Here is a 54,724-nt window from a genome sequence, read left to right as displayed (position 1 = left end):
AACTGGAAAGAGTGTTTAATACGATGCCATGGCAAAGTCTCGCGGTCTAGTCGTCATGGATACATATAAATGAGTGTTTCTCTGCACGAAAGAATGAGTGAGTGACGAATGTGGAAACGTGTTGGACCTTTCGTGCTCAAACGTTGAATTTGATGAATTTCTAGAGGATGTTTCATGTCAAATTAAAAAAATGGTAGAAACACCACAGACCTCACAGTGAACGTGAAAACGCAATATATCGCCTTTGAGAATATGGGCTAGAGAATGGATTCTAAATTTTCTCATCAATGTATACGACACAAATAACCTTGACGTAATACCTGCGTTTTACAGTTATAACTTACCTCGCGAATTTGAAAAATGTACATGTGAAAAACTCAAAATGGCTGCCTTCGACAAGTATTGGGACGCCCAATATTTGGCTGTGGTTTTCAACATCTTTTTAAAATGAAAATAATTCGAAACTTTAAGTTGTTGATGGATGTAATACATGGTAAAGCGCACATTGTGAATTTTAAATATTGATAAACTTTCGGTACTTAGTTTTTGTCCAAATATTTGCAATTTAACCGCCGACTGTTATTCTTTACTAAGGAAGAGAATGGCCAAACGTTTTCGTAAGGAAAGTTCAAATAAAGGTTTTACTATTTCCGTTAGGTGGTACATTTGCCAAATTTTATACGCTCCAGTCGTACGGCCTACACCTGAGTGGGACGATTTAGGAATGTTGGGAGAACACGTGACCAGAACGTATTAGGGTTGTATAGGCACATGTCGTATTTCAATCTTTTTAATAGTAATAACATACGGTTTAATATCTAAGTCTGGCGTTTCACTGAACGACCAACTAACCTTCTACACACATATGATCGTCCTGCGACCATAAAAATCGATTCGGAAGAATTCGATAAACATCGGATATCCATTTCAAGGTAAACAACATTCAACTCTGCCCAGTTGTAAACGCGGTGTCCTCGGGTAACTCTACACTCTCAAAACTTTCGCTTAAATGTATTTCCCTGCATGAAATATTCACTGACTGACTTGATATTATTTCGCAGTTGAACCTGACACTCGCGTGGAGGGCGATACTGGGTGTCTGAGGTCGAATTCTAGTCGCCGTCTCCATTTTCACGGCGTGCACGCGACTGACACACTTTCTTCATCAAAGTCTATCAGCGAGCGGACACTCCGAAGTGTTGAAAACTGCCACGTGTATGTACACAGATCTCGTTGTTAGCTCTACCGACCCTGGTGATGGTCATGCGATTGCTCGTGACCCTAAAGTCCGAGAATGTCAGTAGATGTCACTGAGCTGTAACGAGCAAGTTTAAAAGAACAGCTCCGTATTTTCTTGTGGTAAACAGGACTTTGAATTAGCGTCCACTATCACAATTTAATTGATAGTTTATTGCGTGTCTGATATTGTTGATAGTGTTGAAGTGTTAATGGTTTTTGCCAAATTTTATATCAACGTTGATGGTTGTTAAATCTTCGCATCATTTGGGTGAAAGGGCTCCACTCTTGTATTATTGCATATACTTCTTCCGTGTTACTACCTAGCCAGGTGAGAGCGTTAACTCTAAGATGCACTGTGTAAGGCATTTGAGCAGTACCGAGAGTGATACGTGAAATTTCCAAACTCACCCACTGCGTCACGAGCCTCGCTCTGGTGCCAATTTCTGCGTGATGTTGGTCCATTTTATCTTTACGTGAAGGGTCATCTACGGACACAAGATCATGATGATGATCATGAAACTGAAAAGAAGAAAGAAAACATCTCGGCAATTTTATTTCAAAGTCACAGTGTTTCTCAGGAAATGATTCCTTGGAATATAGCAGGTATAGGAAGGGAATATTCTTAGTCTTTAGGTCTAAGACTTCGTACGACAACCGTATCCGAAAACAACTCCCCCAATTTCGAGGAACTTTCCTATAACAGTGTAAGAAAATATTTCGGGTCGCCAGTTTCATATGAGATACTTAGGTCGTATTCGCGCGAAATATGCCGTTCTTTTGGTACTATCTGTTCTGATTTGTTTGATATTTTCACTTGCTGCTCTCTGCTTCAGGACATCCAATGAGAGAGCGTAGAATTTATATTCTACATGCTTATTGGTTAATCTTTGGTCTATGTAAACCCTTTATGCATTTGATGGATTGACAGCCACACGTACCTGCCCGATTTCCTGTTTACTGCTTTTCCGTGGCTGTTTCCTCTGCCTGCTGTTCATCGTTTGAAAGATTGTAGACGAGTTTTTTGTCTATGTGTGTGTAAAATAGAGAAAATGATAGAAATAAATCGTGAAAATATTAAAATTGACAAAGTATTACCAACGTCATTATCATAATCATCACACTTATTCGCCCATTCATCACTCACTCACTCACTCATTTAAAATTCAATGAAAATTTCGACGAAACCTGGCTAGAGATACCAAGACGTTTTACATAAAAGTACAGAATATCGCGAGACAAGTACAATAGTTGATAAAACCAAGACTGTGGACTTAGTATTTCTGGTCTTAAAGCAAAGCCTGAAACATTCGAAATTCGTTTATTTGTCTGTATGTCTGACTAATTCAGTCTGTAATGAAGGTAAATAACGAATCGATTTTTTGGTAAGGGTGCACGCTTGTTATTCATGCTCATGGCTTTTAAGAAAACGCTCTGGTTTACTTTTCAAAATTGAACTCTTTTGAGGGAAATCGCTGAAGCTCATCGACGCATTCTCGAACAAAACATCGAGGGCCCAGATTTGATTGCAGCGGCCGGGGATTCGTTTCCATGCCACGGCAAACAAACAATATCGGTCTTATAGGGGATATAAAAACTGGCCACGCATCGCTTGTTGGTGTTTCGGCGGACGGCGGTTCGGCAAAGTCTGAAGAGACTTCAATACACACGAAGCCGAGCTCTGAGACACCCTACTCAAGTACCTAGACCACCGTTAGAGAAGAGAAGTATACAGAAAGCCATACAGTTATTTAAAGGGTGACTTTCTTTTGACAGCCATAAAAGCTTCAAACTTGCAGTATCTTATCTCGGAAAGGCCGTAGTATAATTACGATTGAGTATAAGATATAGCAAAAGTAAAACAATAGTATTATTATAGTAATTTTAAAGAACCAAAAACGAATATAATTTGTTTTTATTACTGTGAAAGTTTATTGCGAGCATTTACAGTAATTTTATATAAATTCCTGTCCGAAATGTTTAAGTTTACCTACCAAACAATTGAGCAACTTCTAGATTAATTGTTGTAGCATTAACAAGCATATATAGAGTCTTCTGACAAATCAGTCCGTCCTAAGGTCAAATGTAAACGTTATCATGGGTGTTTCCCAGCGTCGCGTGATATGGCCACTCTGCTCGATTTTCAGGTAATCGTGTTCTTGTAGCATTTCTATGTGAGATAAAGACCCACAAACTGTATATCGTATGTCCTCACAACTTTACACACTTCAACTTTCTGCAGCGTAATTGCATAACGATCATGAAGAATCAAAAAGTCATCTTAGATCTTAAATCACCTTAAACTTGTGATCTGCCAAGTCATAAAGTGTACGTTTCGTCGGTAGACACCACGAAACAAGCTAAAAGACTGCTTGTAAAGTATTTAGATTTCTCTTATCGGGCGCAATTTTACAATTTATCGCTGTTTACAATGAAAGCAAAAACTTAGGACCCGATTTTCAAATTATATCGAAATAGCACCATACAAGTGTTATAATGAACAGTACACGTATTGCCTAGCCGATTGTAGGCAACCAGGAATATAACAGTACGCCAATATTGAAGAGAATGACAGGTCGCATGTTTTGGCAAAAGATTTAATGGGAGACTAGAATTCGAAGTGAATTTTTTAGTGTTTTATGCTTTCTCCTAGAATGAGAATCCGCCGAACGGATACGACTAAAGTGGATATTAAGTCGAGATTGGCTTAAACTCAGTCACAAAGCAAACTGCAATGGATCAATCATAGCGTAGTCTATGTTGGATATGTAAGCAAAGATTTACAGACATATCAATTCACAGCTAACGTGCACTGACCTCTTAATACTCGCCACGGGACGTGCGGTTTCAACGCGGCACCTGTTGCTGGCACGTGACAAAATTGAGATACAGCATGTGCCAAAAGACAACTTTAGATAATTACCTCCTTTACGAGAACATCTTCAACCTCAGTGTACTTGTAAACTTCCTCACGAGTGAAATACTGGCAATGTCCCGAGAGAGTCCGTCATTTTCGAGCGAGGTCCACTGGCTGTGCGTGTTCCATGGCAACGGAGTGAGCGCGTGTTTCTTCTAGGTGGTGATTGACAGCTCAGATGTCACGGGTCATCGGATGTCAATAGGTGGCGCTGTACCCACTGTGCTGCAACTGACTGGGCATTATGCCAAAATTTGAATATTTGCCGTTGAACGTCAACTTGGCAAGTGTTTTTTTAAATCTTTAGAGCGTTATATTTATGCCCTCACTCATTCTCAGCCTGAAAAGCGACAGACTGATATTGTTAGCTCGCTGAATCAATTTTAAATCGATCTGTTTTCTCATGTCACGGCTCGTCTTTGATTCAGACGAACCGTCTGACTTTTGCAGTTTCGTGTTGCAATATCTACGTCATCAAAGCCTAGGGCGGCATTTCATCTCTGGCATGCATTAGAAATACGCTCACGCCTCTTCCTGAAAACTTAGACGTCTCCCGACGGCGCTTGGAGCGCAATTAGCGAGAGCACTAACCGGCCACAACACCTGTTACCTCCGCGTTCTTCTCACTGTCGACCGTGATCATGTCCCGGTCCGGCAGCGTGCCAAAGCCCGGCCTTCTGGCAGCGGACGAACGGACTGCCCGCCGTTCAACCAGGGTCCAGGACAGGCATCCCGGGGATCGCATTGCTGTGGATGAGTCGCTAGCAGAAAGTACAGGCTTGCATTCCGGTCAGGTTGAACCGCTCCGCGAATCTGAGGCTGGAGTCGAAGAAACTAGTCATCGTCACCTTCTGCGAAAGAAGAGATTTGAAGAGGTATTCAAGAAAAACTGGGGGATTCTATATAGGTGAGATTGTCAAATTTATGTCATACAAGTATTCATTCGGCTTAGATTCGTAAATGATTTGAAAACATATTATTTATAAATGGTTTTTGAATAAAGATTTAATGAAATAGAAATTTCGCCGTATTTGAGTTTGTCTTGAAAGATGTTTTGCCCGGAACTTACTAATATATATTAACATTCTGACTTTAAACAATTTCACAACTGTAGGATGCCATGTTCGTAATGTGTTTTTATACATTTACCTTATTTTATTTTTCACTGTCCAAGAGTTATGCATTCGCGTTAAAAATCATCAGTAGAGAAACTATGCGCACCTTACAGTTTATTCCCGATCCTAGTTATCTTTATTTTTGTTTTGAAGACTGTCTCATCGTTAATTTAACAAAGATATTGTTTAAAGTTTTGATGAAGATTCCTTTCAAGATTCAAATTGATGATTCTCGCCATTTCTTTCCAATGTGACATTATGAACAACGCTGAGTTGGCAATATTAACTTTCAACCGAACTTGACATGCCACCACTACCAAATGCCTGAGTTCTGTTGTAAGTGATTAAAGAACGGAGTGACTTTGAGAACATAACATTATGCCTCGTGCTGGATGTCTCATCTGGATGTCGCTAAAAAGGTATCTTTGTGCAATTTTGGCGAGATGGAAGTCTTGAAGAGGGGCAGTTATCACTGATTTCCTAAATGAGTGAAAGACAAGTCTTAATGACTGAATTTGCCAAAGCAATAGTGGAAAACATGCAGAAAGATTAAAATCGTGTAGATCCAAGTGATCCATTTCCTCCGCGTGTTAGTTGCATTTCAACCGTTGTAAAAACCTACAGACTTGTCGTAAATATCAGTACTTTCGTAGCCATATATATCGCCTTGTTTATTTCAGATTACAACTTTCAAGTCTCTCGGAATCGAAGCAGACGTTCTCACAGTCAGTGCGGCTAAAGAATTGTGAGTACGAAACTATTCAGAAATGCTGCAGAGTCTATTAAACAATTTCTCCACCAACGGCTTGATGTGTAAATAGTTTTTTTTTCCACAAGTCGGTGTATTTCCATTTTTCGGATTGTCGACGACTTCTGTGATTTTGTTGTGTCCGGGGCTGGCGAACCAGACTGTGATTTTACTTGGCGTAACTGTCACCGCAGAAGAACGGTCGCTTTGGCTGTTAAGTATACCTTGATCTCGTACATGGCGTCAGTTTTCACTCGCACATAGTCGACTTTCGGATGTATTGAATGTCAGTGTCAACACTGTGGATCTATATTCACGACCACGGTCAAATTGCTTCGTTTTACTTTCATGAAGAGCGCGCGGCCATGGTGTAATAAATATTACAGTTGTCGTTCAGACGATAGGTACACTTACTAGCGATTCTCAGTTTCAATTTATTTTAAATTTTTACGACGTTTATTGTATTTTTCTTTATTCGTGAACGAGATTAGAGATGAACTACTTTAAAAAGAGTTCGAAATCAAGAATAAAAGTCAGAGGTCATCGTGCAAACTTTGGTACAAGAGAAACAATTACCATATATTTACAGACACAAAATTAAAAAATGGCAACCAACCCTGTCTTAAAATTTCGATAACCATAAAATGAGCCGATGGAAACTTTAGTCACTCCATGAACTTCAAAATGAAGCCCCTCTCCACGAGTACGAAACCAAAATAGTATTATAAAACTTTGATGGCCCGAATATCTGACCCCCCGGCACATGCTACGTCACTGAATTATACTAACTCGTTTGTATCAAATGTATTGAGCTAGCTCGAGAGTATCGTTCTCTGAACCCACGTCGGCAGCCTGAGATCTGAAAAGCTCCGCTGCCTTCAAAATGTTTTCCGACAATTGTGTTCTGTTTGTCAGACAGTTTCCTGTTGTACTTCAAAAACCACTTTGAAATAAGGAATTTCAGCTTGTCAACACAGAACATTCTGTATGGGTGTAACGTGCAAATAGTGACAACTGAAGCTCGACCAGGGTTAGAATTCGTGTCAAACTGGCAAAATAACAACTACAATACTCCGATAGATAGCATTGAAAACGGTGTATTAGTTTTTGCTTTACTTAGAACATACGGACAGGAAGAAGACGAAGAAAAGGAAGAGGAAGAACAATGTTCTAAAGAAGAAAGATGTAATTGAAAATATTATCGAAACATGTAAAATATCGTCCCTCTTAGCCTGGAATATAAGGATGGCCTGGCTACCATTCACCATGAGAAAATAATTCTCTGTTAAAAGATGTTCCATCATGAAGCAAACTTGCTGCGATGACTGTTTTCGGTTCAGATATGACCAGTGTGACACAAATTCTAGTACACATTCCGGACTGTAGGTCTATATTGCGTTACAAGTGAGCGTCGTCCTTGTCGCGCTTCTATTCAGAAGTTGTATTTCTACGATTAATGTCAACGAAGTTAAAGCATAGACACCCTCGACCAAAACAGGACAGGCAACTGCGGTAAAGGTCAAAGGGACTTTGGATTAACAGAGCACGATCCTACTTGGAATAATTAAGATGTGTTAATCGGTCGGGGACGAAATTGTGCTTGACGCGATCGACTGCACGACGTCCGGTTCAGAGACAGTGCATGCGGGTATACGGTAAATAATGTTTTCGGATTACAAGTTACTTCGGATTACCCGCAAGTCCATTTTTAGAAAGAAAATTGTTACAAACATTTTGTGAAGAATGCGGCAAAATGGTTTTAAAGTATTTTTTACACATTAGCAGCGAGGTTCGATGCAAATAGAAGTCTACAAGAAGTCAGTATGTCGCTGTACAGTGACAAAGTTTCGAATACAAATCCGAAACCCATGTCACTGCAGTTCCAGACTTAACAGCAGTTGACATCGCAGAGTTCTTTTCATTCCTCAATCGTCCGTATATCTCGAAATTTTCCCGGTTTTTGCAGTTTTTTTAATCGTCGGAATATTTTCTGTGCGAGGAGTGCTCCATGATTCGGTAAAGTATGTAAGCTTATGTTAACTACCGAAATGTTGTTGTTTGAAAATTGTGAACGGCCAAATTTGCGAGGACAGCCGTTTAGGGACTGGTCAGTATCTTCGGCCTTGGGGAGGTGGATTCATTGGGGGAGGGGGTTGTTTCACCCTGTTTTTGACTTTGATGAAAGGGGTGGGGGTCACCATGTTTTTGAAATGCCCAATAGGGGTCAGGGTCAGTGTGTTTTTCAATTTCGACACGGGCTTATACTTGCATAAAATGCATTGTGCCAGCCATAAATTCCAACAATCAGTTGCATTTTTCTGCGCGCCCTTCGGGCATGTAACTTAATAATAACAAGGCAGTATTGCTGAAGGCAATGAGTACTTGGGCCGTGATAGAGTAATTTTGAGGACAATATATACTACTATTCAAATATGGTCTTGAATTTCCTCCTGTCAATTAGGCATTTGATTAACTGGTTATTAAACGAAGCAATGGCATGACAACGGCAAAATATGTCTACCAACTTTTGTGGAGTTTGAGGCAGGGGTTCTTTATTTATAGTGGAAATTGCTTAAACTCCTTAAATATTCAAATTACAGCAAATTTCTTTTGTTCTCGATGGTAGATGTCTAATATTTAGATGGGCATATTTAGATTTCTACCCTATAGTTATCCCTATATACCAAAAATCGGACATCCAGCTCTATTGGCTTGCTCAGAATTAGATATGCGCATAATTAATGAGGTACAATATGTGGTGTCATAAGGTGTCCCATCATACCATTTATGAAGGGTGTAGCACTTGTGGTTACTGAGTTGTGGACAAATATATATATTTGAGGTCAAAGGTCATCGAGGTCACGTGACATTTTGTCAAAATAATTGTATTGCTAAGTTATTCCTATATACCAAAAATCAGACCTCTAGCTCTATTGGGGCGCTCAAAATTATATATGCGCATAATTAATGAGGTACAATATGTGGTGTCATATGGTGTCTTATCATACCAAATATGAAGGATGTAGCACTTGTGGTTACTGAGTTGTGGACAAATATATATATTTGAGGTCAAAGGTCATTGAGGTCACGTCACATTTGTCATAATAATTGTATTGCTAAGTTATTCCTATATACCCAAAATCAGACCTCTAGCTCTATTGGCTCGCTCAAAATAAGATATGCACATAATTAATGAGGTACAATATATGGTGTCATAAGGTGTCCTATCATACCAAATATGAAGGGTGTAGCACTTGTTACTGAGTTGTGGACAAATATGTATATTTGAGGTCAAAGGTCATTGAGGTCACGTGAAGTTTTGTCAAACAAATTATATTGTTAACTTATCCCTATATACCAAAAATCAGACCTCTAGCTCTATTGGCTCGCTCATAATTAGATATGCACATAATTAATGGGGTACAATATGTGGCGTCATAAGGTGTCCCATCATACCAAATATGAAAGGTTTAGCACTTGTGGTTACTTGTGTGCATATCTTGCTCATTGCTTCATTATTTTGTTGCAACCCAGCTGAGACCTGTATAATATTGCCAAGATATCAACTCAACCACGGTTTCCCACAAGACCCACTGTGTGAAGAAGCCATTTCAAGAAGAAAATTTACCCAGGTCAAACAGAAATCTCCATGAGGTACATTCAGCTATTTTGTCTCCACCTGGCAGTCATGGTCACATTGTGTTATACAAGATCTGCCTTAATTAGCATTAACACCATGCTGATGAATGGTAGTCAATCAATGCTTAAACCCAACACTTGAAAGATAATAAAGGACCTTAAATTATGCAAGATTCCACCAACCAAGCGAGGATGTACAGCTGGCAGATATAAACAGCAGCCAATAGAAGTTACCAGAACACAGAGCATCGCCACTGGCCATCTGATTGCAAGAAATAAGATTTCAGCTGATGAATTCAGCAGTCTCACTTCGCTCTCAACTAAGCAAAACTCTTCCAAGTCTTCAAATCGACTAACCCTGGCATTATTCAACGCCCATTCAGTCAACAAGCCAGAGAAAAGAACAGAAATTACAACGTTCATCTTGGATTATAAAGTCCAGCTCATGTTCCTTACAGAAACCTGGTTGAAGCCCAAGGGAGATGAAGCTAAATGTGCCGATATTACACCCCCTGGCTATTGTATACAGTCTTTTCCGCGCCCGTCCCGTGGTGGTGGACTTGCTGTCATTTTTAGTGACAAATTCAGCTCTCGCATCTCCTTCACAGGTAACTTTCCATTCATCCATTCCTCCTATGAACTTGCTCAGATTTCTCTGAAGTTAACACACCAGGCCGTTCACTTCTTTTGTATATATCGTCCTCCACCAAGCCGTAAAAACAAACTCACCGATTCAACCTTTCTCAGCGAGTTACCGGATCTTTTAGAGTACAGCAATGCACTTCCTGGTTCATCTATTGTCCTCGGCGACTTCAATGTCCATTATGATTCTCCTAGTAGTTCCCCAATGACAAGAATCATGGATCTGTTCAATACATTCAATTTGACTCAATCTGTCAATGAACCCACCCACAATAAAGGCCACATTTTGGATTGGTTAGTGCATGCATCTGACAGTAATCTGGTGCAATCTACTACAGTTTCAAGTGCCATTACATCCGATCATCTGTGTGTTATAAGCCAGTTGAACTTGTCGCTTCCGTGCTCATCAACCACAATCAAGATGACACGTAACATTCGTACGATAAATCGCCCAGCCTTGAAAGAAGATCTTCATAATGCTCTGTTACATCTTGAACATCCTTCAGCGGTTTCTCTCAACTCCCAATTGCAGTTAATCATGGACAAACACGCACCATCGAGACCACAAAGACTTTCTTCACAGAGAGGTTCTTCTTGGTATAATGCTGTGCGGGATGATCTCAGAGCGGCAAAGCAACAACGACGGCGTGCAGAGCGACAATGGCTAAAAACAGGATTGACAATTCACAAACAAATCTACAGCAATGAAAAGTCGCGTGTAACTGAACTTGTTCACTTGGCTAAAACCAATTACTATAGCAGCAAGATCAGTGAGAGTCGTACAAGCAAGCAGTTGTTCAGTGTTGCTAATCAGTTACTTGGCAAAAATAAACCCCTAATTCTCCCAACAATATTTTCTACATCTGAATTACCACAGCGATTCTGGATTTCTTTATTGGTAAAATAAAATCCATCAGAGATAATCTTGAGGGCATCAATCCACCGACACTTAGCTACTCTGAACGCTGCTTCCATGGACGACCCCTGAATCAATTCAAACCAGTTTCCGAGGATGTAGTCAAACGTACCATACTTAATTCTGCAACAAAAACATGTGATCTTGATGTCATGCCCACTAGTTTGTTAGTAGAGTGTTTAGACACTTTACTTCCGCACATTACTAAGATTATCAATGACTCCATCACTTCTGCAACATTTCCATCAATTTTCAAGACAGCTCTTATAACACCTCTCCTCAAAAAGCCATCGTTAGACCCCAATGATCTAAAAAACTACCGCCCTGTTTCTAATCTTCCATTCTTGTCCAAGATAACAGAAAGAATAATTCTCATGCAATTAAATGACCACATCAGCTCCAATAATCTCCTCAGCCCCATTCAGTCTGCCTATAGACCTAAACATAGCACTGAAACTGCTCTCTTGAGAATATTTAATGATCTCTTGAATGCTCTTGATAATGGCAAAGTCAGCATATTTGACCCTTTTAGATCTTTCAGCTGCTTTCGATACTATAGACCACAGCATCCTCCTTCACAGACTTCAGCACACTTTGGAATAACTGAATCTGCGCTGTCCTGGTTTGAGTCCTATCTTTCTGGTAGAACGCAAACTGTTACTATCAATGGTGTGAGATCAGACTCGTCCATTCTCTCGTTTGGAGTTCCTCAAGGTTCTGTACTTGGGCCCGTCTTGTTTGTCATGTACACAGAACCACTCTTCGAAATTGTCAGAAATCACGGAGTGCAGCACCATGCTTTTGCTGACGATAACCAACTTTATAAAGTCAGCACAATTGACAATATTCAAGTGACAATCAATACTGTGCAAAATTGTATCAGTGACGTCAAAACTTGGATGACCCACAATAAACTTCAGTTGAACGACAACAAAACTGAAGCAATGGTGGTCATATCTCAAAGATCATCTCCAAAATTAACCCCTACCTCTATGCGTGTCGGGAATTCTGATATTCAATTTGTTAGAAATGTGAAAAACCTTGGTGTCACACTTGACTGTCACTTAAATATGTCGCTTCATGTTCAAAATATTTGTAGAGTCGCCTACATCCACCTCCGACATATTAGTTCAATTCGTCACTTACTCACTGTGGAAGCCACCAAAACTTAATCTGCGCACTTGTACTTTCGCGCCTGGACTATTGTAACTCTCTTTTAGCTGGTTGTCCCAAATATTTACTCCAAAAGTTGCAGAGAGTGCAAAATGCTGCTGCACGACTAGTGTATAAGGTCAAGAAATCGGACTCCGTCCAACCTCTTTTGTGTTCGCTACATTGGTTACCAATTACATCTCGCATACAATACAAACTTTCAGTAATCTGTTTCAATTCATTTATTGGATCTGGGCCGCAATACCTTACAGACCTTCTTCAACAGTACTGTCCCTCAAGACAGTTGCTTCTTCCTTTGATACTCGTGTACTCAAAGTACCTCGTGCTGTCACGAAAAGCTTCGGCGAAAGATCATTTTCCTATACTGGTCCTTGGAATAGTTTACCTGCAAATCTCCGTCATACTCAATCTTTAGCATCATTTCGTTCTACTCTTAAAACACACCTTTTTAAATCTCACACCTGATGAGAGTTCTTTTGTAGCCATGCGCCTAGAGCTCTGCGAGATTAGGCGCACAATAAATATCCTTTTATTATTATATATTATGTGATACTGAGTTATGGACAATAATGTATATTTGAGGTCAAAGGTCACCAAGGTCACATGATATTTTGTCACAAATGTCTGAGATATCTGCGTGAACCGATGGACTCACTGATGGACTCACGGACGGATATGAGCCAATCTATAAGCCCCCTGGACTTTATCCGTGGGGACAAAAAAACTGTGTCACTGCATCCTTTAGGCAATATGAATACGATGAGAAACTTAATTTTATTTTTTTGGCATCATACATGCGAGTCTATGGAGAACTGCCTTATACATGGGAGTCTATGGAGGTGTAAACTAAAAAGTCCTCTAACACGGCCAAATTTGATAGCATTGTGAAACAAATCGACGTGCATCTGTATGGGGTTGGGTACTAGGCGTGAACGGACGGACGGACGCACGGACATGACCAAACCTATAAGTCCCCTCGGACTTCGTCCGTGGTGATTAAAAACAACGCAACAGTTGTTACAGCTACACCGGCGGTAGGTCATATCCAGAGCCCCGTACGGTCTGCCGCCGTCGCTTGAAAACAATCTCATGCACCCGGCCATATGGGCAGCTGGCCGGATGCATGACTTCCCGGAGAAGGCGAGCTGTCATGTTCAAGCTCAGGATTATTTGTCGATCAAATTTAAGTAAATTTACCTTACCTAGATGAAATTTTGTCTATAGGCTGAAATTTCGCCGAAGTTTGACAAAATTACATCGATTTTTCAGGTTCATATGCAACATTTTGAGTTTTGAGTGCAGACAGAAATAAGTTTTGAGGCAACATGGCTGCGACCCCATGTTGACCCTAGCCCTGCGTACGATGCTATGTGCTACAGCTAACACACAGCATCGTACGCAGGGCTAGCGAGAGAGTTGCCGACATCAACGGTTATTTACGAGAAGTGAATAAAAGACTGTCATTTTTGGAAGCGATCGAGTAGCTGAGGTAGGCTGGGATACGACTTGGGCCCAAGAACGCTGAATTTCGGCAGTAATTTGGCTTTTTACGTCAAGTCCCAAAATGGATTTGAAGTCACCGACCCAACGTACGGGTCTTTGCAGGGCTGTGGTGAGCGGGGCTATTAGCTCTAGCGGAACACACAGCATCGTACGCAGGGCTAGTTGACCCCCAAGTGAAAATGTGTTCGCGATCAAATCTTCCTATATTTTTTTTCAGAATTTTCAACAAAATCATTGCTTCTTACATCTTTTGTAAAATATAAAATACTAAAATAAAACTGCGATGTGCCATGTCTCCAGATTTCCAAAATATCGTTCGTTGACCGTTCGACGGAATACTCATTTCGCAAACTTGTGACGCAGTTGAAATTCAATACTGACCGCCAAATAATCTTAATGAGACGAGATCAGTCTAGACATCCTCCAAATTATCCAACCATTCGCATTGGAGTTCAGCTCGCTTAGAGTATCATAACATCCTTCGGCCTTCTTTTAGATCGACCCTAATATCTCCCATTTAGGAAATAAATACACAAGCTACCTCGACAAAACTTCGTGCACCATCCAAGACCAAACGCGCTAGAAATGTCTTGACGTCATCATCTCCTTACATGGTAATCGGCATACCGTATTTTTAGCAAAGGGGACACAGAATACGTCGGAGTATTCAGTTTCAAAACGTATTACATTGTGTGATGTTGTCAAAAAAAGTCATGTTACTGCAGTGGTATAAATTACAAAATACAAAAGTTCAAATCAGTTTATTTTGGACTGGCTTTACCAACATTTCATATTGTTTCTTATGCCAGATTTGACCACGTGCTTACTGGCGACCCCTTTTCATGCAAATTTTGTGTCAAATGATGTGTTCCCCTGGAAAAACAAACATACGATTTCTAAATGAAGGAGGCGAAATTTGCCCTCAAGACTCGAAACCACCCCTTTATATATGGGGTGTACCTAGCTATTTTAACGAGCTTCTCGAATCTGCAGCTCTATTTCGAAATGATGGTCTGGTTTTCTCAGCTCAAGGATAAGTGTTCTCCATCGCTGTGGGCATTACTATTCTCAACCGGGGGTACAGTTTCCAGTCGTAATGTTTTTCATTGTGTCCGGGATATAAAACCTTTCCTTTTCAAACTTTCTCTTTGATTAACACTAATCCACATCTTGTCAGTGATTAAACATGTTTCAAGTTTAAATGTTAAATTCTGGTCTCGAGCCCTCCTGTTCGACCAAACCGAAATTACCCCTCCCACTTTGGCTCGTCCAGTGGGTGTAGCAAGGGTCGTGCCATCGCCTAGGAAACGGAGGGTGCATTAATTGTTGCATTTCGATGCACATTTTGATTATATTCAGAAGATTTTGTGGCAAAAACTCAGATAGAGAAGCATTTATATTCACATCTCACTTATTCAAGACTGGCTGAGAGCAGCACTTCCATTCAGTTAACATCATTACGCCATTTATTATGCCAAGAAAGATGAAGCCAATACATTTTGCCCTCCCTGGTCTCAGCCAGAAATGGTTATACCTTACAGTTTTTTCCCACGGAATGAAAACAAATGTACTTGGGCTGAGGCCCAAGTACAATAAGACATATTTTTCAGAGCCCCGTCCTAGTGCAAAACTTTAATATATCAGACATATATATATCTGAGATATCTGTATGTTTAAATTTTTTCGGCGCGCCCTTCGGGCGCATTTCTTTAAAATATCAAACATATTTTTCAGCATGCCCTTCAGCTGCATGACTTTCATATATCAGATATATATCAGAGATATCTGGATGTTAAATATTTTTCGGCGCGCCCTTCGGGCGCAGTAAATTAATATATCACAGATATATGTCAGAAATATCTTGATGTTTGTAAATTGAAAGTCTGTTTTGCAAAGTGTACTAATCATTATGAAATCTGCAGTTCATATGAAAAGCATGACAAGTTCCTGATACTTTTCTGTTTCCTCTATGAGAATTCAGTATTAGAAAGCAACATGCACTAATATTTCATAATCACATTTTTCTTACAACAGTTCCGGACATCTGGTTATGCATAAAGAGAGTTGGAATATATAGAGCTCATTCAAAATACTGCATTAAAAGTTTAGAATTAACACTTTTAAGTTCCCATCTTACAACTGACATGACAACAACAAACAATTTCATTAAAACACAGAATGACTGAATGTTTAAAATATACCCCAAAAATTGTATGTGTATATATATATATATATATATATATATATATATATATATATATATATATATATATATATATATATATATATATAAATTTATATTCCACCTTTTGAGGGGTCACTCTGTTTTCGAAAGTTGAATAGGGGGGTCGGCCACTTTTTGACGTCGCCACCGCCCCCCAGGCCGAAGAAACTGACCAGTCCCTTAGCTTTGTGTAAAAGCTTGTCTATCTTACCGCTTCGTTCTGACTCCACCAACCGTTGTTGAGTCCCGATTTATCGCAAGGTTTCGCCGTCTAGTACTTTGCGAGTGTAAACATGTATAGCATATTTGAATTTTGGTGTTTCTTGAGGTTAAAACAGTACCAACACGTTAGAGGTCGTGTACTTGAGCTCCGATGGAGTAGCCAGTTTTGGTGTAGCCTGGTTTTTGTCACATATTGCGTGACAGATGAAATAAAGGTTAAATCTTCGTTCTTCCAGGACTGGGGAAGTGTAGACTTGTCCACCTTTGAAAGGTTTGTTGTTATCGGCGATTTTTCTGTCAGGGAATATAAGTTTAGATGTCGATACTCTAGCAAGAGTTTTATGTAGCGTTTGTGGCTAAATGTACACTGTTTTTATCGTCTGATGTTTTCCTGTTGGCTTCGGCTAGAATCCAAAACGTGATCTTCATCGTTATCAAAACATTCACCATGACTGGTATAAAAAAACCCTCAAAAATCTCTGTGTCATTACTCGGAACGTGCCATGCAAGAGCAAAGTGTACATATGCACAACGTCAGTACGTACGAAGTATTGTTGTCGGGGACCGCTGGGCAAATAAAGTTAATATATGCCAGGTTATATCGTACAAAAGAAACAAAAGCCGTCGCCTGTCCCGGTTTTCTCGAGGGTCTTTGGATAGAGCATGGAGGTAGCAGCTACCTCCATGGTTAGAGTCAGAAGAGGGAGCAAGTGCAATCATTTGCCAAAAAGTTTTGGTATTCCTGTCGTACCGACGTAACAATTCAACCAGGAAATCGAGATCAGTGGCGTTCCAGACGAATGCTTCTGTGACAAGAGACAGCAGTACCTCAGAACGTCTGTCGAATCCCGCTTTTAGGTTCTCGGAATTCAAGTGTGCACAAAGTGAGTCAGCAATCTGGTTTAGCAAATTTAACAGGTGATCGAAACAACATAATTGTTGACAAATCATATAGGATACGAGTTTATTCAAACAAGGGGCCTTGAAAGAGAAATAGGCACTTCATTTTTTGAGCGAGAAATTGAACTGTGAAAGCGCACCAGTGACTATCATCACGTGGTCGCATTAGCAAGGGCGGCGGTACTTTTTAGAATCTGCAACCGTTTTGAGGACAGCCGTCTCGTACGATGCGTGTTCTCCTTTAAGTTGCAATGACCCGCAGTCACACACGGGCATCTTGGATTACCCCGGGCGTACATTCTACACGGTCTCGCTGCATGGTTTCCACAACGACTTAAGTAAACTGTAAACTACGGCAAGTAAAAAGCGTACACAAATTATGTCGATTGGGAGTCGAACACCGTGACGTCTGGAGTGGTGATAGTGATCCGCCAGTAGGGGGGCGCTTGGGTTAGACTTGTCAAGCGCTGTTCGGTGCCCAGATGTAATATAGTTGTTTTGAGATGCTGGGTAAAGTGATGGGCACTGTGTAACATATATGGCAATTGAAGGCAAAAGAGCGTCATGATTTGTATAATTTGACATTTGAGAAAGATAAAATGAGAATCAATAAAGTCGAGAGACACAGATGATCGGCCACGTATTAATATGAATTCGTCAGCGCGCAACGTACTCTACCAAGAGACTGATCATGAGCAGATAGTACAGAGAGTTGTGTTCATTATAGCGTTTAAAGGGACACTAGCTGTAATATTTTCGGTGTTTTATGTACATTTTTTATTCTCCCGCCTGGAGTATGATGAAATGTTAAGTATCAATCTTGCAGACATCATGTTTTGTGTATGATATGATTTTGAGTACAATGATCCCAATTTTAATACAGTGAAGTCGTTGCCAAAATTTAAATATCATACATATGAATTCGTCCTCAGACAATCAGCTCTGATACACAGTAATTTCATTCCAGTAGAGGGCCCCTGCGTTAAACTGTGTTGTATTGTCTCTCATTTGGTTTGCCGCTTTCGACAGTTTCAAATCATCATGAAGAAAAGGTGATTTTATCTATAAACGCCATATTGAATTTTAGGCGATAGGTCTCGTTTGGTGATAGAGGGCGCCCTTCTCACCGACGGAAACCATCAAACTATCCTGGACGCCTATCTGAGTCAAACGTAACGTAATAGCACTGTTTCTTGACTTTAAACGGGTTAGGTCATTGTAGTGCTATTGTTGGCCTAAAAAAACTTTGAAACGCAATATCAGAAAACGACACCACCGGTTGTCGTCACCTTTCAGGTGAAAAGCTACCGATGCGAATCGGTGCTTGGACACACATCGTTGTCGGTTTAAAATTCCGAGAGCCATATTTTCGCAAACTGCACAATCGTCGATTTTTCCCTAATAATCCGGACCTTTGACTATATTTCAGGTCCTGATTATCTCGTCGTGGTTCAGAAGACGTCTGACGGTTACCGATCGCGGAAACTGCGAGTCCAGCCGACTTTGACCGTTCAGGGTTTGCTGGAACAAGTGGTGGCTGTGCACTCCTTGCCGAGTTTCTGCCTCAAAGACATTCAGTTGGCAAACAAGAAACACGATATCTGCCTCCATGCCGGTGAAAAAGAGACCACTATACAGGCCGTGTTTGCAAATATAGCGAATTTCAGCCGCAAGAAGTACGCCGCCATTGAAGTGTACTTGACGCGACGCAGACGACAAGATTCGAACGGCGCGGAAATAGTTCGGTCGGAAATGGATGGCGCGACAAATCAGGGTCAAAGTAAAGGATCGTTTGGTGGCGGTCACATGATTACAGCCCGTGATTTAGCCGAAGCGTTGTGCATCGAAGGCGACGTCGAAAGGCTTGAGGATCGGCTAGAACCTGCGGTTTCCGTCTACTGTCGGGCTTATTCGGAGGACCCGAATTACGCCGTCGGACACCTGAAAACATTCGCCAGGGAATCGTTGGAAGCGACAGTGGCAGTTCTTGAAGAATTGTGTTTTTTCGCGAGTGACGCTCAGGCAAAACGTTCAAAAATCGGCGTTGAATTAACTTGTGAGCATGTCTGTGACTTTCTGCTGGGAGTTGCGCCGACAAACGGACCCGCAAATTCAACCAAAGTGGAGCTTATGTTTCAGGAAAAGAAGTACAGCGACATAATTGACTGGTGTACCGGACTGCTCGCACAGAAACCTTCAAAACCGACTCACGTCGTTTTACAACGCGGGCTGGCATACCTGCTTCTCGGAAAACGTGAAAAACACGTAATATCCGATTATCTCAAAGCGTTTATTGGGGACCGCGACGAGACAGAAGCTTACATACGTCAGGCTCAAGAGACACATTTGCCAAAGATTTTAGAATTGTTCCGAACATGTGCGAATTCAGAACCACCAGCGGAGGGCGGACTGAAAGCGCGCGAACAGTGGCGAAACCTGGTCATCGATTGCTACAGGTTTCTTTTAGTTTTTAAACCGAATGACACAAAGTTACTTCAGGCACTTGCGAATAACTTGAAGGAGCATGAGAAATTCGAAGACGCCGTAGATGTGCTGACGAAAGCGCTTCAATCCCTTAGCATGAAATTTAACCCGTCTACAAAACTAACGAAGATCGAGTTGCTTGTGTCACGAAGCGAGTGTCATGTCGGCGTGAAAGACGGTGAACTCGCAGTGAAAGATTTGAACACGGCGGTGAACACTGACAAAACTCTTGCAAAATCACTGATTTTCAGACAAACGAAGAAACATACCAGAAAGGAGATCGTGGAAACAGCGCTCCAAATGGCCGAGAAGAGATTGGATTTATTCAAGCGAGAGACGAAGAACAGCGCCCTCGGTGGTGAAAACCAGGACAGGAAAGTCAGCTTGATAAAGCAAGCATTGCAGTATTACAAATTAATTCTGGTGTTGGTGCAAAAACACAAACAAGCGACTTTCGGCTGTGCAGAATGCCTTTGTTTAACTGGAGATCACAACGAAGCGGTCCAGTTGTACAGTAGCCTCCTCGATACAGAAAACATCGACTGTGCGACGATCTGCGCTCGGGGGAGGTGTCACCTTCACCGTGGAGAGATGGCCAGAGGATACGAGGATTTTGTGCGAGCCCTGCAGAGGTTTCCAAACAGCGTTCAAGCGCTCTGTGCTAGGGGCCACGCCAACCTGACCTTCCAAGATTCCAATGGCGCCACCAAGGACTACATGAAAGCTATTTCCATCAACGTAGCGGAGAGTGTAGAGCACGCAACGGACTTGCCCGTTTCCCAGCAACAGAAGCTGCAACAGCTCATCAGGCGTGAAGCCGACAAGCTTCTGGAAAGAGCGTTGAAGAGAGGACCAAGAACAAAACACGGTGGCACGAAATCAAAACTTCAAGATGAAACAAGAAAGTAAGAAGGGAACGCTTAATAATTTTAAAATTAACAAGATACTTCGATAAAGTGCCTATGATATATTTTTCAGTACCACAGTTGGCAAGGTTTTTAAAAAATGACTACATTCTCCTTACAGATGAAAATCATGACATGTGTCACAACGTTTGTTACACCAAATTCTGTTTCAATACACTACTCTCTTTGATCAAGCCTCTCTGGTTATGATGTCAACACACTGGTGAATTGATATTACAAAGAATGTTATTTCTTTTTTCATTGTTTTTCAAGAATCATAGAATCTGTACTGGACGTTGCCGAGTTTTTGAAGTTTCTGGACCTGAATGACGTCAATGCACGCTTACTGAAAGTCGATGCACTGCGCCAACTACGGCGACACGAAGAAGCCGAGCAGGAGCTGGCCGAGTTCATTGACCGGCACCCTGACAACGAAATAGCGATGGTGCATCTATCAACTCTGAGAATGAGACTAGGAAAGTCTAAACAGGCTGTCAAGGTAAGCTATATGTGAAAAGAAGTATGGTATAGGAATAAGAATAAGCAGATGATACGTATGTGGTTGAATAATGTCACAGGCCCTCCACCGTAGCAGGACTGTGATAATATCTGTATTTCAGCGCAGTAAGAAAATACATGCTATATATGCCTTCCATAGACTCACGAGAAATTCTCGAGGGTCTATGGAATGGCTGGACGTGATAGGCACGAGATAGGTGAGACACAAACCACGCGCCCTCAACATTGTTGCTACAATCAACAGTCCCTCTATCCACCGAGATAGAGGGACTGTGCTACAATCAACAGGTGGTTTTCTTCCGGTAACCGCTTTCACGCGCAACTATAGGCCATGCCAACAACAAAACAATATTTCTTTATGTTCAAACACCACGGAGGGACTGTGGTTCAAGTAATTCGTGTTATTAGTAAGCGCAGAGAGGTTGTAGTGTGAATATAAGGGTGAAAAAAAGATATGGCTAGCTAGGGACTATTATACAGACGCAAGTTGTTTACGTATGTCATGGAGCATGGACGTACTAGTAAAAAAGGCGTCCATGCATGGAGGAAGACTATTTCAAGAAATGTTTGAATGGTACTCACACTAGCGCTACCTCTTCGTCTTAGACGTGCTCTTGCGAAAGACATTCCTTTTTCGAACAAATTTGGAAGAAAAAAAAAGACAGGAAAACATACTTTTTTGCAAAATCTCGGAGGGTGGTAGCTCTCTAGAGTAATTGTTAGAATTTCAAGGCATCAAGTCATTATGCAAATATGTTTGTTTTGTTTTATGAAGTGAGAATGAGTATCCGCGCACGAGTCAAGAAACTGACACTGTCTTATACTTGGAACAGGAGCTACAGGCGTGTTTGGTCGATTAAGTTTTGCTCGTCGAGACATTCCTCAGAAAATACCCATAGAGTCATGGCGTTCCCCTTCGTAACGTCTCCCGCTCATTTACTGACAGTGATACGACGCTATAAGCGAAGTCCTTTAACCCACATCCGTTCTATTGTCCAGGACTACATAGATGTATTGCGTGTTCGAGGATCGGCCGGACTGGCGGCCGCCTTCGCCGAGATCGATCTAGGCGATCGCGTCGCCGTGCAGGAGGAGGCTCATCGCTTCGCTGTGCAGTTACTGAGAGAAGAGCAGAGAAGTGGAGAGACGTTAAGAGATGCCATCGACTGCTTCACTGTTGCCATAGCAGCGACTGGTAAGTGTTGCTGCAAGTTGCACGGTTGCATTGTGTTGCGTTCCTTCTAATACAACAACGTGCAAAGAAAATTGTTTTCACTGCGTGTTATGTCTTGCACTGAACAGAGCCTCTTGTAAGAGCTATAATGGAGGGACTGTGCACTGAAATTGTCATGTAATAAACACTGAAAACCAGATTTGCGTTCATCGTCTCATCGTCTGCTCCGACGATTTCTCGGTTTTCTGTCCATTGCTACTGTGTATGCTCAAGTTCTCGCTTAGACTCCATTCCAGCACACAAGGGACTGTAGTCTATGCATAGACCATGGGGGTAAAAGAAAGATGCATGTTGAGGAAACGTTGTTGAACCTGCTCTCTGCATTCCTGTCCCATATATCATTGCAGAAATTCTTGGTCACATCAAACATGTTTTCTTGCTCATACTCAAAAATATCCTTATCAATTCTACAACTGCTCTTACAATCGATAGAGTCACAAAACCCCACTCACAGTGACATGAAATTCATCCTTGTTACGGTACTTGAAGTACTCAGTTATGCATCGTTCACACCTCGCGACCGACAAGCTTGTCGAAACCATAGACAGTAGAGAGGGCGTCTATTGTCTATGGTCGACAGCACAGCCGCCAGTTTCAAGACGTTCACTCAATTTTGCTATTTTCATGGAATTAACGTCAATTAAACAAGAACTCTATTGTCTTTAGCTGTATACTAGAATAAATCATGTGAGGACAACCTTGAAGTTTGCTGGAAATTTTTTCCGGGATTTTGGTGCGACCATGACGGTAGAAACGAGACTCTTTCACTTGTTGAATTATATCAATTTCCCGCCTCAGGCTCAGACATGTTTCATTCTGCTCAATGCTTTTTTTTTGCGTTTTAGGAGTTAAAGCATCCAAGTCATTGCTCGCCAGAGCAGAGTGTCACGCACATATCGGAAACCAGCTGGCCGCCATCGCCGATTTCTCCTCTGTGCTCAAAATTGAACCGGATGCCGCGCAGGCGCTGTGTGGGAGAGCAAGTATGAGACTGACGCTCAACCACAGAAAGGTAATAGTTGTCAAAAAAAAAAAAACGTTTTCTCCGATACATGTGTATACTAACTACACTTGGTTCAAGTCGGTGAATTTTTAAAAACTTAACTCATTTGCAACAGTTTCTCTTGTGTCCCTTCCATCTCATGCAAACAATTTGAGATTTGGCAGCCCGGTTTTTCTGGCTGTCGAACGCGTTACCTTTGAGTCTGCGCACTAGTGACTTGTTAGTTTCTACCGGATTTCGGGTGAAACTCTACAGTATCGCGTTCACCCTACTCACACGTACGTTTCATATGAAAACAGAACACAAATCATTGCGTTCCCTACTAACGCATTCGACAATCACAGATTTGAGCCAAGTCTAATATTTAATTATCAACATATTTGAAGTTAATTATGTCGTTTTACTCGTTCTACCACTTCTATCCCGTCACACTGCCCCTTAAAATTACACCCACTAGGTTAACCATTGACCGTGGAGGCAAGAAAAGACAGACCCTCTAGCTCAAGGGTTAGCTTACAGTCCCTTCACCACCACCGGCAGTGGAGGGACTGGTCATCACTAATATTATCGATTCCAAAGATAAGGTACTACGTCATCTAGACTAAGTTCAAGTCGGTGAATTTTTAAAAAATAAAATCATTTATGATAGTTTCTCTTGTGTCTCTCCTATTTCGTACAAACCTATTCGGAATTTGGTAGCGCAGGCCAGGTTTTCACAGCGATTGAATGCGTTACCTTTGAGTCTGCACAGTATAGTGAGTTGGTTTGTGATTCCGGGTGAAACTCCCCCGTATAGCGTTCCCCCGACTCATCGCGTCCACTCCACTCACGCGCGCGTTTCACATGAAAGCAAAATACAAATCATTGCGTTCACTCCACTCAATCATTCACAAATCACAGACTTTAATCAAGTCTATACGTCATCAGAAATTACATATTTTGTAACAAAACCCAGAGCTTGATTTTGACTCCCCAGTCGAAGGCCAGACGTCATCGTATTTGTCTAGTACAATTACAATACAATGCTATCGCGATCGACAAAAGTGTATTTTAGATACAGTAAACATTAATTGCGCTCGTCTACTTTGCAGGAATCTGTGGCCGACTATCTCCTTGCACTGTCGACAAACTTCAGGGAAACCAAGAATCACGTCGCGTCGTTACCGGAGCAACCGCGCCTGCTCGCCATGTACTGGCTGCACATGCACGCAGTCAGTCTGCTATCCCAGGGTACCCCTCGATACGCAAAGCTGATTGGACAGTTACTGGTGGCCCTGGATGAGGGAAATAGTACCTGGCACAGCTTGTGCGCAGATGCTCTGATAGTTGAAGGTGAGAATGGATTTTTAGATCAAGCCACCAGAGATTCTATTCATTATTACCCCAAGACTGTTCCCGAGTGGTGCACCGTGTACACACAACGTCTTGTAGTAAATTTCTAGGTGTCGGGCTTGTTTTACTTTATTTTCAGAGCATTTATTTTCCTTGTATAAACTACTATTACTCGTCCTACCATAGGCAGTAGAGCTAAAGAGCGTACTAGTCTACTGTCTGTTGTTCTACAACTGTCTATGGTTCTACAACTTCATTGGACACTGTAATCAATAGAAGTGTAAACATTACTTGTTCACTGTGGTTAATTTCGATATTTTGGTTCATAGAGAGATTTGCTAACTCGCAGTCCTCCATAGATGAACAGCCATGGTCCGACACCAAGGTGCCAAAACTACAACATGGCGAAAATCTCAGACAGACGCACTTCTAAGAAAGAACACACTATGTACTACTACTACTACTACTTCTACTACTACTACAGAAAACGAGCTCAACAGGTCCCCATACCGCTTGTCAGCAGTTACTGGCTGGCCTGGGCAATCGCCTTCGGCCCACGATCAACGCAATGAAGTAACACTGATACGACAGACTGCTGAAGTTTCTTCCTCCAATGTACTCATATTTAATTTATATGCCCACATACTTGTGGCAAGTCCAATATGAGTGAGTGCCTACCCTAAAACTAGAGCACAAAACCACCTACAATCAAATCCTATTGCATGTTGAAACGTTTCACGCACTTTTTTTCTGTTTAATTTGGCAGGCAACTTCGGAGCAGCCCTGACGCACCTGGGTAAGGTTATAGATCTCAATCCAAAGGATGCAACAGCGATTGCGAGGTGCGCACTGATACACATCAAACTGGGTAACATGACTTTTGCCGTACTACATTTGGGTAAACTGGCCGAGGATGACCTCCAGGGACTACATTTCGTGCTGAAAGTTCTCGACGCGGATCTAAGGGACGAAGTTGTAAAGGTAAGTTCGGCAACGTTGCGTCGTGGTCTGACGACCATAGTGCCCGTAATACTACATATAATTGCGATTAAGCAAATTATTTTGAAATATGAAAATTTCTTTCCCATATCTCCATACACGCAACTTATTAGTTGTTCATAGAGTGATTTGGAAATGATAACTTCGTCGCGCTTTGGAAAATGATTATAGATTTTCGGAACTGGTCTTGAACGTAGACGCTAGGAATAACATGAAGCAAAGTTAAGCATCGCGGTGAGAAGCTTGGACAAATCTTGATTCCATCGAAGTCCCTAAACCACGGTGCACGTGGTGGAGGGAGTGCGATTCATTACAATACGTGCGGAGAGACAGAGCAAACGCTACGATCCCGATATGCACGAAAATCATTTACGCTGTAGCCTTGACCACTTCATGGGCAATCATTAAGGGTCTAGGAGCGTGAATGTGATTTATTTTAGAAAGTTCGACTTTGTTGCATTCAGAAAGTTATTTCGAAATTGAAAATCATTTTTAGAATTGACAAAAATTTCAAAATAAGAAGCCATTAAAGACGTTTAATGGTGAAACTTGAGAACATAGAGTGCATGGAAGCCTAATTGATATTATCTGCATTTTTTGAATGACCTACGCTTAATCATGGCTGTTCAGACGGTTAATAATTATTTTCGTAAAAGGTGCTTTTATTTTAATTTTTTAAATTTTGCAGCGTTCATCTGATCAGGCCGAGACTCTGACTCGACACAACAAACACAAAGAAGCGTTGAATTTCTACAGCCTCGCCGTGATGGCCAGCGATGGCGAGAGAACAGACCTCCTGAGAAAGCGGGCGAAATGCCTCACCCGGTTGGAAGAGTATGACAGAGCGGAGAGTGACCTGACTGAAGTTCTGAAGTTGGAGAAGAACTCGCCCCTGGCCAGCGATTTCTGCGCACGAGGTCACGTGTACCTGCTCCACGAGAAGGAGCACCGTGCATGCAATGATTACATCCGGGCTCTCAACACCAATTCCTCGGTGGCACTGAGCCTCATCACATCAAAACCAGGAAGGGCTAATCTCGCCAGGGTTTTTCTTGGTTACGCGCGATACACTTACGACAAAAAGAAACTTACAGAAGCCTCGATGATATGTGAATTCGGATTGAAGATCGACGAGAAACATTCCGAGCTTAAGAGACTGAAGGCTAGAATAAACAAACAACTGGGATCGAGTTGCTCTGTACAGTAGTAGCACAGGCAGCAATAATGTAGAAACAAAAGACATGGGTGTTCACTGTCGTTGAGGGCGATATCATTATAGGACACAATATTCTTCAGCATAGCTTTGCAGCATCCTTCAGTATGCGGAACGATATAAGCAATGTTGATTACCGAACACTTTGTGGAAATCAATTTATCTGACAACGAATATTGAATAATCTGTTCCATGTACAGAATCGGTGGCGTTCTGGAAAGTTTTCTTGGGACTCTCACACTATTTGACATGTCTAGTGCCCGACGTCTGCATCCTCGCTTTGAAATTTTTTTCCCAGATTTGTCATTTACAGGAGATATTTACAAGTATCTGTTGAAGAGGTCGAGGGTCAAAATAAACATGATTATTACTTATAATGTTGTGCTGGTAATAAACACTGTATTGCGGTGAGCTTTTCTGTCCCACACACAGTCATTCAAACCAAGTAAGGTAATCCCTCATTTGTAAAGCTACTGTACAATGTTTGCCTTTGAAATAAACTTGAGAATTTGTATCACCAGGAAATGGGAATCCTTCAGATCGACATTTCAAATGGCACTGCTGCCAGAGATCCCACACTGTGCACTGACACCACACTGGACAGTCAATCATTCTCTCTGATACAAAGAATTGAGCAAAAAACAACAGCAGAGACTACACTGTTACACTGCACTATTGATCTTTATTGAATCACAATGGAAAAACACTAGTCTAACATGCAAACAGAAAATTGTTAACTACCAAAACTCATTCATACCGTATGACTGATAGTCTCAAATTGTCGTAACTACGGTGGTCTAAAGAGATCTATCAAATTCTCACGTTTTTTCTCGGATTTCCACAAAGCTCGATGTTGACTGATTCTACATACCACCTCCACACCAAAATCTTTCCACTATATTTTTATGCATGGTTGAAAGCATCCCTTCTACATAAGGTAAAATTTCTAATTTCTTTTTCTGAACTAATACAACTATATTGGTAAATTCTGCCTACATTACTCTAAACTTCAAAAAAAAAATAATAATAATAAGTGTATTACAGTCTTGATATTTTGTAGGTTCAACATGTGACCCTTACTCCCTGGTAACCAATGATGTTATATGGAAAATTGACAGTCAAACAGGCTGGGTGTAAAGGGTTGGTTGTCACTATGAAAATGGTATACATTTCCTCAAGGGGTCGCTGTTTACAGCATATGTTGTAAAACTCAAAAGAGCATAAATATCATTTCTTTTATTTCAAAAATCAACTAAAATTGGCCAAAGAGTAAATCAAGCTGGTGGTCATTTCCCATCAAACAATTACTACAGTGAAAATGGAAACCTTACCATGAAAGCTGTTAAATTTATTGATGAAAATTGCTGCTAAACTCTGGAGTAATATCGTTGAGTTGGATATTTTCAATATTCCTTTGTGAGTTATGCATAATTCACCTTGAAATGTCTGGTATCTCAAATCAATGGACTTTGATCAATAGCAGAGATTGGAGCAAGCAGTCCAAATAATATCCATACTGGAATTTTTGTGGAAGAAATCTTCCATCAAGTCATTACAACATTCAGCAATATGAAATTCAATTTTCATTTTTCAGTTGAGTGACACTTAGCACAACTGGCTGAGTAGAATTATCCACAAAGACACAGGGGTGGCCAGTTCCTCTAAATCCCTCCATGGGGAACTCTATATAAAACAAATGTTTACAATGGGAAACTAACATTGCTTTAATTTCAGATTTGTTATAAGCGTTGAGTTGAATACTACACTGAAATATACTTGATGAATGACAATAAAAACACTATAACATGCGAAACACTACATAAACCTACAATTTTAACTTTCAAATCACACTTCAGAACTTGCTGCATATATCACTTCCTGGAAAGTAAATTTTCAATTATCTCTGAATTTCCCTTCATTTTTCCTGTCTGTCAATTTGTAGGTGACTCTGTCAACTTACAAATTTTGTATTATTTGCAGAATTCAGGCCTATATGAATGTTCAAGAATTTACACTGAAATCATTAACAAAGTACCAATGAATGAGTCATACAAGGTACAATTCAAAGAGTCACTTGAAAAATATCAAACAAAAATCTAAACAACATCAAATTGTGCTGTTACTAGTATTTACTGTCTGACCAAAACAATAGGCTTGCCACTAATTTTTTATTCTTATTCATGACCTGACACTTTGAACCAAAAACATGAAACTTGCCATTCAATTACTAATTCTTTTCAAATTTGATCCTTCTTTGAATTACAACACTATCAAATCCCTTTGGACAATCCCTTCCCCTGTTTGTTTCTTGCCTTGACCGTTTCCAAAACGCTGACAGAACAGCGACTGTGGCGGCCATTGCTGACACTGTTCAATGGATCATGTGCAGACACAATGCCATAGCAAATATATAGCCTTCTCCACTCTCCTATTAACATTGCTAAACACTTATTTTTCAGTCTCTATACATATCTTATTTCTTCCAGACAAATCCAGACAGCATTGAACTATACTATATGTATTTAGCATAGACTTTAAAGTCTATGATTTAGCATAGGTTGCCCATTTTATATGGTAAATATGAGTATACATGAGGGGATTGGCCGGCACAAACCATGTATCTAGGCTAATCCCCTGAACGCGGAAAATTTCCGCGTTACCGAATTAATGGCTTATGACGCCCCAGAGAGTAAATAAACTACCGATCAAGTAGAACAAAAGATCACAATGTTTATGAATATGACATCACCCGTGATATTTGTAGAGCAATCACCGATTGACAGTCAGTTCACACCTCAAGTAAGGTATCTTTTCATATTGAAATGATTTCGAACCTACAGCGTTTGTGCCGGGGAATCTTGGCATGTATCTACGGTGTGTTGCCTAACATGATAGCACTGTTTATATGATAAATCTGAGCCTATCTAAGTTTTATCTACAATGATAGAAATTTTAAAATACTTGACAGATGCTCTGACACTAATCTGTTCATATTATTATGATGAAACAACACAAGAACTAACATTAGATAACCTACATTAACCCTATAATGATATAAATTTTTGAACGTAGCTGGTCCTCGGACACTACTTTGTTCATACACCAATAATCAAACAAAATGCGTATAAGCTAATAGATGATCCGTTCTGAAAGAATATTAGCAGATTTCACTTGTCTTCTGAGATGAATGAATTCAAATACTATGAAACCAAATAGTATATCTTTATAATTAGACTACGATGATTATTATATCAGTAGATAAAATGTTACCTCAAATTATGATTACATCAAGACTTAATCACTTATTAAGCTGAGATGATGAGGAGTATTTTACTTTGCTGTTTGCTCTTTCATTTTTTTTTGTCTTGACGATTCACAAACACTGTATGGTTGCTTGTGTATCAGAAAAGTTCCAATTGAAATAATAATTTCCCCTATAAAGGGTTTCTTTTCAGACAAAAATAAATTTGCGAAAAAATATGCACGTATTCAAATCTTACAACTATGGTTAGATACATGCATAGAGTGTACGGCTAGAGGTCACACTCAAATGAAACGAAGTAAAGTAATGAATTTTTTTTTTCTGACTTTACCACCTGGAACAAGGCAGCTGTTTGTACGACAACTTGATAAGAACTTTCTGTAATCACCATGAAATCACCATTCATAGTGTATATTTCATCAGAGTAAACACAAACAGTCATCCACTACAAAATGGAATCCTTTCAAGGCCCCCTTGGCTGAGGGCGCCCTCTAAGGCATTAATTACCTAAAGTTAAGGAGTCAATTCAGGCCCCCTAATTATATGAATTTTAACAGTACAGAACAGAAATTCGCAAGTAAGATACGGTTTCATTAAATATACTTTGGAATTTACGACTAGAAATCATGACATTCACATTGAGGTTATCAGTGATTCTCTGTGGCCTCTTAGCTGAGTTGGTTTTTGAAAAACTTCAAACAGAAGCCTTCTTAACAATCTATAAAACAACATTTTTTTCCATTAGAAAGAAACATTGTAAAACTATCACACCCTTCATGTCCCTATGCACTTTATAAAGAGCTTGTATCTCATGTAACTAGTTTGATTTACAATTATTAGTCAAAATTCAAACACTCATGAAACTATTATCAGTATCATGAAATACAAGAGTAAAGTGAATATTGAAAAAAACAACTCACAGAAATTACTGGTATAAGAGAAATATGAGAGAAAAAATACATAAAATAGTTAATATTTTTTTAAAGAGTACTGACACTGGGTCAGATATCAGTCTTGTGAGTTGTGACTTATGATCAACTTGTGATCTCAAGTGTTTATGTTCAGTCACGTCACTAACTTTTTGTCCAAGAAATCCTTTTCACCTTAAATATTAAACCCTTCCTTTATACATAGGAGCTTGAAGTAACCGTAAGCTTTACCAGTAGACCATGAAGTTGTACTACACAGAACAGCTTACAAAGTTCATACCCTGGTAATTTTCTCTTTTAGTACGGGTGCTTGCAATATGAGTTTAAATATTAACACTGTAAAGAAAAGGTCAGTTTTTACAGAACAGTAAACCTCTGTTCTTATCTGGCACATTTCATTTGTCCTGTACATTTTTAACTTTTAACAAAAAAAAAATGCTTGTTCTATTTAACTTTGGAGATTCCCTCAGTGGATAATATTGTACACTGAAAGAATGGTAAAAATTCTCAAACGCTTACTACCTAGATGAACATTTTATAAGAACAACTGAAATCACTGACTTTCGTCTCATAATACATTATATTTTATATGAGACAAAAGCCAGTGTGCTTCAGTTGAAATACCTATTAAGCGAAACAATATACCGAGTATACGCAGAGCGATTTATATAGCAATATGATGCGAAATTTGGAGATACAGCTGTAGACTTATGTGAGGGTGTCGAAATTCCATCAATTTTTCTAAGTGTGAATGGTCATTGATGGAATCAAGACAAACTGAATACACAATGGATCACACAGATAGCAATCTGTGTACTAAAGCGTGAATACACCATCCACCAAAAATACCTGGCTATGCATGAATGCTTATTTCTGACAAATGTGGGGAAAAATGTCCTTTTTTTTAAAAAAAAAGCAAAGCTTGCATCTCCTATTCCTTTTTATAAGAACCGCAATTTGTCTTGTGACCTTTCTCCCAGGCTGTTAGCTGGCATTTTCTGGAACAGTAGATAGCTGAACAGTTTGCACAGCGTTTTAATTTTTTTCCCTCTCCACGTTCGCAGTGACCGCAACGCTTGATACATTCAGATCCGCCATTGTCTCTGTATGTAATTAGAACCTGGTTGATACAAAAAGAAAAAAAAATTGTGATAGACAAATATACTGAAGTCATGAAATATATGTACTTAACATCCAATTGAGTCTTCAAAGTAAATTTGTGTAATTATGACCAATCACAAAGAAGAACACACAAACATTAACCATGAAAATGTTTCTTTAGCATCCTAGGGGGTCTCCATGCAAATTAGTCATAAGTTGGACCAATCAAATGCTACCTTATCTGTAGCCATAAGCACTCTTCTTTGTAATTTCATGGAGTCCTCATGCAATAATGAATCGACCAATCGAACAGATTATTCCAACACTGGTGTTATCCTGTTTTCAGATACATGTAAACGCTTTTGAGCTTACACTGTTGGACTGGTAACATTGTGGTACGGCCACCTTGAACTTACCATGGCAATGGAGAGATGATGAATGGCAGTCTTTCCTATTTACCGTGTATGCTTTGAAAACAGTACAAGCCGTGCCATAATAATGACTAAGTGTACATTTTGTGTACAATTTTGTAGGCAGTCAAAAATCAGGAAAGTTGACAAAACTGCTGCAATAGATAAACCAACAGCTACTAGTCTGTCTCTCAATGCACCAATAAGCACCTCTCTCTCTCTCTCTCTCTCTCTCTCTCTCTCTCTCTCTCTCTCTCTCTCTCTCTCTCTCAGTGCACCAACAAACCTTCCAACTCACCTTTTCCATATGACTTTCAAACATTGGTACGTCTGAGTCTAAGTAAACACAATGGGAAATATCCACAAGGGCCCGGTGATAACAGCCTAACTCATACAATGCTTTGGAACGACGATATATGGCTTTAACTACTAGAGGTTTCATCAAAGCTTCTCCATCTGCTATTGAAAATAAAAACATGATCAAAAGTAAACATGAATGGCACTTTTCAGAGTGGAATATCGACAAGGGATTGGATTTACATTCTTGGCCGATGATCTTACACTTATGCAATGTTTGTTTAAATTTTATCTGATAGACTCTCACACATCCCCCTCAATGCTAGGAGGCTCCTGATCTCTGACAAACACTGTTGTGCCCTTTGAGTGCTGTAATTTTTCCCGCCAACATTTCAGTGAAACATTTTTACCAATTATTATGAATTTGTCTGTAATTTTATGAAAATTTTGGAACAAGTGGACATCACATTTCATTGGCTACAGTTTGTTATCAAAATTTTGACAAAAATCTGAACAAGCGACCTAGCGGCCGATATAGCTCCGCTGTGTTTATGTAGAGAATAACTATTTTTTACACATGTTGATGAAGAAGGGTGGAAATCTTTGATAGCTCGATGCAGTGGCCAGAAAAAAGTGGCTAAAATAAGCTGCAAAAATACGCAATTGAAGATTCCATCATACTTTGAATGTATCACATAGGATCATCCCTAAGAACAAGTCAACCAAAGCTATCTGATGAGTAGTTTTTGAGAATAAATTTTTTGACCAAAAATGGCAACAATTGCCCCCAAAAGTAAAAATTGCAGATTTCATCATAATTTCAAAAGATCAAATTTAGTTCATCTATAGAAACCTGTATACCAAATTTCAAAGCTTGTTAGACAAGTACTTTTTGAGAAACACATTTTTTGACCAAAAATAGGAAAAATTGCCCCAAAAATTCAAAATTGCAGATTTCATCATTATTTCAATAAATATCATTTAGTTCATCTATGGAAACCTGTATACCAAATTTCAAAGCTATCAGATGAGTAGTTTTGAATATACACATTTTTGACCAAAAATGGCAAAAATTGCCCAAAAATACAAAATTACAGATTTCATCAGAAATTCAATATATATTACTTAGCTCATCTGTAGAAACCTGTATACCAAATTTCAAAACTATCAGACCAGTACTTTTTGAGAAACACATGTTTTGACCAAAAATGGCAAAAATTGCCCCAAAATTACAAAATTGCAGATTTCATCATAATTTCAATAATTATCATTAAGTTCATCTGTAGGAACCTGTACACCAAATTTCAAAGCTATCGGATGAGTAGTTTTGGAAATACACATTTTTTGACCAAAAATGGTAAAAATTGCCCCAAAATTACAAAATTGTAGATTTCATCATAATTTCAATAACTATCATTAAGTTCATCTGTAGGAACCTGTATACCAAATTTCAAAGCTATCGGATGAGTAGTTTGGAAATACACATTTTTTGACCAAAAATGGCAAAAATTGCCCCAAAAATACAAAATTACAGATTTCATCAGAAATTCAATACATATTACTTAGTCATCGATAGAAACCTGTATACCAAATTTCAAAACTATCAGACCAGTACTTTTTGAGAAATAAATTTTTTGACCAAAAATGGCAAAAATTGCCTTAAAAAAGCAAATTTGCATATTTCTGCACAATTTGAACAAATCTGAAATAGATCATCCCTAGGGACCTATGTACCAAATATCAAAGCTATCTGACTGGCAGTTTTGAAGAAGAAGATTTTTAAAGATTTTTTTACCAGAAATGACAAAAATTGCCTTAAAAATACAAATATGCAAATTTCGCCACGATTTGAACAAATCTGACTGAAGTCACCCTAAGCAAACTGCATATCAAATTTCAAAGCAATCGGACAAGCGGTTACAGAGAAGAAGATTTTTTTACCAAAAACATCAAAAAATGCCCCAAAAATACAAATATGCAAATTTCACCACGATTTGAACAAACTGAAGTGAGGTCACCTTAAGTGAACTGCATATGAAATTTCAAAGCAATTGGACTTGCGGTTTCAGAGGAGAAGGCAATTGTTGACGGACGACGACGGACGACGACGGACGACGACGACGACGACGGACGACGACGGACGACGACGGAAAATCAACCTATTTGATAAGCTCCGCGTCGCTGACAGCGGAGCTAAAAAAAATTGACTGGAGCATATTTTGTATGAGTGACAAAAGTTGACTTTGGCACTCAAAGGGTTAACTATCTGGCTAAGCGAGCCCTAAGGTCAATGCATAGATCTGGTGACGCTAGCTCAATGAGCAGGGCAACAGGATCCGTCAGTTGTCAAGGGCATGCACAGGAGAAGACCACGTTGCAGAGCCAACATGGGAGAGTGAGAGAGTCTGTTGGAAGGAGTAATATTTGTGTTCAAAATCACATTCCAAGATCAAGCTTATCCTTCTATTGTCCAGAAGATATCAAAAGAGATTCAAACCAAAATGGAGACAATTTTCACAAGTTCTTCACATAATTACGTTCTTCAAATTGTCCTAAGAGCAAAACTCAATTGACATTTTGACTAAAATATATTTCAAGATAATTTAATTTGGATGAAAAATTTACAAAATGTAATAGTTGCTGATAAAAATTTTCAATATTGATGCAGCAATGGTCAATCTGAAAAAAAACCCAAATTTCTTCATTTCTGAAATCAAGACATTTTGCCTATGCAATTGTCTGCATATTCCATCTTTGTAATAATGTGTACAAATATGGTATTATGGCTAGTACATTCAGAAACATGGTTATTTGGATGGTGATTTTGGGGATCTTAAATCTGACACAGGGGAAATTTTGGTCAGTTTTCAGCAATTCTGAGTGCAACAGCCTTTTGGAACTCACTCCCATATATCATACTTCCCAGTTTCTGTGTATCGAACACAGGGAATAATTATGTGTGTACATTTTTGGTAAAGAACTTCAAAATAAACTGTATCAGTGGTAGGAAGTCCCCTGTCATGACAAAATCTACGCACTGCCTCCGATATTGGTACAAAGAGAGGGCAACACTGCACGGACCATAGAACACGTACACTGTAATGAAATTGATCATGACATATATAATACTGGTAGATGCAATTTAGAAGTAAATAAATTCAGATATAAAAGCTAATCTAGATCTAGATGGCAATTGCAAACAGCATGCAACGTAATGATTACATGACAGATATTTTATAAGCTAGGTAGCATGGTGTATATACGATTGTTGGTTATTACATACCATAGCAGCAAGTATGCACAGTTTAACACATAGCTGATGACAAAGCAATGGTAAATATGTACGGTGGGTCTACAAACCCCTTCTATTTCCAGACAAAATCCTTACGCATAGCAAATGAGAGATGTGCCACGTGCATACTGAATTGGGGATGGTCAGCTGGCTGGGTTTTCTTAAAATATGACAACACAGCTCTTAGTTATGATAGTTCTGGGTGTTTAAATGAGCTGTATATGTTTTCACTGACAATACCTGTAAACGTCAGCTCGGTGGCATGCAGCTTCAAGTAAAGTAATCCCTAGCAATTGAATCAGTCTAGTATAATCATGCCTACTGTTCCAGGTACAAATCAATGAATTTTTAACTCTCACTTTGAACCTGGTCTCCAAACGGGTCATTGTAACATTTGGCACAATTATACCCTTAACCCTTTGAACACAACAATTTTCCCCCAAAATGTCAGGGCAATATTTTACAAATTTTTAATGAATTTTTCTACAATTTTTTTCCCATGATTTTGGACCAGACAGACAAAAATGTCATGACCTACACTTTTTAACCAAACTTTTGAGAAAAATCAGAAAAATATTGTCCAGATCTCAAAGATATTGCCCAGATCTCAAAGAAATTGTTGCGTGATATTGTACAAAGGCAACAAAAATCAACTTTGGTGCTCGATGGGTTAATTTGCCAACCTATAAGAGAGTCAATTATTCTGCGCATTCCAAGTAATTTGCAACAATAACTTATAATGTCTTTGTAGTTAATTTCTCTAAACTGCTGGGTGAAACACCGTTAATTGTATTCTAAACTGAGGCTTAGTACACTGAGGGGGAAGTATGTGCTTGAAATATATTTGGGGAAAGGTTGAAAAATTTCCTGTATTTGGACAATATATTTATATGCATTTCTGCTTTCCCTCTGACAAGAAAAACAGCATTCTTTAAACTATACTTCGATGTGGTTACTAAAATATGTTAGTGGCATCTTGTATAATAGTCCATTATGAGAAAATAGTTGCTGAAGTGTGAACCACATTATTTATTGACTAGCTCTAATAGTTTGCTATCACAGTATAGGGTACTAGTATATTCCTATAATTTGCATAAGCATGAAATATGATCGGGTCAATACAGGTCATAGGTTATGTGAGTTTGTATTTTCTGTTTGGGATTCACAATTTTGTCAGTGACTGGGTTGGAGACAATTCTGAAAGATAACAAGCAGCAACATAGCATTCTGTAGCCGTAGCTGAATAAATGAATGTGTCTGGACATGCATAGAAGCTTAAGATAGCATGTGCCTCGGGAGCAGATATTTAGACTCTTAATTTCTACAATTCTTTGCTGGTCTACCACTTCTGGGTGTGGGTTGGGTCATTTTGAAGCTCCTGGAGCAAGTAACATTATAACAATCTTGTTTATTATACAAATGAAACATCTAACTTTTCACATAGAGTTAACGCAGGAATGACGGCCATTTTGAATTTCAAGTATCGCAAAGTTTTCGGTCATTTGCTTCTCCAATACCAAAATTTGCGCGGCGTCTCATGATTGTTATTCTTGATTGAAAAATTTCTTGAGTAAAGTTTCCGCAAAAGGTTCATTCCTTTCATTTTGAGGCACAGACTACCTTTAATGAGAGCATTTTGACCTGTGGTACTGTATGAATATGGCATGGCACATGTCAATACAACTGGATAAAATTACAGAAATTTCTACGCATTGCAAATTTGGCAAGTTTTGGATGAGCACTATAAGCCAAGCAGTGGATTTACTACAAAGAAATGTTACCAAGCACCCGACACCGAAAGCCGCAAACCAGTGTAAAATCAAAACACACAAGTCTTGTTTTTAGTACCTCTTCTAGCGTCATATATCTCGGCACAACTTTCACAGTCGGGAGGGCTCTTTGAATACGGACTAGACAGTATAATATCAATGACTTGATCTAGTGGTAGCAAGAAAAAAAAGGTGAAGAACACGTCAAAACAATCCGGTGCCAATACGCACTGATGAACAACAATCAACCACACACCACACTCTACAGTATAAAGAAAGAGCCAGTAACTCTTTAATATCAATTGCTGTTTCTTGTTCTACTCGCCAAAGCATGTTGAGATACACAGTATTCAGCTTGTCAACTCAGCCTGTATATGTGTAGACTGTATTGTTATTGTGAACAGGTGAATTCATGATATATAGAAATAAGAAATAGGATTAAATTGGTTACACTGGAATTGGAACTATTCATTTACACGGTGGTAATATAATTGTCTTGGGGGATCTTTTCACAGGAAATATATATGCACTTGACCCCCTGAGGTAATGGTGAACTGTCCGACTCTTCAGCCTGGACAGTGTAGTCAGAATTATCACACACCATTGTGAGGATCTGTGAAATGACTTCACAATAAAAACTCCTATCCTGAAAGATCAGTGCACCCTCTATGGTAAATTGCAGTACACTCTCTGCCACAAGAAACAAACTGCAGATACTGCTGTGGGGTTGAGGCAAAGAAATTTCTAGAAATTCTTGATTGACTCCAAATGTTAGAGGGCGCATTTCAGACCTTAAATACAAACTTGCACACAGAACCAGAGAAATGCACACACACAAACAGTCACACACACACACACACATACACACACACTAAGAAATGCTGTTCTATACAATGGTAGCTTACAGTCTAAACATCTTGATATCGCTTGATCACAATCATAGACAGCGTTCTGGTACTGCTGTAAGTATAGAAGACACTGGGCCCTATTGCAGTATAGTGTGGCTGGTAGTACCTGCCTGCAAGATCAAGTTCAAGAGAAATATTTAAATACAGTTGTATCTCATTAAAGTTGTAAGCGATACAGTGATGTTTTCTGCACTGCGACTGAGGTCAGCAAATTCAGTTTTGTGATTTCAAAAAGTGGCAATGTATCAGTGATAGTTTAAAGGCCCTAATTCCAGCATCCTTCAAGTGCTTGCTATGCCTTCAGATTTGAAAAATGGTAAAAATATTTTCAAGGACAATGGGTACGGGGTAGCTCCTGAGTTCATGTACTGTGCTTTTTCTCTCCATGCAGAATATCATTTTCAAAACATATTTCAGCTATAACACATAAGGATTATTCAGAATATCATATTTGTCTCAAATAATGAGTTTATTACAAAGAGGATGAAATTATTATGATAATACCAAAGGTTTTTTGTCACACGCAATCATAAATATTTCTCGAAATTTCAAGTGCAAAAATGGAGAGCAATAGGAGCACATCTGTCTGCTGTTGAAATGAAATACAAAGAGTGTGAGCAAAGTATTTGCAAATGCGCTTGCCTTATTTGAAATTATTAAAAGTGACAGTGCAGAGGAACACATAATGGGTGTGTATTTCTCTCCATAGAGCACCTGGACACCATCACGCTATGAAATACAGTAGGTCCTTTGTACCACACTCTTTAGCACAGGTCAATCACAACAATTCTCAACGGCAGATGTTTAACCCAGCATGCTTTTGGAACAACCCCTTCACGTCCTAAGACATTCTAATATTTGCTACGTCCATAAAAATGATGATGTTTTGAAGATAACATCTGCACACACATCAGAGCAAACAATACGCACAGTCAAGCATGAGCACCAAACTACAGTTTCATAAAGTTACCACTACTTACCAACGCTGCTTTTTAACATGATTATTGCCGTGAGAGTCCACGTCTAAATGTTTACAGCTATGTCCAGAGGAAGAATTACGAGGACATATTTCTATGGCCTCGGTGTATTTTTGTAAAGCCAATTCATATAAACCTTTTTTGAAATAAGTATTCCCCTCCGCTTTCAATTCCTCTGTTCTTTCTCTGTCCACAAAAATCTGATCGGATAACCTCAGAAAATCTTTTTCAGCTTTTCTCCACTGGCTGTGGTGAAAGAATAGGAAAAAAAACGATGTTACTGGGCTGGTGAAGACTTTGTATACTTGGCTGCGTACAGACGAATTTGTGAATACCACAAGGCTAGATGTGTGACAAGAGTTGAAATTACAACACATAGATAATGTTTACTCTGATCAGAAAAAGTTTTCTATCAACTCTCTGGATGCAGCCATTGTTCCTATAAATTTTCCTCGACAGTCTGTTCATTCCTGTAGACAATGGGACCACTTCACACTTGTATTTTCATCCACATGTGTGCAAACAGGCCATATGATCTAATAAAAATAGTGCATTGATTTAGCCGGCGTTTTCTCCAAAAGGATTGCATAGGGATGTAAACTGAGGTATATGATATTGACTACTTGGAGAACTGTCTAGACTTATTGTTGTCAACAGGGGAGCTCAATCTCTGATGTTTACCAGCTCTTCATTTTTTTATAAACTTGACGACAGAGCAAATAACACTATAGCTGAAATATGAATGAATTATGAAGGCTGACTGTTGATGTCAACAATGCTGATATGGTTACACGATCAGTTCCTTTGAAATTACTTCCCTAGGGTATCCAAGGAAAATGCACCCACCTTTAAATTTGGTTCGAGAAGAGATAAATTAGGTCTCTGAGGGTGTGCTTAAGGTAGAACGCACCTCGGGGACAGACATTCGGACTCTCAAACTTTTACGATTCTCTTCTGATATACCACATGTTGGGGTTCATTTTAAAGCTCTCGGTGAAAGAAAACTTTTCACCCGCTTAGTTTTTCGAAATTCCAAAATTTTAATTTTTCTCCATAGAGTTAACACAGGGATGGCGGCAATTTTGAATTTCTAATATCGGTAAATCTTGGGTAATTTGTTTCTCTAGTACCAAAATTTGCACGGTGACCCCCTATTTTTATTCTTGATTTTGAAAGAGAATGATTGAAAGATTCCTTGAGGAAAGTTAGAGCAAAAGTTTAAGTCTTTCACTTTCGAGGTGCATACTACCTTAATGATGGTTCACATAATGTTAATTTCCTTGTCGTCTGTAGTGAATTAGGCATCGTTTTCACGAGTTGAAATTTGTGAGGATGACCCAAAGGTAGCAAAGCTTGCATCCCTTGAGAAAGTTATACATATACTTGAATGTGTTTATCCACTCTGGGCGTTTATTTGAGCAGAGTGTGCATGCTTGTTCCTTCTTTCATTATACATGTTTTTTATTTAATGCTTAATTTCAAACAAACATACTTTTTCATGTGTAAGCTACATTGTTTTTTACTCTATCTTGATATTTGTAGACAAACAAACAAATAAATAAACAAACAACAAAAAATCAGAGATTGAGCTCCCCATGCTGATGCCTCAAGCCATCATGATTTGCAACATCACTGAATGAAAAGTCATTTTACATAAAACAAACAAACAAACAAACAATGAAACACTACAGTCTGAGCCCCCTTTGCTAATGCCTTACGTCGTGATGAATAACAACATTAGGCCAACGTAATTAAATCGTTTGGTTTGCGCCCACTCAAAATGGGAAAAGGTACGCGTCTAAGCAGCTGAAAAACACACACAAGAAAATTAACAATGTAATTTGATTGCAGCAAGAATTTTTAGTTCAGAAAAGTTAAGCGGTCCTAAAATTTCCTATTCAAATACACTGTGTGTGTTTTTCACGAAAAACCTTAAAAAAAACCTAGGCGGGTGGGGACGCAAAACAAAGAATTTAATTACTTTGGCCTTACTGAATGACGGGCCATGTTTACACAAGGATATTAACCACTCACCTGGAAGCTGACTTTTTGTAATTTGATCTGATGTTTTCAAAGTGCTGAGAAGTCAGATCCTGTCATGGAAAAAGGATTTTAAAGAATTAGGAAAGAACAAATTTCTTTTTAAGATGCAGGAGACTTTTGGACTTGCTACTTCAGAACTTCAGACTCTGCATGGATGTCTTGCTTTTGCAAGTCAAATTCTAAGGGGGTTAAAACTATTAGTACCTAAATTGGCGTTTCGGTAGTAAACATATTTTAAACATTATTTGAAATTGCAACAACAGGTCAATTCCAACTTGGCTTAGACTAGCAGCCATTATAACAGACATTCCTTCACGGTAGCTCTCACGTACACTGTATGTCAATTGTGGTTTATGCCTAACCGTACCTCTTCACTGCAACCTCAATTTGGAGCCAAGATTCTGTTCTGCAAGTTTGTGAGTGTACAAATGATGTACAGTGTACGTGCTGCTGTATTGGGGTGTATTTCATGACAGATGCAAGTGTGGACTCGGCTGGAAAGCTTCCAATCATTGTTCCAACAACTGCCATCCAAACAGTGATTTGGAACAATGTCTGTTCTACACACAGACATCTTACTCATGATAGTGCACAGGAATTGCAATTCTTAGAAGGTTATCCACATAAATGGAGGTGACGCATGTACTGTACATTGATGGTCTACCTAGCATGTAGATAAAACTGCTTATTTTTCACATAAAGTTTTTTGAAAACATTTCAGAGGAACCTAGGTTTGAAGGACATGTCAACAGCTCACAGGTAAATAACCAAACAGTTACATTATGACAAATCTGTGGACTCACATGTTTATGAAAATCTTCTAAGAAATAGAGTTCCCTAGGTCCAAGGAATTCCATCAGGGTGGCCGCAGCTGGGCCTTCCGAGAATAAAACACAACATGTGAAGGCGTGGTTCACATTGGCACCACCGTTCCACCCAAATGCAAAGCCACACCTCGTAATAGAGCCTGCAAGAAAAGAACAAATGTGGAATTTTATCAAAATGTCGTGGACTTGACCATCCATAAGAAAGGCAATCATCCTATGTGTTCAGACTTCTTATCAAAAGAAGCAACTAAAACGTCTGAAACAGTCTTCCGTTTCTTTGTCACGTCATTCATTATTAAAATAAGAAACACTGAACACATCATTTAAAGCCCCTTGAGCTGTATCATTTTTGCTCAAAATTACCAAAAACAATACCATCCAATCTTGAGAGAGATGTTTTGGCTTGCTGCTATGGAGATAAGTTGTCTTTGAATATGTCAGTTTTCCAATCTATGGTGCTGACTTTGGTTGATGAAATTCACATCCTTGTAATACATGTATGTATAAGAGATAGCCATAATTGAGTTGCAACAAGAGAATTTTTTAGGTGTTGTAAATCTAAGTTGTACATTTGATACACTGTGTGAACAAATTTCTGTGGTCAAACTTTGGTAAGTATTTTTACTTATTAGTTGCATTTGATTTCAAATTATTTCATTGAAAAAACACATAAAAAGATACTGCTAATACAGCAATATCGCATGCACACACACACAGACTAAAAGATATTCTTTCAGTGACGACTACTTTTCAGGATTGGAACCATTACTGGTACATTTTTCAAACAAACATACACCTACCTCACTTTCACCGACTTTATTTTTAACTTTTCCAGTGTGCATAGCCAAATTGGCACACGCGTGTAGAAAACTTACGACCTCTTCCCTCTGTGGATGGTAAACTGTCAGTGAAGAAATGGATACTGGTAAATTAATTGCAGTTAGCACAGAAGATATCGACCGGTAGGATATATGCTGGGAGATCACATCTTGATCTTATGAAAATACAAATGATTCTCATAGATTTGCTTATCAATAACGCATAAAATTATCAGATTGTGTGAGCAATAAATTTATATATTCATACATAGAAGATGAAACACACACACACACAATTATATATATATATATTTATATATATATATATATATATATATATATATATATATATATATATATATATATATATATATAAATAAATAAATAAACAGAATACTTCAAGTACAAAGTAATGAAATCTATTACTTAAGTTTCATGCATCTTGCAATCCTCAGATAGAGTGAAAGGATTATTAGCTCGACACTCTTACATATATGATTGGGACGAACCATTCTATTTGTAGGTAGTGTTAAAATTCGATAAATAATATTTGTTTTGGTGGCGACATTTTGAAACCACCTCAGAGCGTTTGTTTAACAGTGTAGATTTGTCAGCATTGATAATGTTCAGCTTTTCTGATATACAAAGATTACATCGCTTGCAATATATATAATTTTATATATAATTTTATATATATATATATATTATATATATATATATATATATATATATATATATATATATAATTGTCTGTATACATGGGTTTATGTGCTCGAGAGCAGGTGACCATTTGGCTGACGACAGGAGGGCAAATTGTCTCCTGCTGTGAGGGCACATAAACCCATGTATTCAGGTAATAATATTTTTATTACATGTCTGTTCATAGCTATATGACATTGAGTTACATGCAGGGCATTCTCAAACAATTTTTCCATTATCAACCAGCATCAAACAGATTTTTAACGAAAGTCAAAATAGCAGTGCGCATGGATATTTTACATCTGGCGTTAAGTGTCCACCTTGACGTTGAAAACGTTCGAGGGATTCACCAGACCGGGTAACTAAGGCAACCAGTCCGTATATCAGTCACATGGCCTGTTAACTCCCTGGATGTTCCTATTCAAATCAATGTACTGATTTGCACTTACATCGAGGCATGCAATAAATATCTTTAGAGTCCAAATATCTGTCCTGAGGCATATTCTATCTTGAGGTGCAAATTTTTTGCTTAAAATCTGTAATGTCATGAGGCTTTTTTGCCCATTCATTGACAATGAAAAGGAGTAACTACTTATAACACTGACTTCCAATCTCAAGAACAGCAACGATGTTATAGTCTTTCACCAGAGTCCAAGCCATGTCTCTGTTTAACACTAGGGAACTAAGTATTTTTGCTGACTGCTCCACCATGCCTCTGTCGTGTGGCGATGAGGGTGCTGACCGCAACCATTTCAAGATAGCCTACATCATGGAGAATTGAATGAGAAGTAGAATTAATAACAACATAACACAATACCACGGATAAAACTACTTATCAGATGTAACATTATTATTGTAAGTGTATTACTTTAAGACGTCAAATATACTGATTTGTTACTATGAAAAAAAAAACTTTTTGCAACTCATTATCTGAATCAGGTTTTGAAATTGATATACTTCTTGACCTGAAAAACATGTTATTCAATGTAGGCCACCAAATAAAAACGTTGGCAATCCTTTTGGATAACATATCATTGCAACTATGCAATGACTATCACTATTTTAATTTTGACAACCAAAAATTTTTTCAGGTGTTCTTTAATTTAAAACCATCAATTTGCTGAAAAAATGTATTTTCTAAGAGAATGAATGCCCAACATTGCACTATGCAAATCAACTTCTCAACATACAAGGGTCAAAAATCCATCATAAGATATTCTGACCACATTCATGTATTTCATTTAGTACAATGTAGTTTTAGACTAATGAAAAATATGGCAGCTGTATGTTCTAGACTTTTGAATAATATGGCACGTATACAACATGGAATTTAAATCAGATTTCAACATCCAAATCAAAGTATATCACAGATTTCCCTGTTGAAAAGTTAATTAGCTGTGGCTTTTTGTCGCATTCTCTACCGTTTTGATCTGTCTGTGAAATGCTATTTGTTACTCTAGCAAACAATCTTGTAGAAACACCCTTTTAAATAGTGAGGTGAGTGCATAGTGAAACAGGCTTTTTTGAAATTGGTACTTGTCTAACACTGACGAAGAAAGACTTACTACACAGGCTAAAATTCAAACACAGTTTAAATTTTGCTCAAACTACTGAATATGTCTATACTGTTAGTATATTTCAAATATGTAGTATAACTGCAAAGTTAGTGATTACTGCAAAATTACAGGTAGTATACACCTTGAAAAAGTGGAAGACTTAAAATTTTGCTCAAACTTTCATCAATGAAACTTTCAACCATTCTCTTCTATGAAAACAAATTACCTAAAAATTACCAATGTTTGAAATTCAAATGGCCATCATCCCTGCGTTAACTCTATGGGGAAAAATTAAATTTCTGATTTTCATAAATCTAAGACAGGAAAAACTTTTCTATCTCCAAGAGCTTTAAAATGAACCCCCACAAGTGGTAGATCAGAATAGAATTGTAAGAATTTGAGAGTTCAAACGTCTGTCCCCTACGCGCATTCTACCGTAAGTAGTTCTGGTTCACCTGTTGAGTATTAAAAGTTCGCACTGACTTTTATTCATTTTCGCAAATCAGGTGGTGGCCTACGAATTATTCACCACATACAAAGAAATTTTGTACCGGATGATGAAAGATCTCACCGTAAAAAACTGATACATTTTTGTAAGAAATAATGATTGAGCTGGTCAGTGAAGAAAGTTGATTTACAGGGAATAGGCCAATTTTTCAAAAGAAAGGTGCAGTGGTGTATTAACCACTGACCAGTTCTGACCTCATTTTAAAGGAGATAATAGTTTGATAAAAGCAGGTTACCTTGCTCGCTCAATTTATCATAAAAGATTTTGATAAGATACTTTAAATTGCCATCCACAGAGTTTCCTAAAACCTACCCACTCTAAAGGTGAAAAAGCAAACACTGAAATAAAACAAAATATAAATATATACCCATGTTTTTGCTTGATTTCTTTCTCAGGATAGGAGAAAGAGCAAATTTTGTGTTGTAATACTTTAAACACTGCGTTTGTTTCTCTTCCAGCATGAAAACCAACCCATCAGCAGACAGCAAACAAAGAATTTAAGCCCCATATGCTGTATCTTTTGCATTTTTCCCCTTGATAAGATATAAGATGGTTTCAAATGAAATCTTTTACATAACAATGCTTTCTGAACTGTGAACACAGATTGTTCAAGCATTGGCGATATATGCAGAACTTATATTTTAGCAACAAAATAATTTGTGAGTTGCAACTCAAATATGGTCATCACATATTATATATGTGCAAGTACGTGAAAATAATCTATTAAATCCAGCACTAAAGATTGGAATTACTGATATTTCAAAATACAATTTGGCTTAATAACAGGAATCACAAACATCTCTCTTGAGATTGGATGGCATTTCTTTGGCAAGCAAATGCAAAAAGATAAAGCTAATAAGCCTGTGAGGGCGCCACCTCACTACGTTCAGGAGACCATAAATCATGCAGGTCTGGCGACTGCCGGTACCACTGACCATTCTAGAACTAGACTGAGGCCACCTGCTTGTGGAAGCCCTCACCATATTTACTGGTCACAATGCCGTCTTTTGTTCTATTTGAAACATTGCTGCTCGGACAAACTTAATTCGCTAGGTTCACTGACCTTGTACACTGTTCCTAACGCAGTAAATGTGGTATGGGGGCATTTCTAACTCTCAGAAGTTTGGATATTAAAAAGCAACTGGCAGTTTTTAGAATGTATTTGCCAATCAATACTTACACTTAGATATAAGCTCAGCCTTTCTTATTCACAACTCAAGGCTGAAGTATTTGAGCTCCTTGAGAAAGTAAACTCTAGATTCAGTCAATCAGATGGCTGGCTTCAGACAAAACATGACGGACACGGTAACCACATATTGTGCATCATTAACACATCCAACTCATTGCAACAGTACAGATATAGACTGTTTACCAGGAATAAACTTGGCCCCTTAAATATCATTACCTTCAATGTTATTGGGTCTTTTAAAAGCAGCTGCCGATGGCGATCGTTCAGTTCAATACAATATCGTAACATTCTAATACTTTGTGTCTGTAAGGAATGGCTCCAGTCCTCGGCCACTCTCTGGTATTCAGCTCTAGTTTCATAAGGTTTGTGAGCAATAGGTATAATAGAGTTCTCCATATTGTAGGGCAGCAGTCCGCCATGATTTCTATCTAATATGCGCAGTTCAAAGTCATTGGGGTCTCTTGAAAGCCAGTGATACAAAAACTTGGCGGCATTGTCCTTGTAGATAATCTGTCCAAGTTGCGGGATGGCTCCACAGAACACCGCCCTCTCACAGGCCTCCTGACTTTTCTCGCAGAGATGGCACAGGGCACGGATGGAAGAGCACGTCGTCAGTGCACAGGGCTCCTTATCTGTAAATAAATACACGTACATATGCACATCACAACTTTCTGTACATTTGTATGAAAACATGCCATGATGGTGATTACTGCAATTTGAGGTACAGCTGCTTTATCATTGAAGCTGACAAATTGTCGCGAGATCTGCTATCTTTTGGCTATGGCTATAAAACAACGTAATAATGTCATGCCAGTTCATGAGATCGTAAGAAAATAGACAATCCAATCTTATCAGTACTAATTTTCATTTCCTTAAAGCCCCTGTAGCTGTAACTCTTGAAATTTGTTGACCAGGAAAAAGCCTTTCGTTTTCTCTGGTTTTCTTTAAATTCTACAAATTTCAAGGGATATAGTCTTTTGCTACTGAAAAATTGTACAAGTAAATTCAAATTTTAACTGTTTACTTTGATTTCCCGCCATTTTTAAAAGCTGCAAATATTACAAAGAAAAGAAAGCATACGATGTCCCAGTGGAAAACATTCAGCACTATGTATTTATATTGGACTACTCTGTTGTTTCTGTGAAGATTCCAACGCATATGTGCACGGCGTACAGTGTCTTTTGCTTTATTTGCATCAGGGCGCCATTTTATGTTTGGGCAAACGTTTATTATTCATCTTGCTCAAAATTGCACATGCAATCCCAGCGGACAGTTTATTATACATGTACTTGTATAAACACCCCTAAATGAGTAAATTCCCACAAACTTGTTTTAGTTTGGAAGTAAAATCACAGAAATAATGCTACTTTGGCTTAAATAATGCTAAAAGATACAGCTAATGTATTGGGCCAATGAAAGTTCAAACAAGGCTTACTAATCATCTATAAATTAGTGTAGGTATAGCATGTGTGGCAGGCAAGATCAGGTAGCTCAATTATAAATCCCAGGACTCACCCTTCGGATGATCGCAGTATTGCGTTGTAAAAATAGGGTTTCTGCTCAGAGTAACTGGGTCATGTCATGAAGATGATTGAAAACAATTTTTTCAACATATCGGTAGTGCTGATCATGATTCAGACAAATTTTATTGTTGCATGCATAGCTAGTGTTGGAGCTTGTAGTCTGAGCTATGAATTAGTGCAACTTTTAGTAATCATTGTAACGCTGGCAGGTCTTGTGTTTTTAGGATGTTTTAGTGTACCCAATTAAACGACAATTGGAATCTTCCATCTAAAATATTTCACGGAAATATACTTTTCAAGTAAACCAGGCATATTCATGGGATTTATGCCACATCACCATTTTGCACATGTTACTGCTGCAAGTACACCAGTGGTCTGTTGAAAGCCCTTAATTCTTCAGTAAATTGCATTTTTTTAAGGTAGAAGTAGGAGATTAATGATACTGATACATTTAACTTATGATTTTGTATGATTGCAATCAATGGCTACATAATTTTAACAAATCTAAATACGGTCATCCATAGCGACTTGTACATTATATCAAATATTGAAGCTGTCAGACCAGCAGTTAAGCAGAAGAAGATTTTTGACTTAAAATTGCAAAATTAGCCTCAAAGATACAAATTTACATATTTCATTACAATTTGAACAAATCTGATCGAGGTCGTACCTGGCGACATGTACTCTAAATATTAATGGAATCAGACTGGCCACTTTGAAGAAGCACCTTGGAATGTAAAAAGTTGACGCCAGATGCCACACATCCATCTATTAGATAAGCTCTGCATTGCTGATATAGAGCTAAAAAAATGAGCAAAAAGTAGTGGTGGCTACAGGTGGCTTCTAGCCTAATTATGGAAGTTCAACTGTTGGTCCACTTACCACTAACAAAAGTCATCAATGCTTCCACTGTGCCACTTTTCAGCATTTTAGGAAGGTACTCCCTCAGTGTGCTCACAGTGCCTTTGGTGTAAAACAGTTTGATTATGTGCGACAAGAGATCAATGCAGTAGTAGTGGACCAGGTACCAAGGTATTTCGTTTTCTGCGTCTTTCGGCGCAATGACTGCCAATTGCATTTCACTTTGCTTCCGTTCAAAGTACAGTTCATTGATCCGCACTTGCAAGATTCGAGGCAGTATCTTGATTATTCCCGCTCTCACAAGATTAAATATGTTATTTATTCGTGTATCGATATCGATTGTCTGTGGAACAAAAATAACATGCCAACTTCAGATCATGCAACAGGTAGGGGGAGGGGGAAGCAAAATTAAAATTGCAAAATTTTGCCACATAAATCTGTTTGTTCATACATGTCTAGTTTTTCATCTACTTGGTAATGTCTGAGCAAAAGTGCGTTGATTATATTTTTTTGTTGTGGGGAGGAGATATATACTTGACCTGAATGTAGACCACAATCTAGCTGTGAATACACAGCAGTGCTGTGGTGTATTGTTCGTGCTCACATCAGGGGTCCCCTTAACCGAGCATAATTGATACACAACATCACCACTGGTATTCCCAGCTAACCTAAATCTAGTTCTCTTTTGCTTCCAGATGTTAAATAAACCAGGGACGTAAACACAATATTCCCACCCTATCCGCCCTCCTCATTTAACCTTTTTCCTGTCAAGTCCATATTTCACCACCAGGTCAAGATGGTTAACATTAATGAAACACAACCTATTCCATATGGTGTATTTTAACATAATACTGTACATTTGATGGCTGTAGACAACATGAATACTGTAAACTTGATTTTTTTTGGACTAAAGATGCTATAACAGACCAAGCCAAGTTGGTGAAAATATGTCATGTTTTGGCTCAATACTGCTTTTTACTTAATTGGCTGATGGGGAAGTGATACTGTCTGGCAGGGAAAGGGTTAAAGAATTTCTGCAAAAACCAAAACGAGGCTTATCCTGTTTAGATTTTTATTTGGTTTGGTTGTTTATCAGGGGAGGTTTTGCAGCAAGTTTGTATTTCTGCAGGTCTCCTACTAGTCCTTGCTGCAATAATTGTTGAGTTCAGGGTCAAGCTATTGACTTCTCTATTTTTGATCTTCTGTATGTGCCCATCCATCCCCACCTATGGAAGTCAACATCCTGCCGGACGACCGAAGCTGCATCAAACGATCCCTTGGGCTTCCGTCATTGCAATTACTGGACAGGTCTCCATGCAAAAACATAGTGAGAGGAGCCAGCTGCAAACTTGTAGCTCTACGGTGAGGTGGTCGGCGAGTATTGGATTTTGTGACCTTGCTCACCAGTTAGAGCTAAAATGCGAGGGCCCTGTACAGTTCAAAATAAGTGCAACGCGCATGTTGCGGCATTTGGGTGTGAATCATTTGGTTGTACCGATTTATCACTACTGAAGGCTAAACACTATACTACGCTAACCTTCTGAACTTTATGGGGTTTGATATTTGTTCGCAAAACCAAAACTCACAGACCGCCTCACCGTAGAGCTACAAGTTTGCAGCTATGTGAGGAGCTTTCTTGGCAAAGCTACTGGTAAACAAAAGTTAAAACTGTTGCATATAACTGTTGCTGTTGTTTAGGGGTTTCCTTTTTGCGTGCGAAGATATAAATTAATTTCGGGCCGTTTATTTGTGTGCGTGCTTTACCCACTCTGAAAGACACGTGTTACGTACAGCAAGTGTTTATACCACATCATCACGTGTACAGAATGAACAGAACAAGCGTGGACTTGCCATGTGATATCAAATATTCCTGGATTGTACAGGCAGGAACAGAAGAGAAATTTACATAAAGTCCCCTACTTTTTTGAGTCACAAATTATACATTCATCGACGAGTGATCATCAAGACGACTGGGCGAAAGATAGGGTATACACATCATGGCAACGAAGCCGAGGACAAAGAACATACCAGATTGCACGCAAAGACCTATTCTATTTCGCCCCCCGATGGACGGGCACAATAAACATGATAGATACACTACCTGCATGAACGGTTTTTCAGCGACAACTTCGCTAAGGTGTTTAATGGTGTATGCCTGCGCCCTCTGCCATTTGATATCGTGTTTCAAGGCGAGCACCATGGCCTCAACACTACCGTCCGAGTCGACATCCCCGCCAGTGATGATGGACAGAAGGCTCTTCACCTTCTTGAGCCTGATGTTCTCTGGGTGAAAACGTCCTGCGAAATCGCTGATGTATTTCTGAATTTCTTCACCTTGCATGGCGAGACCTGTGCTCACAACAGCACTAGGAATCTACAAAGATACCGCTTAGCGTATGTTTTTTCCGATTTCGAACGTAACTGTGAGCCAAAATGATCCAAACGTTGGAATATCTGCTTCCTCGCCTGCAAGCGATGACGCCTCATATCATGGCGGCTGTAGCTGTATAGCTAAATAAGGTCAAAGGTTGGTCATTTCCCAGCGCTACTTGCGTGACGTTCCCCACGCGCACCGAGTCACAGCGCAGCCTGGTTCGAACCATAGTCACTCGTGAATCCATAGGGTTCCCAGTCTCCGAAAATGATGATGATGATTAAATATATAGAAATGAAGAAAGATAGAAATATATTTGACTGAATAAAATTGTTGTTGTTGTTGTTGTTGTTGTTATTATTGTTGTTGTTGATAAGCTTAGTATTTGCAGAAAAGAACAAAGTATGCGAACAAAGTATGCGCAGCGCATACTTTGTTCTTTTCTGCAAATACTATCAACAACATAAACAGTAACAACAACAACAACAGCAACAACATATTTACTGAGTCCAAATAAATTTTTATTTTTCTACATTTTTAAATATTTAGGCCTAATCATCATCATCACCACCATCATCGGAGACTGAGGACCCTATGGTGTATCGATAACTCGACGGCTGCTATGCTCTTTTCTAACTATACCACACAGAGGCCATCGTGTATCGATTCACAGGTGACTGTGATTCGAACCCCCGGGCGAAGGCCCTACTGCATACTGTGGCATTATTACTCGACTGTGATTCGAACCCCCGGGCGAAGGCCCTACTGCATACTGTGGCATTATTACTCGACTAATTCAACTACTCTAACACTGCTGTAATAGAATGTGTAAAGAAAGGTGCCAAAACGAATAGGTATTATTCCTGGCAAAAAGGGGTTCTGCTTTACTAAAAAGGTTGTTGTAATACGTGTGAAGTGGGTGAAACGACAAATGACATAACAAGACAATAAAATTTGCATGGCGTGAATATGTCTTTCACATCTTCAGAAATGAATATGGCAAATTTTCAATAGATGGTCACTGGTCACTTTGCCTTCAGCGGTAGACGTATTCTTGCAGTAATTGGAAAGAAACAAACTGTGTCCTATGACCTTTTTTCAATCCTCCAAAAAGAGATACATACAATAAAAATAACAACTACTGCCACAAGCGCACAACTGCTGCTAGTCCTACTCTTCCATCCTTGTACTCTGAGTCGTGAATATACTATTCATTGTTACACTATAGCAGTCGCTATAGTGTAACAATTTACTATTGTATTTTATTGCAATGATTTTATTGGTAAAAAAATATTCATAGTTTCATCATAGGTTGCCATGCGTAATGAATGGACATTTCAGTGAAATTCCAAAATCAAATTTCTTGCACAACCATAGACTTGAAACCACTGTAGTCTAGTCATGAACATTAATACTAATAATTAGGTGTACATAAATGCACAGATTTACTTATAGTTTTGTATTTAAAAAAAATATTCATAGTTTCATCATAGGCTGCAATGCATAGTGAATGGACATTTCAGTGAAATTCCAAAAACAAATTTCTTGCACAACCATAGACTTGAAACCACTATAGTCTAGTCATGAACATTAATACTAACAAGTAGGTGTACATAAATGCACAGATTTACCTAGTTTTGTATTGGGAAAAAAATATTCATAGTTTCATCATAGGCCTGCCATGCATAGCGAATGGACATTTCAGTGAAATTCCAAAAACAAATTTCTTGCACAACCATTGACTTGAAACCACTGTAGTCTAGTCATGAACATTAATACTAATAATTAGGTGTACATAAATGCACAGATTTACTTAGTTTTGTATTGGGAAAAAAATATTCATAGTTTCATCATAGGCCTGCCATGCATAGCGAATGGACATTTCAGTGAAATTCCAAAAACAAATTTCTTGCTCAACCATTGACTTGAAACCACTGTAGTCTAGTCATGAACATTAATACTAATAATTAGGTGTACATAAATGCACAGATTTACCTAGTTTTGTATTGGGAAAAAAATATTCATAGTTTCATCATAGGCTGCCATTCATAGTGAATCGACATTATCCATGAAATCTAAAAATTACATTTTTTGTAACTGCATGCACTTTTTATCTGCCGCTTCAAGCAAAGTACATTTACATGAATTATCACACACATATGATTTGATATTTTTTGGACAAAGCGTTATATCGGCCGCATTTTGCCTTCCTTTTGGGAGGGGACTTCAAAAGTATAGCAAGTCAGAAGGAGGTCTTGAATGCATTGCTGGTTTGTTTGGGGGGTATTGAGTAACAGGGGAGGGTCACTTATTTTCATGCACGGATAAGGGGGAGGGTCACTAATTTTTGTGCATAAACTTTTGAAGGGTCATTATTTTTGACGCAGCGGTGTTTCGAAAAACACCGGCCCACCCCCCCTTGTAATTTATGTCCAGTCCCTAAGCTCTCAACTTGGG

General features: G+C 38.9%; 2 protein-coding genes across 4 annotated transcripts; one reads left to right on the top strand and one right to left on the bottom strand.

Moving 5' to 3' along the window:
• The first annotated feature begins 4,418 nt into the window (after positions 1-4,418).
• Positions 4,419-27,457, top strand: LOC139137287 (uncharacterized). The gene is made up of 9 exons (XM_070705296.1): positions 4,419-5,060; positions 5,949-6,013; positions 18,665-20,624; positions 20,898-21,123; positions 22,143-22,338; positions 23,223-23,389; positions 24,472-24,712; positions 25,479-25,693; positions 26,400-27,457. The coding sequence occupies exons 1-9, from the start codon at positions 4,795-4,797 to the stop codon at positions 26,916-26,918; spliced, it is 3,855 nt and encodes a 1,284-aa protein (XP_070561397.1). The 5' UTR covers positions 4,419-4,794; the 3' UTR covers positions 26,919-27,457.
• Positions 27,458-27,586: 129 nt separating this feature from the next.
• On the bottom strand, positions 27,587-52,411 carry LOC139137286 (uncharacterized). 3 transcript variants are annotated; one of them, XM_070705294.1, is made up of 8 exons: positions 43,540-43,640; positions 42,716-42,879; positions 41,904-41,962; positions 39,873-40,115; positions 38,890-39,002; positions 38,064-38,153; positions 32,925-33,085; positions 27,587-32,235 (listed from the first exon to the last, which is right to left on the bottom strand). In XM_070705294.1, the coding sequence occupies exons 2-8, from the start codon at positions 42,767-42,769 to the stop codon at positions 32,047-32,049; spliced, it is 909 nt and encodes a 302-aa protein (XP_070561395.1). In that variant the 5' UTR covers positions 42,770-42,879; positions 43,540-43,640; the 3' UTR covers positions 27,587-32,046. The 3 variants fall into 3 exon arrangements, with proteins under 3 accessions (XP_070561395.1, XP_070561396.1, XP_070561394.1); XM_070705295.1 differs by having other exon boundaries at positions 32,925-33,082; XM_070705293.1 differs by lacking the exons at positions 27,587-32,235; positions 32,925-33,085; positions 38,064-38,153; positions 38,890-39,002; positions 39,873-40,115 and adding exons at positions 44,862-45,018; positions 47,726-48,141; positions 49,915-50,236; positions 51,995-52,411.
• Between the last annotated feature and the right edge of the window lie 2,313 nt (positions 52,412-54,724).

Source organism: Ptychodera flava, chromosome 7 (assembly GCF_041260155.1).
Source record: "Ptychodera flava strain L36383 chromosome 7, AS_Pfla_20210202, whole genome shotgun sequence".
Classification (NCBI taxonomy): domain Eukaryota; kingdom Metazoa; phylum Hemichordata; class Enteropneusta; family Ptychoderidae; genus Ptychodera; species Ptychodera flava.
Note: the sequence above shows the minus strand (reverse complement) of the source record. Positions and strands in the feature narration are given on the sequence as shown.

What these genes read in the sequence shown, in the direction of transcription:
- LOC139137287 (XM_070705296.1), top strand. Translation starts at nt 4,795, where the DNA reads ATGTCCCGGTCCGGCAGCGTGCCAAAGCCCGGCCTTCTGGCAGCGGAC. An exon ending in GTCAGTGCGGCTAAAGAATT is followed by an intron (nt 6,014 to 18,664) that starts GTGAGTACGAAA and finishes ACTATATTTCAG; the next exon opens with GTCCTGATTATCTCGTCGTG. An exon ending in TAAGGGACGAAGTTGTAAAG is followed by an intron (nt 25,694 to 26,399) that starts GTAAGTTCGGCA and finishes TAAATTTTGCAG; the next exon opens with CGTTCATCTGATCAGGCCGA.
- LOC139137286 (XM_070705293.1), bottom strand. Translation starts at nt 52,234, where the DNA reads ATGCAAGGTGAAGAAATTCAGAAATACATCAGCGATTTCGCAGGACGT. An exon ending in AAGACCCAATAACATTGAAG is followed by an intron (nt 45,019 to 47,725) that starts GTAATGATATTT and finishes TCCATGATGTAG; the next exon opens with GCTATCTTGAAATGGTTGCG. An exon ending in TGCTGTTCTTGAGATTGGAA is followed by an intron (nt 43,641 to 44,861) that starts GTCAGTGTTATA and finishes CTTCACTGACAG; the next exon opens with TTTACCATCCACAGAGGGAA.